The 68,617-nt window shown below is 42.8% G+C and overlaps 2 protein-coding genes and 2 non-coding genes across 5 annotated transcripts in view; 3 read left to right on the top strand and 1 right to left on the bottom strand.

Moving 5' to 3' along the window:
* Positions 1 to 3,615, bottom strand: part of CCDC73 (coiled-coil domain containing 73) — a 155,704-nt gene extending 152,089 nt beyond the window's left edge. Inside the window, exon 1 of one of the 2 annotated variants that reach the window (XM_058663213.1) lies at positions 3,605 to 3,615. Coding sequence is in view for 1 of the 2 variants with exons in the window: in XM_058663212.1 (XP_058519195.1) it covers positions 3,215 to 3,260 (46 nt within the window). In the remaining variant the exon portion in view is untranslated. Of the gene's footprint in view, positions 1 to 3,214; positions 3,380 to 3,604 lie in introns of those variants that run through there. The other variant, XM_058663212.1, reaches the window with a different exon arrangement.
* A 13,832-nt stretch (positions 3,616 to 17,447) lies between these two features.
* Positions 17,448 to 17,555, top strand: LOC118759570 (U6 spliceosomal RNA). The gene has a single exon (XR_004996270.2). It is a non-coding gene; the product is annotated as a U6 spliceosomal RNA (small nuclear RNA).
* A 25,982-nt stretch (positions 17,556 to 43,537) lies between these two features.
* PRRG4 (proline rich and Gla domain 4) lies at positions 43,538 to 66,431 on the top strand. Its single transcript, XM_058662469.1, has 6 exons — positions 43,538 to 43,687; positions 44,060 to 44,184; positions 51,248 to 51,411; positions 52,947 to 52,995; positions 53,899 to 54,028; positions 66,075 to 66,431. The coding sequence occupies exons 2-6, from the start codon at positions 44,082 to 44,084 to the stop codon at positions 66,307 to 66,309; spliced, it is 681 nt and encodes a 226-aa protein (XP_058518452.1). The 5' UTR covers positions 43,538 to 43,687; positions 44,060 to 44,081; the 3' UTR covers positions 66,310 to 66,431.
* Positions 48,781 to 48,884, top strand: LOC118759632 (small nucleolar RNA U13). Its single transcript, XR_004996320.2, has one exon. It is a non-coding gene; the product is annotated as a small nucleolar RNA U13 (small nucleolar RNA).
* Positions 66,432 to 68,617: the final 2,186 nt, after the last annotated feature.

The following is a 68,617-nucleotide window of genomic DNA, read 5'->3' as shown; positions in this document are numbered from 1 at the left end:
CCACTTCCCATCCAGCTCCCTGCCTGTGGCCTGGGAAAGCAGTAGAGGACAGCTCAAGCCCTGGGACCCTGCACCCATGTGGGAGACCTGGAGGAAGTTCCTGGCTCCTGGCTGCAGATCGGTGCAGCACGAGCTGTTGCGCTCACTTGGGGAGTGACTCATCGGACGGAGGATCTTCCTCTCTGCCTCTCCTCCTCTCTATATATCTGACTTTGTAATAAAAATAGATGAATCTTTAAATATATATCTGACTTTGTAATAAAAATAGATGAATCTTTAAAAAAAAAAGTTTCCACAGATCACAAGAAAACTGAGTAAGCTGAACAGCCTTCTGAGTATTTATCAGACAACATTAGCAAACAGAATTGATAAATTATAAAAATTACATGAACATGTTACAATAAAAATTTCACCAATGTATACATTATAAGAAAAAAATTTTTTCTAATTATATGATCACATCCCAAAATGTGTTCTAAGAAGCTTAAGATCTATATATGTCACTAACTGGTATAAAGTCCAGGAAATGCTTCCCACTAGCCCTCCACCAGAGATTAATGGTGCTATTAACCTACTCAGAACCTGTAAAACACAGTTTTCAATTTTACCCTAACCACTAAATACTTCATTTCATAAACTCAAAATAATAGGAAAATCTACATGCTAGTGGAACATGTATCAGTAAATTATAATCTACAAAATTATTCCATGTTCTTACTTTGCCAACAAGCCTGACTTGATTATAAGGAATATTATCTCAGTAAGGAACAAATTTTTTAAAAGGATTTATTATTTTTTTAATTGGGAAGTCAGATATACAGAGAGGAGGAGAGACAGAAAAATCTTCCAACCACTGGTATGCTCCCCAAATGGCTACAATACCGGAGCTGAGCCAATTGAAGCCAGGAGCCAGGGGTGTCTTCCAGGTCTCCCATGCAGGTGCAGGGTCCCAAGGCCTTGGGCCGTCCTCAACTGCTCTTCCAGGTTACAAGCAGGGAGCTGGATGGGAAGCAGAAGCACCAGGACACGAATTGAAGCCTATATGGGATGCCAGCACATGCAAGGCGAGGATTTTAACCACTAGGCTACCACGCCAGGTCCAAGAAACAGTTTTTATTCAACTGCTACTGGAACTGACAGATCATCATAATCCATCAACAAGAATACATATTGAGGGCCCGGCGGCATGGCCTAGCGGCTAAAGTCCTCGCCTTGAAAGCCCCGGGATCCCATATGGCCGCTGGTTCTAGTCCCGGCAGTTCCACTTCCCATCCAGCTCCCTGCTTGTGGCCTGGGAAAGCAGTTGAGGACGGCCCAATGCATTGTGACCCTGCACCTGCATGGGAGACCTGAAAGAGGTTCCAGGTTCCCGGCATCGGATTGGCGCGCACCGGCCTGTTGAAGCTCACTTGGGGAGTGAATCATCGGACGGAAGATCTTCCTCTCTGTCTCTCCTCTGTATACCTGACTTTGTAGTAAAATAAATAAATCTTTAAAAAAAAAAAACACATACACTAGCAATGTATTTGTGAGTGAAGATATCAATGTGTAGGTTTAATCAGAATTACTTTTTCATGAAAGCCTCAGTTAGCTAAAACTAAAATAGAAAATAGAAATGCATACTGCTCATGGTAAAGTACTTCCCTGTGTGCATTTTATATGAGATATACATAGAGATATTTATACCTGTCTGTGAGTAACATATTTCTTAATTTGGGATGTAATGTAAAAAGTTAAGACTGGTATGAGCTCAAAAATTGAGCTAAGCATGTTCCTTCACTGTGGGACATCTCAGTCTTTAATGAATTCTAAGATTATTTCAGACCACAGGAAATTTTTCTATTAGCCCAGCTCATGAGCACTCCTTGGAAAGGAATTTAGGGAAGTATTTGTCTTTTCGAAATCAGGCCCTCAGAACTGTGATACATGATTCAAAACCAATTCTTAACTCTCACCTCTTTCAGAATACGCGCAATCCGATGTCTCATCTTACCTGCAGTTTCTTCATGATTTGATCAAACTTAACATAATTCTAATTTGGTAATCTTGAATAGGTAAACCCTCTGACTTCCAATCAGTTCTATCAGAAACTGACTGTGTAGTTATTGTCCTTGCAATCTTAGGCAATCTCTTTCTCAGCTTCCTTGTGTGATACGAGAATAATGGGTTTGAGAACTGAGATAATAAACATAAGGCATTTGCTCCAGATTCTAACACGTAATATGTATTTCACACATATATCTACAGCTGTCAAAATAATACTATCACATCTCCAATACAGTTATGATGGAGGAAAGAACCAAAAACACCATGCTGCCGCCTAGTGGGCATTATGATTTTTCTTTAACTTGCTTTTTAAAATTTGTATTTGCTTGAGATGCAATCACCAAAATCAAGAAAAGAGGCCTATACTTTGAAATCTGGTTCACGCTCCAAAACACACAAGCCAGGACTGGACCAGGAATTCCTTTCAATGGCCCGTGTGGTTGTGGGGCCCATGCTTGTGCATGATCTGCCGCCTCCCAGGATGCTCGGGAAGGGAACTGGATGGGAAGGGACCGGATTGCACCCAGGTGGCTTCAATCACTACCTCAGGATGAGCTTCCTTGCTGGCACACGGCGTGAAGCAGTGTAAAAGGATTAAAATATTTCCTCAAGAGAGAGGATAGGGTGGAAACTATAATTACTATACATGAAATTTCATTCCCTTTATATACAGTTTAAAAAGCTAAAAAAGAAAAAACCCTCAAGCTAAATTAGCACACTTTACAAATCAACAATAGAACATCAAATTTTCCAGATAAATTCAGTTAATTATCCACAAGCCACAGCTGAAATCGAAACAGAAGGTTATCCTAAGCACTCAAACCGCCCGGAGAAGTGGTTAGAGCAAACTGAATTACAGAGGGAATTTCACCTGCAGACAATCTGCTGGTTTTCAAGCCGAAATCTTTCACCAAGGGTTTTTCCTTAAAAACGCCAAAAGACAACTACTACATCTACTACAGCTAAGACAAAACAGCAAAAAATCAAAAGTTAAGGGGACCACCACATACCTTCTAAGGAGAAGATTCTACTTAGTTCTTCCTAAACGGAAGGCAGCAATCCTTAGGGATTCACACACCTCGAGGGCGGCGCGTTGCGCTTGCAACGATTTTCACCCTACACGGAAAACGTTCTACAAAATAACATCCACCAGAGACACTGAACTCACCAACAGCTGAGGATGCTGCAAGCTGTGAGTACCAAACTCTGCACATTCTCACTAAAATAGCCTAAAACTACCACACGGCACTCACTAAAAAGTACCACAGGGCATTCACGTCATAAATACGCGGCTTAACACGGAGCCCAAAGCACACCTGGGCACACAGAGGCCGTTCGTGGTGACACGGAGCCAAAACCCGCAGCCTCCACAGCGTGTCCAGAGAAGGAGAAGCTTCTAGAAGAAAGACTGCCGGTTTCCCTGAGACAGCAGGGTAGAAGGTTCTAGATAGACACATCCTGACAGAAGACTGAGACAAGCCAACCCGGGGTGGCACACAACAAGGAGCCAGGAAGTTAGGCAGTCGAATTTTCAGGTGAGAAAACTACGGCCACCTACCTGTAGGCGTCCACTCTGCTTCCTCTGGGCAAGCCTGGAGCTTCCCCTGATCACTTCCGCTTCCGCCTCACTCTAGCCCCCCCACTCGGGTCCTTCCGGTCTCCCGTGGTCAGCCGGGATTGACGCAGACTCCTGGGAGGCCGCCTCTGGAGGTTTCATGATTTTCTCTATGTGAAACGTTTATTGGCTGGGATATCATGTTGTGGTTTTTAAAGTCTTTGAAAGGATGAAGGAAGAGCCACATATTACTTGTTGGAAATAATGGAAAGCATGAGGATAGATTCGGGAGAGAATAAAAACCTGATGTAATCCCTTCTAATACTTTTTAATGTTTGCCTCATGTAAACGTGTGGCCTGTTGAAAAAATTAAATGCTGCCTTTTTTGATAAAACATAAAAAGAAAAAAATGACTGTACCTCTAACCAGGCCACTGATATCACTTATCTGTTTGAATATCTGTTGAGCATCTTTCGAATATGAATTCAATGTTTCAAGCCTTTATGATTTTTTCGTACCACCGAACATAAAAGAATGGCTCCAACCCTGAATTTTTAACAATACTTTCAAGTAAAAATCTGTCTGGAACGCATTTTACTCTCTCACTTCCGGAAACCTAAGCCCAAATATTGCTATTTTAGGAAGACGATCCCTGACAACCCCATAGGAATACCCACATAAACACAGCCTACTGTTATCTTCTTGTTATAAAGCTTGGGTTTTTTTTTTTTTAAGATATTTATTTATTTTTATTGACACAGCAGATTTAGAGGGAGTAGGAAAGAAAGACAAAGATATTCCATCCACTAGTTCACTCCCCATATGGCTGCAATGGTCAGAGCTGAGCCAATCCAAAACCAGGAGCCAGGAGCTTCTTCAAGGCCTCCCTGGTGGGATCGGGGTCCCAAGGTTTTGGGCCATTTTCCACTGCTTTCCCAGGCCACAAGCAGGGAGCTGTAAAAGAAGTGGAGAAGTGAGGACACGAAGCGGCACCCAGAAGGGATGCTGACACGTGGAGGTGAAGGATTAGCAGTTAAGACATTGTGCTGGCCCCTACACAACCTACTTTAAACATAATCATCATCTAGCATGATGTCTTTATTGGCTCTGTCTTAGAATACAAACTCCATGAAAGCAGAAATAAATTTTCTTCACTTTTACAACCAGATTCTAGTGTAATGTCTGGCATATATATATCAGCTAACTGAAATGAATGACTAGATGAAGTGTAAACTTGCAATCTGATGTGTGCTAATCCTAACAGCTCTGTTCTAACAACCTCTCATATTTCTTGGTAGTTTACTATGTACCTGATTATGAGCTATTTTACATAATCTCATTTTAATCTCTGTGGCAATCCTACTGCCATATGCATTTTGCATATTAGGAAATAAAGACACATAGAGGTTAATGAGTTGAACTTAAACATTTTCTAATCCACTTGTAACTGTATGAAATTGTTCCAGTGATCAGTGCAATGGCTCCAATGTTTACTATCCTCTCCAAAATTCAGGCTGAAACTTAATCCCCAATGCAACAGAATTAGAAGGTGTTGCTTTTATGGAGTGAGTCATAAGGGCAGAGTTCTAAATAGGATTAGGTAGCTTTATAAAAGGGCTTTAGAGATGGTAGTCATCTTTGTTTTGTTTTGTTTCTTTGTTTTTATCCACTCTATCCATTCCACCTGTTGTAAGCACCCAGCTTTCCACCCACCTGGATGTTTCAGGGAAAAGGCCACACTTTGGGTTTTTTGGTGTTTTTTTTTAAAGATTTATTACAAAGTCATATATACAGAGAGGAGGAGACAGAGAGAAAGATCTTCCGTCCGATGATTCACTCCCCAAGTGGCCGCAACAGCTGGAGCTGAGCCGATCTGAAGCCAGGAGCTCTTCCGGGTCTCCCACTCGGGTGCAGGGTCCCAAAGCTTTGGGCCATTCTCGACTGCTTTCCCAGGCCACAAGCAAGGAGCTGGATGGGAAGTGGAGCTGCCGGGATTAGAACTGGTGCCCATATGGGATCCTGGCACGTGCAAGGCAAGGACTTTAACCACTATGCTATCGCACCGGTCCCCAGAAGGCCACACTTTGGAAGCAAAGAGCAGTCATCACCAGACACACATCCTGTCAGCACCTTGATCTTGAACGATCCAGCCTCAAGAACCCTAAGGAACCTTTTTGTTGTTGTTTGCAAATTATCTAGTTTACCATGTTTTTGCCATGCCAGCACAAAGACAAATGACAAATATAAATTACAAACTGTCACTAAAAAATTTAAAAGAATATTTTAAATTGTTTTCTTGCATTTATTATTGAAATTTCTCCTTTTTAATAAAGGCATTTAGATATTCTAAAACATTTTTAACGTTGTACATGTGTCTACTTCAATGGAAAATACCTTGTTTACTATTGACATGCCAAATTTATTTTCATTTTATATAAAAGGCAAGGAAACAAAGATAAAGAGATTGTCCATCGGCCAATTTGCTCCATCAATGGCTGCAGCAGCCAGGATTGGGCAAGATCAAAGCCAGGAGCCAAGCACTGAATCCAGATCTCTCATGAGAGGCAGAGACCCCATGACTTGACCCTTCACCCAATACCACCAGAGTGCACGTTGGTAGGAAGCTGGCATCAGGAGCAGAGCTGAAACTAGAGCCCAGGCACTCTGATACAAGATGTAGCCTCCCCACCCCAGTAATCCCATTTTTGACATCGTATTTCTTTTTTTTTTTTTTAAGATTTATTCATTTTATTACAGCCAGATATACACAGAGGAGGAGAGACAAAGAGGAAGATCTTCCGTCCGATGATTCACTCGCCAAGTGAGCCGCAACAGGCCGATGCGCGCCAATCCGAAGCCAGGAACCTGGAACCTGCTCCGCGTCTCCCATGTGGGTGCAGGATCTCAAAGCTTTGGGCCGTCCTCAACTGCTTTCCCAGGCCACAAGCAGGGAGCTGGATGGGAAGTGGAGCTGCCAGGAATTAGAACCGGCGCCCATATGGGATCCCGGGGCTTTCAAGGCGAGGACTTTAGCCACTAGGCCACGCCGCCGGGCCCAGACATCGTATTTCAAAAAGAAAAAATATTAGATATAGAGAGGAAAAGGCAGTAATTTATACAAACAAGTTTATAAAATTGCTGTTTATAAAAATAAAAGTTTTGAAATAATCATTTTGAAAAGTTTTCTATTTAGAAACCTATGTGGTATGTCAATAAATCCAAACCCTTCACAATCCTGAAAAAAGAAGTATACTGCTTCAATGCGTAAAAACATGAGTAATTGCAAGTCTTCCAGCTCCCTGTATGGAAAAAGCAATGGAGGCTGGCCAAAGCGTTTGAGTCCATGCCACCCACGTGGGAGAGTTCGAGAAGATCCAAGCTGTACCCTGGCCCAGCCCTGGCTATCAAAGCCATCAAGGGCATTGAACAAATGGATGAAAGATCTCTATCTGTAAATCTTTCAAATTACAAATGAATAAATCTTTTTTAAAAGACAGTGTGGCCCAGTGCAATAGCTCAAAGGCTAACTCCTCACCTTGCAAGTGCCAGAATCCCATATGGTCACCAGTTTGTGTCCTGGCTATTTCACTTCCCATCCAGCTCCCTGCTTGTGGCCTGGGAAAGCAGTCGAGGATGGCCCAAAGCCTTGGGACCCTGCAGCGTGTGGGAGACTTGGCAGAGCCTCCTGGCTGGTGACTTCGGATCACCTCAGCTCAGTCAATGCGGCCATTTGGAGATTGAACCATCGGATGGAAGATTGTTCTCTGTGTTTCCTCTTTCAATAAATCTGATCTGCCTTTCCAATAAAAATAAATAAATCTTTTTTAAAAAATTGCATAAACTCTAAAGCCCCATACTTTCAAGTTAAAACTACATAGAATTGCCTTTAGCCACATTTGAAATCTCTTACACAGAATGAATGTCTATGAAATGATAATCCTTGTTGCTCCTCAAAGAATGACAAATCAAAATCAACATAAGATAGAGTTTTACTTGTCACATTAGCAAATTGTCTTTTTGTAGCACATATAATACTCAGTACTGCTAAAGTGAGCCAGTTCATAATGCCTAAAGTAATGCAATAAAGCGTAAGACAACATATAAAGATGGCATTTTTTTTTCACTTACTCCTGGTAATTTGCAACATAAGAAAAAAACCACAAGCACAAAGATATGAATGCATTATCTATAATAAAATAAAATTGATAATACCCTAACTATTGAAGTAAAAGAATGTTCAAGTGAATGATAACATATTAAAATGATACTTTATTTTATTATTTTTTTTTTATTGTAGAGACAGATATACAGAGGGAAGGAGACACAGAGAGAAAGATCTTCCATCCACTAGTCCATTCCCCAAGTGCCGATCTGAAGCCAGGAGCCAGGAGCTTCTTCTAGGTCTCCCACATGGGTGCAGGGTCCCAAGGCTTTGCCCATCCTCTACGGCTCTCCCAGGTCACAGGCAGGGAGCTGGATGAGAAATGGGGCAACTGGAACATGAACCAATGCCCATAGAGGATTTCAGCGGATGCAGTGAGGATTTAACCACTCGGCTATCGCACCAGGGCCCTTGTTTAATTTTAAATCCCCAGCGGTTAGCACAAAGGGCTAGGAGTTAGCACAATGGATAGCACATAGCAGGGGGGCATCAGAGAAAATGGCCTAACCCAAACCCAAACTTACTAGTTAATGTACTAGATCTCTCTGAGCCTCAAAATTCACATTAGTGGGCCCGGCGGCGTGGCCTAGCGGCTAAAGTCCTCGCCTTGAAAGCCCTGGGATCCCATATAGGCGCAGGTTCTAATCCCGGCAGCTCCACTTCCCATCCAGCTCCCTGCTTGTGGCCTGGGAAAGCAGTTGAGGACGGCCCAAAGCTTTGGGACCCTGCATCCGCATGGGAGACCGGGAAGAGGTTCCAGGTTCCCGGCTTCGGATCGGCACGCATCGGCCCATTGCGGCTCACTTGGGGAGTGAATCATCGGATGGAAGATCTTCCTCTCTGTCTCTCCTCCTCTGTGTATATCTGGCTGTAATAAAATGAATAAATCTTTCAAAAAAAATTCACATTAGTGAAATGGGAATAATGCCAGTACCGAACTGTAAGATATTCATGTGATAGATATGCTGCATGAGGTGGATAGTATGGTACCTAGCTAGTGTTCAACAAGTGCTGACTACTGTCATTATTATATTAACTGATTCCACAAGTTAATGAATAAGTGAGTAAACGTATTTAGATGATTACTCAGGTATCTAAATTCAACCCAAAATAATGGCAATTTCTTTCACTTCTGTACTCTTTTTTCCCTTCTGTTCTCTCTCCCTATGTTTTTTTTCCCCCTAGTTAGTTTAATTACTGGGGCTGGTGCCGTGGCATAGTAGGCTTAATCTCCACCTGTGAATCTGACATCCCATATGGGTATCAATTCATGTCCCAATGGCTCCACTTCCTATCCAGCTCCATGCTTAAGGACTAAGAAAGCTGTGGCGGATGACTCAAGTCCTTGGGCCTCTGCACTATGGGAGGAGACCCAGAAGAAGCTTGTGGCTCCTGGCTTTGGATAGGCTCAGTTTGGGCAATTTCAGCCATTTGGGGAGTGAACCAGCAAATGTCTCTCTTTTTCCTTCTCTCTGTAGCTCTACCTTTCAAATAAAAATGAAATCAAATAAAAATTAGTGTAGCTACTTATCTTTTTTAGCTAAAATCTTTTTTTAACTACAGTCTATTTTTTCCATGAAAAGAATGTGAATATTATCCTGTGGAATTGCTTTTACATTCAACATAGATTAAAGCCTCAGAATGTGTTAATCCAATCCTAAACATAATTGCCAGAAAGTGAAAGTGTGTCCTTTTTACTTGATGTCAGAAAGGGAGTACTCATATTCACATGTCTCCCAATCCAGATTCTCTATAATCATAGTTTTCACGTCCTGTATTAATAGGCCTGGAGCTAGTTAGAGTTTGTTGTAAATGAACACAATGACTCCCTAGGAGAACAGGATATAATATCTACATCAAAACATAATGTACAATGCACAAAATAAATGAACATGTTTCTACTGCCTGCTTAAGTATGGAAGTGAAAATAAGTGATTATAACTTGTTTTAGCTATAGTACTTAACACATTTGATTGGTGTTCTTTGTTTTCATGTTTGTTTGAAGAGACTATGTCTTAGTCACCTTTTTTATACTTATTTATTTATTTGAAAGGCAAAGAGATGTAACACTCCCATCTGCCGGTTTACTTCCAAGACATCACAATGATGGGGGACTAGACAAGATCAAAGGCTCACCAGGTGCCAGAAACACTGGTTCCAAAGGCTAATCCTCCACCTGCCAACTCCGGCATTCATGTCCCTGCTGTTCCACTTCTGACCAAGCTCTCTGCTTCTGACCTGAGAAAGTCCTTGGGTCCCTACATCCATGTAGAGGACCCAGAAGAAGTTCCTGGTTTCTGGCTTCAGTTCAGCTCAGCTGTAACCATTGCAGCTATGGTTGGGGAGTGAACCAGAGGACTAAAGATTTCTCTCTATCTCTCCTTTTCTCTGTTAATCTGACTTTCAAATTAAAAAATAAATAAATCATTTTTTAAAAATATATCTAAAAATGTGAGCCTAAGTTAAACAAAAATATAAAACATAAAACCAACTTGAAGCACATTTCTTTCTGAAGAAAATTCTTCAGGTAAGATTCATCTAACATATAAATTCTTCGGGGACCCAGAGTGATGGCTCAATGGCTAAATCCTCACCTTGTAAGCACTGGGACACCATATAGGCACCAGTTCGTGTCCCAGCTGTTCCACCTACCATTCAGCTCCCTGCTTGTGGCCTGGAAAAGCAATAGAGGATGGCCCAAAGCCTTGGGACTCTGCACCCACATGGTAGTCCTGGAAGAAGCTCCTGGCTCCTTACTTTGAAACAACAGCTCAGCTCTGGCCACTGCGGCCACTGGGGGAGTGAAACAGCAGATGAAAGAACTCTCTCCTTCCCTCTAAATCTGATCTGCCTTTCCAATTAAAAAGAAAATCACTTTGGCCAAATGTTGCTTAGAAGTAGTTTAAGAACAATTCTACAAAACACAGCAAGGGAAATCTATACCAGCTTTGGGAAAAACTACGGAATTGTCATTCAGTTAATTTCCGCGTTGTTACGCCCTTTTCCCCGTTTCTGACCTGCCCCTGAGCTCACACGTGTTCTGAGAGAAGCAGTGAAGCTGACTAGGGGCTGGCTCCAGCACTGCACACAGGTACACATCAAAGACTCCTGGAGCGAGAAGGAAGCTTTGTCAGTTCAAGCAATCCTTAAAGAATCAGAAGGCCAGAGAATTCAAATACTTTTCCAAAGCTTAAGCAGCTATTTCAAATTCTGAATCTGTGATTTGTTTTGCAACCTTCTCAGACCGTTGCTAAAAGGAAAACTACTTTGACTCAAGTTTAACTCACATTGCCCTCTGGGAACTTCCTGGCTACGTGTATGATCTATGCTGTGAGAAAGAAACCAGTTAAACAAGGTTAGAAATGCAAATATATTTTCATTATTGATTGTAGCTATTCTGTCAAGCCAGAACCTCTTTGAAAATAACTCTTTGATGCCTACTTCTTTGTTTAACATAGAGACAACAGGAGAAGGCTTGGAATAAAACTTCAGTTTTCCTAGTAGAGTTTCCAGGTAGTTAGCCTTCCTAGGTTCAAATCACAGAGCTGGAAAGGCAGATTGGTCAAGGAACTTTCTGGAGAATGTGAACAGCAAAGCCAGGGTCATGTAAGGAAGGTTGGCACAGATAATTCTTTTTTTTTTTTTTTAAGATTTTATTATTATTGGAAAGCCGGATATACAGAGAGGAGGAGAGACAGAGAGGAAGATCCTCCATCCAATGTTTCACTCCCCAAGTGAGCTGCAACGGGCCGAGCGCGCCAATCCGATGCTGGGAACCTGGAACCTCTTCCAGGTCTCCCACGCGGGTGCAGTGTCCCAAAGCCTTGGGCCTTCCTCGACTGCTTTCCCAGGCCACAGGCAGGGAGCTGGATGGGAAGTGGAGCTGCTGGGATTAGAACCGGCGCCCATATGGGATCCCGGGGCGTTCAAGGCGAGGACTTTTTAGCCGCTAGGCCACGCTACCAGGCCCGGCACAGATCATTCTGATTTGATGGTTCTTACACATTGGGGACCAAGCAGACAAATTTTGAAAAAAAGAAAAAAAAAACCTTTATTTGATTCTGTAGTAAGTCCTGTTGATGGTGTATAAATTAAGCAAATCTCTGAGGGGCTGTATTTTGACATCGTGGGTAAAGCCACCTGGGCACCAGTTCAAATTCTGGCTGTTCCATTTCGGATCTAGCTCCCTAACAATGTGCTTGAGGAAGCAGTAGAAGGTGGCCCAAGTACTTGGGCCCCTGCACCCACATGGGAGACCTGAAAGACACTCCTGACTTTGGATCTGCCCAGCTCCAGTCATTATGGACATTTGGGAGATGAACTAATTGATGAAAATTCTCTTTCCCCCCCTCTCTTCTCTCTCTGTAAACTCTGCTTTAAAAAATATTTTTTTTAAATAAAAAAGAGCCCTGGGACCATGAAAGTATTTTAGAGTTCAAAAGTAAGAAAAACCGTTCACAAATGGAGTGAACTAACTTTTTCTATAAAGGGCCAGATAATAAATAATCTTAGATTTTGGACTCCTTGAAACTGCTGCTACTTTGTCCTGCATTATAGAAAACAAGCATCTGCTGTAGCATTATAGTGCAAAAGCAACGAAAGACATTGTATAAATGATGTGCTTGCCTGTATTGCCGTAAATCTTTATTGCAAAGCCAGGCAGCTCTAGCTTGCCCACCCCAATAGAGAACAATCAGAGGAATGGCTGCCTCTAAAATAAACTCACCACAAAAGCATGAGAAAAGGTGGTTTTTTTTTTTAATATGATTCTTTTTCTCCATAAAGAAGCCAGTTAAACAAGGTTAGAAATGCAAATATACCTGCTCCTGCTATCTGCATTGATATGTTATGAAGACAAATGATTTAATCTCTGTTAATTGCACTGAACACCTTAGAAAAAGAGTACATATATATATGTGTGTGTTATTTTAGTTACAGAATTACAATTAGTAAATATGGTAACGTGCAGTGTGCTTCAGAATAAATGATAATGAATATTAGCAAGTCAGTGACACCAGTAACTACAGATATTTTGGCGTAACTAGAATTTTTTAAATAGAATTAATATTTGTTTAGCTTTTAAAAATCTGTTTATATACAGTCCAGTTCCAGGATTTGGAATTGGAAAGCGGCAGGAAGCTGCATAGACCGGCCAGCTCCTTGGATCTGTTACATTAATTTCACATCTGTGAAGGAGTGGCTTGCCCCTTGAATGGTAATGGAAAATTAGTTTCTTTATTTCTTCATTAAAACTGTGGGAGGAAAATTAATGCCCTCTTCAGCTTTTCCAAATTAATAGAATACATCTTTATTAAAATGATGGATGTACAGACCTACTTTCTTTTTGGTTGAGAGGCTCTGTAAGTCGTAGAGTGACTGAACTCAAAGTTGAGCTTGAGGAGTCATCTTGATAGGAAACGGAGGTTCGGGGAAGCCACTTTATTTCCTCAGATCACATAGTCTGTAAAGGACAGAGCAAAGCTGGAAATGGGCTTCTAACCCTTAATCCAGCATTCCTGAGATTCATCAAATCGTCTAAAAGGGAAAAGGAAACTTCCTTTGTTACATTTAAGGATTTTTTACATGTTATGTATTTTGGGTCCCGCAAGATAGCTCAGTGACTGAATCCTTGCCTTGCATGTGCCGGCATCTCATATGGGCACCAGTTCATATCCCAGCTGCTCCACTATTGATTCAGCTCCCTGCTTATGGCCTGGGGAAACAGTCAAGGATGGCCCAAAGCCTTGGGACCCTGTACCCACGTGGGAGACCTGGAGGAGAATCCTGGCTCTTGGCTTCTAATCGACTCAGCTCCAGCCATTGAGGCCACCTAGGGAATAAACCACCTGCTTGAAGATTTTTCTACACTCTCTCTCGTTTTCTCTGTAAAATCCGCCTAAGAAAAATAAATAAATCTTTTAAAACAAAAAAGGTATCACAGATTTAGAAAAGACCAAGAGAGGAACAATTATATAATAAAAATTTTTAAAGAATTATTTACTTTTATTGGAAAGTCAGATATGCAGATGTGAGCTGATGAAAGCTGTCAGTCAGGAGATTCTTTCCAGCCTCCTTATGTGTGCAGAGGCCCTAGGAGTTGGGTCATCATGTCCTGCTTTTCCAAAAAAAATAAATAAATAGGGCCCGGCGGCATGGCCTAGCGGCTAAAGTCCTCACCTTGAAAGCCCCGGGATCCCATATGGGCGCCGGTTCTAATCCCGGAAGCTTCACTTCCCATCCAACTCCCTGCCTGTGGCCTGGGAAAGCAGTTGAGGACGGCCCAGAGATTTGGGACACTGCACCCGCGTGGGAGACCCAGAAGAGGTTCCTGGTTCCTGGCTTCGGATTGGCGCGCACCGGCCATTGCGCTCACTTGGGGAGTGAATCATCGGACGGAAGATCTTCCTCTCTGTCTCTCCTCTCTGTATATCTGACTTTGTAATAAAAATAAATAAATCTTTAAAAATAAATAAATAAATCTTTTTTTACATTTTATTATTATTATTATCATGATACAATTCCATAGGCTCCTGGCATTTCCCTTCTCCCCTCCCGAATTCCCTCCCCCCCCACCTAGTTCCTCTATATCATTACTTAAGTATAGTTCTTCATCCATAGTCATATGTACATCATTGCGGGCATGGACAATGGCAGAGAGTCCAGAATCCTATTGTCAAGATATAGTAAACAGTTTCATTGTAAGTCCATCTTTGGAAGTAGAAATGCATACTACATTGTGTCCTCACATCTGGGTGTTAGTCTCCATTTCACAGATACTGCACATCCCCTCAAATGAAAAGTCATGATACAAAATCAACAATAGGAAAAAAAATACAAATTTACAATGCCACCAAGTTAAATAACATGTTACTAGATATGACAGTCTCCATCACACAGCTACTATACATCCCCTTAAATGAAAAACCACAGAACAAAGTCAACATCAGGAAGAAAAAAGAAATTAACAACACCATGAAGTTAAATAACATGTTAGTAAATGACTAACATGTGTAGCTGAAGAAATGAAAATCAAGAACCTTCTTGAAGAAAATGATGCTACTGTATGATCTATGAGTCATTGAATGATTTAATCAGAAGAAAGTGTTTTGAAGAGATGAAACTAACAGAAAACAACAAAATCCATGCAGTATAGTTTCCGCTGATTTTTCTTGGTGAGTATGTCTCTTCTAGACAATGAAGAGATGGGTTTTGTTTTTTAATCAAGCCTACTAATCTATGACGTTTGCATTCATTTACATTTACATTCTGGGTTAATATACATGGGAGGTACTTTGGTCCTGTCATTTTAGGAATGGGCTGCTCATTGGTTCAGTCTTCTGTTGTCATTTTACTGGGATGTTCTTCCCATTTGTCTTTGGTTTTGGTACGTGCTATTCCTCTTTTCTGTCAAGAGAACATCTTGAAGTATGCTTTGTTGGGAAGGTTTGGAAGAGGCAAATTCTTTTAACTTTTCTTGACTGTGGAAGGATTTTATTTCATTTTCAAAGACAAAAGAAAGCTTTGCTGGATATGTTATCCTGGGCCAACAATTTTTTTCTTTTAGGATCTGGAATATGTCACTCCATTCTCTTCTTGCCTGTAGAGTTTCCTGTGAGAGATCTCCTGTGACCTTAACTGGCATTCCTTTATATGTCAATTGATTTTTTTCACGTGCACATTTAAGGATCTTTTCCTTATGTTCAATTGAAGAGAGCTTGAAGATCATGTGTCTTGGTGAAGATCACTTTAGATCAATCCTGTTGGGAGTTCTGTGCCCCTCCTGGATCTTGTTTCCCAATTCTTTCTCCAGATTAGACAAGTTTTCCTTTATTATTTCATTAAATACATTTGCAAACTCAGCTTCTCTTTCTGCACCTTCTGGCACTCCCATAACTCTTTTATTTGGTCTCTTACTAGTGTCTTCCAATTCTTGAATACTTTTTTTGGCCTGATCCAGCTCTGCTTCCAGCTTTTTGTTTGCTTGTCCCTGATGACAGGAAATACGTTCCAATTCTGAGATTCTTTCTTCTGCTTGTGTCATTCTGTTTTGGAGACTCTCCATTGTACTTTTAATTAGCTCTACTGTGTTCTTAATTTCTGATATATCAGCCTTGATTTGCTTTATTGCTTCCTTAAATTCTTTGAACTCTTGCATGCGCGTCTTATTGTTGATCAGAAGCTTTAAAATGAGTGTGTGCCCCATTTTCTCGATGTCTTCCTCAGTGAACAATGTGGTTGGCAAGGGCTTTTGCTCCTTTGCAGGGGAGTTTTCGGCAATATTCATTGTGCTTTTGTCTCTTCTTTTGTTCTTGGTTATTGCACTTCTGGTTTGCAGAGTCTTCTGCTTGGGGCAGGTTTCTAAGCTCAATCACCCACAGGTTTACAATACGATTTTGCTTATTGCCATTAGTACACACCTCTTTTCTTGCAGCCACTTGTGCCACAACCTCCAGCAAGTTCTGGGTTCTTACATCAGATTTCCACTGTGGTCTCCACAGCCCCAACTCCTGGCTCACCACTCTCCACCTCCTGTGATACCATGCTGAGGCTGCACCGTTGTCTCTGCAACCATTATCCCACTTTTGATTGGAGCAGGTCTCAGGATTAGAGACACCAAGTGTCCTATATAATTAGGTTGTTGGTGGCACTGATCTTTTTGGAACCTGTTGGACTTTAGGTCTGGGTGCCACACGGACCTATTTTGACCCATACGATGCCACAGTCAGTATTATTTTCCTGCTGGACCAGTGCTATCCTTGGACCTCAGTGAGTTCTTGCGAGCTCAGCACATGCGCAGTTCACTGTTGTGCCCTGCAGTCCCAAAGCTATTGCCACAGTGTACAAAATGGCGCCTGACGTACCACTACTAGAGTTCTTGATCTGCTGGTCATTAGTTCAGAGGGCTGCCCAGACCTGTCTTGGGTGGAACCTGTAGAATGCCACGTTGATGCAGTTCACTGAGTCAGAAATGAGTTCACTCCCAGCTCAGCATATGCTCAGTCCTTTCCCTTGCCTTTGCCTCCTTAAGCAAAATGGTGCCCAATTCAGCTCTAGGGGGCTGACTGGGCTGTGAAATCCACTCTGTTCTCGCACTGTCTGCCTGGGATCTGCTGCTCTGTCTCTGCTCCTGGTCAAATCAAACGGACCAGCAGGATGGACAGTTCTTTGTCTGGGTTCACCTCCCAAGCTCCCAGTGAAAGTCCCCTCCCACCTTGTTGCTGATGGTGTTCCAGCTGGTGGTAGAGTTCAGATCGCTGTTAGCTGAATGCTGCTGGAGTATCAATCACTGCAGCACCACACCTTTGTGTCCACTGCTTTCTGTGTCTGTCATTCTCCAGGTACCCCTCTGCTGTTGTTCTGTCCTTTCCTATTTCCTGGAATATGTTCTCTCTGGTTCTTTTAATCCTGATTAAATGTTTTTCCGTCTGATTAAACGTGTCCTTACCCTATTCCACCATCTTGATACCAATAAATCTTTAAAAAAATCATTATATTCCATGGTTACAATAAGATTCTTTTGTTTCCTTCTAGTCATTGTAGGTTTAAGTTCTACATGTTAAGTCTAATTTTTGTGTATATGAAGTAAACCTTGAAATTCATTTTATTCCGTACAGCAGCATATGTTTAAAAGGCTGTCTTTTCCCCAGGAATAATTTTAGCACTTGTGATGAAAATCAATTGATCATGCTCGCTTCAGCAGCACATATACTAAAACTGGAACGATACAGAGAAGATTAGCATGGCCCCTGCACAAGGATGACATGAAAATCAATTGATCTCCAACTGCAGATAACTGCCTAAGTTTCTTTGTACCTAGGCAAGTGTTACCTTCTGGGAGAAAAACACCTAACAGCTGAAGGGCATCCTGGACTTGGTTAATGCCAAATTTGCGTTACCTACACCAGTGTGCCAGCATAGTTGCCTATTTTGTTTAAGATATGTGGGGGACAGACACCAGCATGCCATCAGACAGGGTCTGGGGACCTACATGTGAGTGTGCATGGGCCCTGGTTAGACAGGTAGGGCTCCAGGCTGGCACAGCACACCGCCAGAGGACCAGGCATAGGGGGCTGTGAATTGCTCAGAGAAGTGGGTCTGGAGATGTGTGGAAGAGAAGACTGCTGAGGGATAACATGACAGGTAAGTATTGTCTTCTGGGGGACTTCCACCAACCTGGCTACTGCACTTGCAGCTAAACGAGGGGGCTGACTGGAGGTTTAGCGGAGGCAAGCCAGGGGAACTTTTTGGGCAAAACAAATACACCCACCCACCTGGGAGATCTGAGCTGAGATTGTTAGTATCAACCACCGCCTACTCGGGGGCCAGCCTGGCAGGGCTCAACCATAGTACTCATAAGTGAGTGTCAGGACAGGGAGTGGACCATGTTAGGCTGGGCCATGACACTAACCAACTCATGAAAGAAATGGGCCTGGGAGCAGTTTCCATGGGGGATCTGGGGCTAACCCTGTGGGACTGCCATACCAGCTGGTTTACTCAAGGGCTAGGGTGGTGACAGGCTGAGCTAAGCATGATCATGGAACTTACCAACATTCATGGGTACTGGGATTGGGAATTGCCTGGTCTGGTCCAGACTGTAGCATCTGCAGGCACACTCAAGAATTGGGTATGGAGTGGGCTGGGCCTGAACATCCACCAGTACACACAAAGGTCAGCACCTGGTGGGGCATACTGCCAGGTAAGGGCCTAGCACCCACTGGCATGCTCCATCCAGCAGAGCCAGTCACGTGGACAGGGAGAGGGTCTGGGGATGAAGCAGGAGACTAGTGATGGTAGAAGGCTCTGCAAAGTCTCCCTTTATTGCCCTTCCACCTCTCCTTATATACTCTTCCCCACCACATCCTCATTTAGCAGAATGTTGGATACAGGTAAGTCCAAGTAGTCTAGGTGTTTTTAGCCACAAGCCCAGTTCCTGTTCCTGCCCAGGCTAATGAGCACTATTCAACTCCTTAGCCCACAACACTGCCACACGTAAGGTCTGGGTCTGCGAGTGGGCCTGATAGGGAAACTTTGGGACTTCCTGATGGGCTGTCATTCCCCCTGATGAGCACGTGAGTCAGGGCTGAGTGTTGGTTTGGTGAGGCAGGGCACTTTATTTTTATTATTTTTTTTGAAAGATTTATTCATTTTATTACAGCCAGATATACACAGAGGAGGAGAGACAGAGAGGAAGATCTTCCGTCCGATGACTCACTCCCCAAGTGAGCCGCAACGGGACGGTGCGTGCCAGTCCGAAGCCGGGAACCAGGAACCTCTTCCGGGTCTCCCACGTGGGTGCAGTGTCCCAATGCTCTGGGCCATCCTCGACTGCTTTCCCAGGCCACAAGCAGGGAGCTGGATGGGAAGTGGAGCTGCCGGGATTAGAACCGGCACCCATATGGGATCCCGGGGCTTTCAAGGCGAGGACTTTAGCCGCTAGGCTACACCGCCGGGCCCTGTGGCACTTTATTTATTGACAGATACATGGGTTAGAGCTGAAGGGGGAGAAACAGGAAGGGCCAGGACAAACCATAGCACACATGTGCAAGAGCCAAGATGGAGTGCGGGCCATGCTGAATTAAGCTAGGCTATCACACTTATTGGTTTGCATGAAAGCCAGGGATAGGGGTAGGTTGGCCAGGGCTAGGCAGTAGTACCCACCAATGAGAGTTGGAGTTGGGGTGGGCCAGGCCAGGCCAGGCTGCAGCTTCTGATGGCAAAGGCCTCACTTGGTGATAGGTTATGCCAGACTGGGTCAGAGCAACCATCACTCAAACAAGATCTGTGCCTGGGAGCGAACCTGGTTGAGGAGCTGAGAAGACGCCCCTGCTGAGCTGTGGTTCCCACTAATGAGCGCAAGATGGAGGCAGTGAACTGGCCTGGGCATGGCTGCAGCATCCCTTACTTGAGTATGGACTGGGTCTGGAGTGTGCCAGACTGGGCTAGACTCCAGCACCTGCTAGTGCTCACAAGAAACAGAGTGGGTATAGGACAGGCTGGGCTAGGTCTCTGCACCCTCCGAACCATGCAAGAGCTGGGTCTGGGCCATGGACCAGGCATGGCTGGGCTGTAGCACCCAACAGTAAAAGCCAGAATGTGTGTGGGCCAATCAAGCATGCTGCTGCACCTGCTAGGACCAAGTCATGTTGGGCCAAGAACCTACCAGTATGCACAAGATCTCGACTAGGAGGTGGCCTGATAGAGGAGCTTGGGGAACTCCTCTGTCAGCACGCAGTCCCTGCACATAAGCACAAGAACCAAGACTGGGAGCAACCCAGACCAGACCAGGTTACAATATTTGCCTGCATACCTATGGGTCAGGTCTGGGGTGGACCAGGCTGTGCCAGTTCACAGCACCCACTGGCGGGTGTGAGAACCAGGATGAGGTGCAGGACAGGCCAGGTTGGGCCACAATGCTGCCGGAGTCCAGCTCCAGCCGAGGTTCGGAGCTCGGGAAGGGTGCGTGGATGAGGCGTGAAGAGAGAAAGAAAGGAGACGGACCACCAGATTCCTTGATCGTAGTGGACCAAGCGAGAAAGCTGTCCGCTTTATTTATACAGAAACAGTACAAAGTTTTTTCTTAGGGGCATATTAACATAGCTTCAGGGGGACACAATTTACAACTTCCTGAGAAATGATTGAGGAAGGATTCCACATTCCTTGCTTATCTTGGCTTGCCAGTCTTCATCTGCTCTCCTCAGGTCTGGGCTATAACCTAGGCGCCATCTGTGTCAACCAGACCCCTACCTTGTATGAGTTAAAAGGACTGGGGCCTTGTTCTATGGGGATCAGGATTATTGACATTAGTTGGCCATAGGTCTGTAAGCTCACAGTTTGTTAACCAAACAAGTAAAGCAAGGGTAAAAACGGCGGAAAGAATTGCAGTTAGCAATGAGCTAAGTTACTCTGTTTAAGTTTCAACTCTACAATGGATGAGCGAGTGTTTCCAAAGACAATTCTACAAATTGTTTCAGTATTAGGCAAGGCATTATCCATTCCAACGTTGCAACCAAGAGTTTCTCAGTAGACAACACCTCTTATGCAGTAATACACTCCTAATACAATTCTTATTCAACTTATCTATCACTAAATGGGAGAAATACATCAAGAGAGAAAAAACATGAAGATCTAAGACAAAAAGTTATAAACATTACATTCCTCCACAACTGCAGGCTTTACAACTTCATAAGTGATCAAACAATAATCAAAAATATCTCTTTATGATGTTAGTGAAATCACCCTATATTTCCTCTAGCTAAAAATTTATGAAAACAACTAAAACAGCTACATTTTCTATATTCTAAAGAATTGCAAGGACAGGCTAACCTTTAAGACCACAGTAACTATATTTTTTGCCTTAGCAGGATAGGCTTCAGGGTTACAGTAGCTATATTCTTCGTCATAGCAGTATGGCCTTTAGGGTCATAATAACTATATTCTTTGTCATAGCAGAATGACCTTTAGGGTCACAGTAACAGGATAACTTTTAGGGTTCCTCTTATCAAGTCATTCCCCAGAAAGCATGCTAAATATCTGGGCCAGATTTTATGGCAATGGGTAAACAGCACAGGCTTAATTATACTCCTGTGTGTAGTTAAAGGCCCACTCACCAGGACATCCTCAGTAACATTAACTCTTAAGCTCACGTTGGTTGTAAAAGCCATCTCACAGGGGCAGACAATGCCTCAATAGATTACATAGTGGGGTGGTTGAGAGTCCATGCGAGGGGGAGTGAAAACTGCGTCAAGGTGGTCAGAGATGAATCCACTTAGCCCTGCTAAGCAGCTGGTAGCTCCCCGGGCCCTGCCAGTCAGGGAGCTGTTCTCTTCACACCTTCGTGTTATACACACCTACTGCATGGCCTGCATCACAATGCCAGCCAGCTCACATTAGGACCGGGATTGGGGGCTAGCTGGGCTAGGCTGCAGCACCCAGCAACGTCAGCTGTAACTGGGGGCAGGCCAGGCCAACCCAGGTTGCAGTACCTGCTGGTGAATGCCAAGGTGAGGTGAGCCAGACCAGTCTGGACCACAGCTCCCACTAGCACACATAAGACTCAGGGTGTGGGGGGGCTGGCCCAGGATAGGGGCCAGACCCAGGAGGGGGAGCCAACCCAGCAGAGGAGCTGCAGGGGATCCCCCAGTGGGCCAACTCTCCTGCTGGTGAGTGTAGGGCTGGGATTGGGAGTAGACCAGGCTGGGCAGGGTTATAAAGCCCATTGACCTGCAAATGAACTGAGTCAGGGGAAGAGCCAGGCTGGGCTAAGTGATTGTATCCACTGGTGCATGCATGAGCCAGACCAAATGCAGGCTGGTCAGGCTTTGCTGCAGCATTGGCTGACAAGTGCTGGGACTGAGGACAAGTCCTATCAAGCTAGACTGCAGAACCACCTAGAAAGTGCCAGATTCAGGGTAAAAATGGTCCTAGTGGGGAAACTGTGGGTACCTCTCTGGTGGGCTGTAGCTCCCACCAGGGTAGGCCTGGCTGGACAGGAGATGGCAACTGCCAGCATGAGTGTGGGCTGAATAGTGGGGTCGGTTGAGTTGAGCCAGGGTCCAACACCGACTGATGTGTACAAGAGCCGAGTGGGATGTGGGATAGACTGGATCCGTCTGCTGCACATACCAGCAGGTGCAGGAACCAGGGCAGGGGGCAGGGCTGGTGGAGGTTATTGAGGATCACTCTAACTAAACTGTAGTTCGCTTTGGTGTATGCAACGGCCGAGCGTGTGGTGGGCAGGGTTAGATTGTGCCACAGCATCCATTGGTTTGCCTATGAGATGGAGCTAGGGACAGAACTAACCAGGTGACTTCAACAATCAGTGTGTGTGTGTAGTCTGATATGGAGGACAGACTGAGCCAGAACTTCACATCGGTTGGCACACACAGGAGTCAGGTTGGGGTCGCTTCAGGCAAGGTTTCTTTGGAGATCCCCTCAACTGGATCACTGGACTCAGAACTCCAACCACAGTGAAGAATCACAGGATCTGTGGTCTGGCTGTGAAGTGCAAGGGTCAGAACTAGGCCTCCACAGTTGCTGAGGCCTGTGCAGTGAACAGCACAGCCAGATGCTCATGGGGTACATGACAACCAGTTAATTGAGACCTGTTGAGGGCCTCTGTGGCTGTCTGGTACTATAGAGGGCAAAGCAAATTAGCCAGCTCTCCCTGACAAGCCTTGACAGTGAGTTGATGGGTAAATGGAGACTCTAAGGAGGACGATATCAGCCAATGGACCTTGGAAGGATTTCCTCAATCTTGGAGCAACAAAATCAACAGCATCTCAGACTATTGAAACCATTTAACCAGTGCCCTCGGAACACACCCCACATCAGGGGCTCTGGGATTAAATCAGGCTGGACTTCCCCCATCCTTTGTGGTTGAGCTGCTGGCAGTGGCCCTCTCCCCTTCTTTTTGCATTTTCCCCAGGTACCAGAAGAAAAAAGGAGATTAAAGGCTATTGTCTCATTCACTTTCTCCCATTCCTCCACCCTTCCTGCCATAATTGGTGGTTCACATGGACACGCGCCCCTGTCAACTATTAAACATCATCAGAAGTAAGATGAACTTATTATTTTTTAAAAAAGAAAGAAAACATAGCAATGATCATTAGAACCTCAGCTTCATTGATCCTTCATTACATCTCCTCTTCCATACTCAGGCATGACTAATCACTCCCCTACTATTTCTCTTTTTTTCTTAAGGTAGTGGTAGGCAGTTTTTATTTTTAAGGATTTATTAATTTTTATTGGGAAAGCCAATACATAGAGAAGGTGAAACAGAGAGAAAGATCTTCTGTCTGCTGGTTCACTCCCCAAGCGGTTGCCCGAAGCCAAGAGCCTGTCCAAATTTCCTACAAGGACACAGGCCCCAAGGATTTAAGCCATCTTCTGCTACCTTTCCAGGTGCATTAGCATGGACCTGGATTGGAAATGGAGCAGCAGGGATTCGATGCTGGCACTGCAGGTGGTGGGCTAACGCCTTACACTCTAATGCCAGTCCTCACAAGAGTCTTTAAGCTACCTGAAATATTTTTATAGATCATTTGAAGACTGATTTTTTTCTATGTATATTAGATCTTCCTAGAAGGATTTACTTAACAGTTCCTTAGTCCTTATGACCTGCAATCCCAATCACTTCTGTAAATGAAGTCATAATTGCTACACATGTCGCTGGCATCTATATTTGGTTCCGTGGTTCAGTAGTGTGATAACACAGCATGTTACTCAGGCTGGTAGGTCATGTGACTCCCTGAAGTCTCCCTCCACACATCCTGCCTCGGGAGTGTCTTATTCTCAGCCTTTTGCTGTTTCAAATCCGTTTTAGAATTATTTTTTCAAATTTCCATGAATAATCTTGTTGGAATGTGTATTACTATGAATAAAGTTATATTAGAAAGAACTTCTATCCTTGAACATGTTATTTCCCTTCATTTATTTAGGACTTCTGTGATTGCTTTCAATAAATTTTTATAATTTTTCCTATCAAGTGGACCCCTCCCCTTGGCTAGATTTCTTTCCAGAATACCTTTCATTTGGATCTAGGAGTAAATATTTACAACTAAATTACACCAAGTGGCTTTATCTAGGAACTTGAACTTCAGTTATCTACAGAGCCAGGTAAGAAAGATAAATGTAAAACTCAGCCCAGGTGTGAGATGGCCAACAATGAAGACCTCAGCTATTTGTGGCCTAATTTCACCAGCTAGCTAGACGTTTCCTAGTTCTTGAAATATCATGCAGGTTGCTAGTTGGAAACACTCCAAGATGATTCTATAGAAAAAAATGAAAAAGAAATACCAGGTTGTAGCCAATGAGTAAGATAGAACTTGAGAAAGCAGAAACAAATTCAACAACAACAACAAAAAGTGACAGGGACAAATGTTGGCAGAAATGTAGAGAAACTGGAGTCTCTTGCTACTGGGAACGTCCAATGGCTACAGCCCCTTTGGAAAACAGCTTGGCTGTTCCGTAGAGTTCAGTCACAGTTACCCTGATTCCCAGCAAGTCCACCCAAGTGGAACAAAAACAGATGTCCACACAGGCTTGTAACCAAATGTTCACAGCAACATTATCATAACAGTCCAAAAATGTAAACAACTCAAAGGCCCCAAAGTGAGGAATGGATAAGTCAAGTAGAAGTAGAGCCACACAATAGAATAACATTTAGCCACATAAAGTGATAAAGGAGCCTTTTAGCTGGAACTGCCAACTTACAGTGATTTGCCAAAATGAAGAAAACAACAAGAGATATGGTAAGTGTCTGATGTGTGTTTTCTCAGCCTTTTAGAAAACATGGAGTTATTCTTTGGGCCACACACACGAGAACCTACAGAAAAGGCAACACTGAAGACATCACGGGAACGGGTGCTGATCGAGAATGATAGCTCTGTAAATGTCACCATGACAAAACCGAAACAGCCAACAACGTTCTCCAGCTCTCTCTAAAGGGGGTGTGCATACACAACCCAGTAAGCACCCTCATAGCTGATATAGCTCCCCAAAACCTGCAAAAGAAACTGTTTAGAAAAAGAAAGTCCAAGAAAGCTTCCAGAATGCAACTGCACCCCAGCTCTCTGCAGCCGCAGAAGTTCACTGGGTGAGAACTTGGAAGGTTCCTCAAGAATCCATGGCATAAAAACTGTAAAAAATCAAACATTAATGTGGGCCTTGAGACTTTTGGTTGAGATATCCACATTACATATCAGAGTGCCTACAAGTGTCTCCACTCCTGACTCCAGCTACTGGTTAATACAGGCTTGGCAGGCAGTGGTGCTGACACGGGTAACTGACTTCCTACCACCTGACTATATGGGAATCCTGGATTGAGCTCCCAGCTTTAGTCCCAGCCCAGTTCCAGCTATTGTGGGCATTTGGAAATATAATCTGAAGGTGGGAGCACGTGCTCTCTCTCTCTCTCTCTTTCTCCTGACTCTCAGAAACCAATAATAACTCTCTATATTGAGATACATAGGGAGGAATTAACTACTACTGATGCATGCTATAGCATGGATTACCCATGAAAGCATCTTGCTAAGCAAGAGAAGCCAGTCACAAAAGATCACATAATGATGATATATGTTTATATATAATTTCCAGAATTGGCAAATTCATAAGAACAGAAAATGTATTAGTAATTAACAGAAAAAAAGTTACATGAATACTAAGGGTCAAGGGCTTATTTGGGGATGATAAAAATGTTCTGCAATTGGATATCAGTAAAGATTGCAAACCTTATGAAAACACTAGACCAATGAATTTTACACACCGAGAAGGTGAAGCGTTTTAAAGATTTATTTACTTGAAAGGCGAAGTGATAGAAACAGACAGCGCCATCTTCCATCCCCTGGCTCTCTCCATAAGCGACCACAGCAGCTAAAGCTCGGCCATGCCAAAGCCAGGACTGCAGAACTCCTTCGGAGGCTCCCACACAGAGATCCAAGCACCTGCGCCGTCCCCCACTGATTTCCCAGGCATGTTAGCAGGAGACTGGATTGAGAGCAGACTGGGACTCCAACAGGCACCCTGCTGTGGCATGTGAGTGTCTCAAACTCACCAGAAAACCTGCTCCATTTACTGCACTTTTTTTTAAAATGGGAAGGTAATGAACATCTTTACAGCTACTGTTTTAAATACATCATCATTATTTCTGACATAAATTCCTAAACACTGGACTGAAAGGAATGGACCATTGGAAAAAAGTTAATTAATCAGTTAATTCATTTGAAAAGCAGAGTTACAGACAAAGGAGGAGAGACAGAATCTTCCATCCTCTGCTTCACTCCCCAAATGGCCACAGTGGTTAGGACAGGGCCAAATCAAACAGGAGCCTATCGCTTCTTCCGGGTCTCCCACGTGAGTGCAGGGACCCAAGCATTCTTCTGCTGATTTCCCAGGCACATTACAGGGAACTAGGACAGCAGAGGGGCAGCTAGGACTCAATCCAGTACTGAAATGGGATGCCAGCATCACAGACAGAGGCTTAGCGTGCTATACCACAATGCCTCCCCCCAAGCTTTGACATTTAAAAACCTTGCTAAATTGCCCTCCAGGGAAGTGGGACCAGTGTTATCACTGGCAGATTATTTGAGTATTCATTTCTTCATACCTACATCTTAATCGTTATCACATTAATAATAGAAAACAAATAGCTGTGTGTTTGACAGGAGTGTTTTGCCACCCGCTGAGATTTTCACATTTCCCTAAACAATCTTGCTTCTAATTTTTCCCCACATCAATTCATACTGGATGCCATTGCCAGACTTAAACTCTTAGAATTTCTACAGCACTCCTGCTTAAGAAAAAAAAAATTCTTCCATGTTCCTCACTGCCTCAAGTACAACTCTTTCAGTCAGTTGGTTCAGAACCCAGCAAGACAAGGTAGAGGAGACACTGTGAGTTAGTAGGTTAAGCTTCTGTCTACAGGGCCAGCATTTCATGTGGGTGCAAGTTCAACTCCTAGCTGCTTACTGCCAATCCAGCTCTCTATTAATGTACCTGGGAAAGCAGGGAAAGATGGTCTGCATGGGAGACCCAGGTGAAGCTACAGGTCTTGGACTAGGCCAGTGTTAGCCGTGAGGCTATTTAAGGAATGAACCAGCAGATGGAAGATCTCTCTCTCTCTCTGTCTCTATCTGTCCCTCCTTATCACTTTGAATATCTGCCTTTCAAATAAAATAAATTAATCTTAACCAAAAAAATAATAATAATAAAGAATATTGCAGAGGTAGACTATGGACACAGCAGTTAAGTTGCCACTTGGGGGCCTGATATGGTGATTTAGCAGCTGTATCCTCACCTTGCAGGTATCAGGATCCCACATAGGTGCTGGCTCATGTCCCAGCTGCTCCACTTCCCATCCAGCTCTCTGCTTGTAGCCTGGGAAAGCAGTGGAGGACGGCCCAAAGCCTTGGGACCCTGCACCCATGTGGGAATCCTAGAAAGAAGCTCTTAGCTCCTGGCTTCAGGTTAGCTCAGGCTATTGCGACCACTTTGGAAATAAGCCAGCAGACAGATTTTTCTGTATATTTCCTTCTCTTTGTATATCTGCCTTTCCAATTAAAAAAAAAAAAACTTGCCACTTGGAACATTGGCACCCAAAATCAAATTGCCTGGTTTGAGTGTTAGCTATTCTGTTCCCAGTTTCCTAGTAATGTGTGCCCAACAAGGCTGCAGCAACTGCTCAAGTCCTTAGGTCCACATGGGAGACCTGGGTGGCCGTTCCCAGCTCCTGCCTCCTGCCTCCTGCCTCCTGCCTCCTGCCTGGCTCAGCACTGGATGGTGTCAGCATTTTGAGAAGTGAACCAGCAGATGGGAGCTCACTCTCCATCTCATGTTTTCTCTTCTTCTTTCTAATAAATACTGTGTTTAAAAACAACAACACTGCTGGGCCCGGCGGCGTGGCCTAGCGGCTAAAGTCTTCGCCTTGAAGGCTCCGGGATCCCATATGGGCGCCGGTTCTAATCCAGGCGGCTCCACTTCCCATCCAGCTCCCTGCTTGTGGACCCTGCACCCACGTGGGAGACCTGGAAGAGGTTCCTGGTTCGTTGCGCTCACTTGGGGAGTGAATCATCGGACGGAAGATCTTTCTCTCTGTCTCTCCTCCTCTCTGTATATCTGACTTTGTAATAAAAATAAATAAATCTTTAAAAAAAAAACAAACAACACTGCAATATGATGCCATCACGTTTGAGAAGGCAGGTTTACAAAGAGGACAGAAAGAAAAATCTTCCATTCATCAATTCACTTCCCAAGTGGCTCTAATGGCAGGACCTCAGCCACCGGAAGCCAGGAGCCAGGAATTTCTTTGGGGTCTCCTAAGTTGGTGCAGGGTCGCAAGGCTTTGGGCTGTCCCCTACTGCTCTCCCAGACCACAAGCAAGGAGCTGGATGAGAAGTGGGGAAGGTAAGGCCATGAAACAGCATCAGTATGGGATTTCTGTGCTTCCAAGGCAAGGGTTTAGTCATTGAGCCATCACTTCAGGCCCCAACACATATTTCTTATCTTAGCCTCCAACTTCCAGCACATACCCTATGACACAATTGAAACATCAATCATCGTTCTCTAATGTGACCCATGATTTCTCATCCACATGTCATAATCATCCATTGATGAAAACGCGTATCACAAGCGTAGTAAATATGCCCTCTCCTGCCCGTGGCTGATACTGATGATGGTTAATCATGGGATTCGCAGCCCTCCTTCCCTCTGAGCTGAAATTCCATATGTCAGCACCGTGCTAGTTTCTATCAATGAACTGGCATCTGCACTTAAAGTACAACCAACTTGCCAATCCCGTCGGTGTTTTTACTTGATTGGCTTTCACCCCAGTTCCTCTTCTTAACTGTATTTCTATTGGTTGAGGATCACTTCAGACCCTCCTTCTTCTAGAAAGTATTTCCTATTCCACTTCCACCTCCAATTTCAAGCATGTTACTTGATTCATATACTTCCTACTTGGTTTTGCCTTGTCTGGTTACTTGTCTGTCCTCTATGAACCCTAAGTTTCATAAGGCACAAACTAAATGAAGAGGTTGGATTCTAGAACCAGACTATCTTAGTTCATTCCTGAATCTATCCCAATTAACTGTGAGCTTAACTTTTGAGGAAGTTGTTTAACATCTTCGAGTGTCAGTAAACCCAGCTGTAAGAGAGCCTAATAATTAGACCAACTGCAGGCAGAGGTGACGACTTGATGAGAAAGTGCAAACCAATTCCATAACCAACTACCACTAAAAAGAATCTGACATATTCCTCAAAAGTACCCATAGGACCTAGCAAGTCTCCTTCTAAGCTTATATCCAAGAAAACTGAAAACGCACATTTACACAAAATCTTGTACGGGAATGTTCATAGGAGACCGAAATGGTAGACAGGTGATACAGTCACAGGAAGAAGCGTTATTCAGCCACACAAAGAAATGAATACTATACATTCTACAACATAGATGAACTTCAAAAATGTTACATACATTAAAGAAAGGAGCTAGTTACAGAAAATCGCAATCCACAGACAGGAAATATGTTCAGAATACAGGAATTCCACACAGAGGGAATGTTCAGGCAAATCCGTGGAGACAGTACGATTAAGGGGTCTTCAAAAAGGGGAGGAAATGGGGGGAAAAAGGATGAAAATAAAAATACACATATATGAATTTCAAAAAATTACAGCAAAATAATCTATCTTTTAATCCTATTTTCCCACAAACACTTGGGAATATCCTTGATTAGTGCTTATGAGGGACGGTGGGGAAAAAAATCAACTGGTGATTGTCTTTAAAGATGTACTTTTTTTTTTTTGGAAAGGCAGATTTACAGAGCGCAGGAGAGACAGAGAAAAAGAGATATTCCATCCGCTGCCTCACTCCCCAAATGACCACAATGGCAGTTGAAATGGGCAAGTTGACTTCTTAGGGTGACAAAAAAATGTTCTAGAATTGGATAGTACTGATGGTTTGCACACCATTGTGTATATCCTGAAATGTATAGGCCAGTGTGATGGCTTAATTGGCTAATCCTCCACTTCGAAACACTAGCATCTCATATGGGCACTGGTTCAAGTCCTGGGTACTCCATTTTTCATTCAGGCCCTTGCTTATATAGGCCTGAAAAAGCAGTGAAGGATGACCCAAAGCCTTGGGACCCTGTACCCATGTGGGGGACCTAGAAGAAGCTCCTGGCTCCTGGCTTCAGATCAGCTCAGTTCCAGCCAATGTGATCATTTGAGGAATGAAGCAACAAATAAAGATCTTTTTCACTATCTTTCTTTCACTTCTCTGCCTTTCCAATAAGAATAAATAATTTTGGGCCCGGCACGGTGACCTAGCAGCTAAAGACCTCACCATGAACGCACCAGGATCCCTTGTCGGCACCAGTTTGTGTCCCGGCAGCCCCGCTTCTCATCCAGCTCCCTGCTTGTGGCCTGGGAAAGTAGTTGAGGACGGCCCAAAGCCTTGGGACCCTGCACCAGTGTGGGAGACCTTGAAGAGGTTCCTGGCTCCTGACTTTGGATCAGCTCAGCTATGGCGGTTGCGGCAACTTGTGGACTGAATCATCGAATGGAAGATCTCCTTCTCTGTCTCTCCTCCTCCCTGTATATCTGACTTTGCAATAAAAGCAAGTAAATCTTAAAAAAAATAAATAAACAAATAAATAAATGATTTTTAAAAGTAAAGTTTGGGCCCAGCACGATAGCCTAGTGGCTAAAGTCCTCACCTTGCATGTGCCGGGATCCCATATGAGCACTGGTTCTAATCCCGGCAGACCACTTCCCATTTCCAATAAAAATAAAATAAAATAAATCCTTAAAAAAGAAAATAATGTTTAAATAATTAAACATTTGCTATTTATTTATTTAAAATTAAATAATTTTTAAAATTTAAAGATAAAATTGTTTACATTATAAATTTTATGTTATGTGATTTTATCTCAATAAAAATGTTGCTTATATTATACTTGTGCTTATATTCCAACAACATCTAAAGAGATATCACTTAAAAGTGATTGTTTTTAAAGAAAACATTTATTTATTTATTCCAAAATCAGAGTGACACGGAGAAATGGAGATACAGACCGGTCTCTCACTGCTGCTCCCCAGATGTGTACAACAGCAGGGCTGGGCCAGCCTTTAGCCAGGAGCCCAGCATTCCACCGGGGTCTTCTACATGGGAGGCAGGAACCCACACACTTGAGCCATCACCACTGTCTCCCAGGAGAGGTAAGTGGGAGATGGATTGGAAGTGCAGAGTAGCCAGGACTCACACCAGGCGTTCCAATATAGGATCCAGGCATTCCAAGCAGTTGCTTAACCCACTATGCCACAGCACCCTCCCCATGCTGATTTATTTTTTCGATGGAAAGATACTTAATCTGATCTTAAATGCAAAGGCAAAATAATTCAAATGACATCTACAAATTAAAGTTTACAGTTTGCTTGTAGGAGAAACCATGGTAATTTATTCCTTTGTGAAAAGCCAAGACTAGATTGGGCCCAACCCAAAACAAAAAGAGTTTTAGGATAACACCTAAAAAACAATGTAATGAAATTATGCTGCTAACAGGGAAGTCAAGAAAGAATAACTACAAAAAGAAGTCAACGAGATATGCATAAATGCTAATTAAAATAAGAAACTTATTAAATCATGTTTTTAAAATGTTAATATCCACTGTTCACATGGGAGAATGATGGTTTCAGCTGTAGACATGGATATGTAAATTTCTAATCCTTACTGAAGGCTGACATGACAACAGGCAGGACACATGTATGTACTGATGGCGGGGAACGGCCTAGAATGAATTACACCAAGTGCTGCACTTGCAGATGAAAACAGGCATTTTTCTCCCTATTTTTCTTAATTTTTCTACAAGTTTATTAGGTAAATAATAAAAGTAATTCTTAACCTTTTGAAGTCATTTGGGGGAAATGGGAGACACCGACTCACTTTGAAGTTAATTTGCTAATTTTAAAAAACGTTTATGAATAAACTTCAGCTTTTTGAGCTTGTTTTTGATATACCAAGAAAAAATGATAAATAAGTGATACGATATCAAAAGTGATTTTTTAAAAAGAAATCACTCATTTATTTATTCCAATAAATGAGACTTTAATACATTTAGGAGACTTTAGGTCTGCAATTAGAGAATGACTCATGAGATGTTATCTTTATAAATCAGCAACAGGAAAGCACAACAGCTAAGTTCATGAAAATGGATGAGGCAATGTTCAAACGCTTAATGCAATCTGCACACTTGTTGAAGTGAATTGCTCAACTGCTGTCAAAAATGGTTATTTAGGTCATGGACCGTGCCCTTGTTATTCACAGTATTCAACTGTTATTATCTTTTCTAAATTTTAACCCATTCTAACTTTCATCTTTGATTATTACCGAAGCTGAATATTTTTTTTATTTAAAGATTTACTTATTTTTATTGGAAAGTCAGATATACAGAGAGGAGGAGAGACAGAGAGGAAGCTCTTCCATCCAATGATTCATTCCCCAAGTGACCACAACGGCCGGTGCTGCGCCGATCTGGAGCCAGGAGCCATGAACTTCTTCCGGGTCTCCCATGCGGGTGCAGGGCCCCAATGCTCTGGGCCATCCTCAACTGCTTTCCCAGGCCACAAGCAGGGAGCTGGATGGGAAGTGGAGCCACCAGGATCAGAACCGGCACCCATATGGGATCCCGGGGTGTTCAAGGCGAGGGAGGACCTTAGCCGCTAGGCCACGCCTTCGGACCCCGAAGCTGAATATTTTTAAGGGCTTACCTATTGGCTATTTTTTGAAGATCCATTTATTTTACTTGAAAGTCACAATTACAGAGACAGGGACAGACAGCGAGAGATCTATCCACTGGTTAACTTCTCAAATGGCTGCCAGAGCCAGAACTGGATCAGTCTGAAGTTAGAAACCAGGAGTTTCTTCAGGATCCCCCTTGTGGGTGCAGGTGCCTAAGGATTTGTGCCATCCTCCACTGCTGTCCCAGGCCATGAGCAAGAAACAGAGTGGGAACTAGAGCAAGCAGAGCATAACCATAAGGGAAGCCTGTGTTTAGTGGCTGTTTATCCTTCTTCTTTCATGAATTTTCTGTGTGTGTATCTGGGTTTTGTCATGTATTTTAAAAACTTCTATCTGTTCTTTCACAAGATTTTTCTTTCTTCTTCATTAGTGCTTTAAAGACAGGTACCTTTAATCTGTCACATGAGTAAATGCTACAAATGCTTTTTCTCAATTTGCACTGTGCTTTTATGACGCCTTATTATCTCTAGAAGTGTTTATTTTTTGTGGAGCTCAAATACATCAACCTTGTCCTTTCTCGTTGCACTTGTGTTTTTTATTACTAGACAGTCCTAGATTTAATCATCTGCGGTTTATGCTAATTCTTTTCTGGGTTCATTTTTTAAAAATCAAGCCTGAAAACCATCTGAAACTGATTTTGAAATAAGAAATAAGAGTGGCAACTCGTTTTTAAAAGCATGTTTCTAAAGCATTGTACATTCCAACAGATTCTGTGCAAAGAAAATATTTAAAATATCAAATGTGTCCAGGGACTCATCATTTAGTACAACAAAATTTCAAATGACATAAACATTTAAATAGCTCTTCCAAGCTCATCAGAATAGTTTGGGTGGGATGAAAATTTATTTTAACTTTTTAAAAAATATATTATTTCACTAGTAAACTTCCATATAGCCTGGATGTCTTACCATAAACACAGTTTGTTTTGTTATTTAAAAGTAGGCATTTTATATTTTAAAAAGAAAGAAAAGCGTGCCGTTCGTTGCATGATGCCACATGACACAATCAGGTCTTGAATTTCACCTTTTCATGACTAAAAGAAGTCAAAAAAGTCTCTTTATGATTCAGAAGGCATGAATCATACATGCAACTTACTGAATGATGAAGTGGAACTCCAAAGGGGGAGAGGGTGGTGAAGCGGATATCCTATTCGGGTGAAACCAGAAATGCCAGTTTTAATGCTCCCCTGATTCACTTACTGAATGTCCTTCCCCTAATCTCGTAAAACTTCTGCACCTGTTTGTCAGTGCATTAAACTAAGATGTTGTTTGATTGTCAGGATGGCTGCGTGAGCTGACATATCAAAGCACTAAAAGCATTGTGAACTAAAAATCCCCATAAATGGGGTCAGCAGTTTCAATCTTCAGCAAGTGAGAAAACCCAACATGTTTGCTCAATGGAGAGGTTTTTCTTCCAAGGCTCAGCTGTTCTTTTACTGTGCAGAAATTCTCAAACAGCCCACTGAGGATAACAGAATACCAAGGTGAATGGCTTAGAAAAAAGCAGATGTGCCACTTTCCAGCTAATGGGACTAAGATAACGATGTATTTTAATGCATCCTGGTATGTCCAAACAAGCTTTTGTTTTATCCTGTTTCTCAGCTTTCTGAGATATTGACGGATACCCACATATACATTCACAAGAGTTTACAAAAAGGTGCATTCTTCATTAATGTGTTTACCAATATTCATGCACATATGAACACAATAGCACAGAAGTGGGGGGTCACATGGTTTGCTTACAGGCATATCTTCAGGTATATCTGTAGCCAGGAAGGCAAGGACATCCAGAGAATCAGATAATCAACAAATTGGCAAGACCTTTTATAGGGAGCTCTCTGCTTATTTACACAAATTTTTTAAAAGTTTTTCTTATTTCTTTGAAAGGCAGGGTTACAGAGAGAGAGAGAGAGAGAGATCTTCCATCCACTACTTCATTCCTCAAATGGCCACAACAGCCGGAGCTGGACAAGTCTGAAGCCAGGGGCCAGGAGCTCCAATCATCCCCCATGCAGGTGCAGGGGCCCAAGGGCTTGAGCCATCCTCTGCTGCTTTCCCAAACACATTAGCAGGGAGCTGGATAGGAAGTGGAGCAGCTGGGAATCTGCCCTAGTCCAGGACCCAGAACCGCTCTGTATAGTGATCTCTAGGCCCTCAAAATCAAGACTATAAATTTTCTAGAATAGTTTAACCAAAAACTCTGAAAAGCAGGATTTATTATTAATTCATTCAACAAGTATGAACAGAACACCTACCAAAGCCTGCTAAGCTCTGAGAAAAATTGTTAGATTGAAACTTGAAATGACAGCTATTCCACTGGTTCTGGCTTAGGAAAATGGCAATTTCTTATGGTTCAACCTAAGAAAATCACAAAGCTCCCTAGAGAGGGAAAGACAGTGTGAGAGTTGAGAATCACAAGAAAAAAAATTCAAAATAACAGCTTAAAAGAAATTAAAAGGGATGAAAAGAGAAAGGTAAAATTAGGAAATAGAATAAAGATAATGTATAAGTAAAGATAGAAGTGAATAATAAAAATACAATAAAGCTGATGAATTCTTAATAATGAAATTATTCAGTATTTATTGAGTGTCCAACACCATATACACAATCCCATGGATAGGTGGAATACACACCTCAAAAGAGACACTCTCAGGCTTGGCAGCGTGGCCTAGTGGCTAAGGTCCTCGCCTTGATCCCGTATGGCCGCTGGTTCTAATCCTGGCAGCTCCACTTCCTCTCTGTCTCTCCTCCTCTCAGTATATCTGACTTTGTAATAAAAATAAAATTTAAAAAATGCAATTAAAAAAAAAGAGACATTCTTCTTCTTAGCAAGAAATGCAGATTTTGTGCTCCCCCGCCCTCTTTTTTTTTAGAGAGGAAGAGATAAATAGCTCCCATCTTGTGTTTCAATTTCCAAATGCCCTCAGTGGTCAGGGTTGGCAGCCAGTAGCTTGGAACAAAATATAGCTCTCCCAAAGGGGGTGGCAGAGATCCATGACTTGAGCTACCATCGACTACCTCTCTGGATATGCATCAGCAGGAACCTGGAGTCAGGAGCCAGAGACAGGAATCAAACCCCTATTCCTATGTGTCTAGCCCATTAGACTAAATCCCTGCCTCAGTCTTACACTGTCAAATTCAAAGTTCTGAGGAGAAGAGAACAAATGAAAAAAAAAATGAGGCAGTATGAACTAAAACACAGAAAGCAATAATAGAAATAAAACAAATCAAATACTAATCCAAGATGAAGCAAATTTAAAATTAAAGCAAGTTCCATGATCAGCATCATGGCTCAACAGATTAATCTTCCACCCTGCAGCACCACGATCCCATAAGGGTGCTGATTCATGTCCCCGCTGTTCCACTTCTGATCCAGCTACCTGCTTATAGCCTGGGAAAGCAGTGGAGGATGACCAGGTTCTTGGGATCCTGCACCTATGTGGAGACCTGGAAGAGCCTCCTGGTTTCCAGCTTCATATTGGTTCAGTTCCGGGTACTATGGTCATTTGGGGAGTGAATCAGCAGATGGAAGATACCACTCTCTCTCTCTCTCTCTGTCTCTCTACTTCTTTGTGCAAATCTGCCTTTCCAATAAAAATAAATAAACCATATATATATATGGCATTTGACACAATAGTCAAAGTTTCTCTATTCAAAAATAATACTGAATTAAGAACAATGACTCAATGGCTAAATCCTCACCTTACACATGCCAGGATCCCATATGGGCACTGGTTCTAATCTCAGCTGCTCCACTTCCCTTTCAGCTGCCTGCTTATGGCTTGGGAGAACAGTGAAGGATGGCTCAAAGTCTTGGGACCCTGTACCCGTGTGAGAGAACTGACAGAAATTCCTGGCTTCAAATTGGCTCAGCTCTGGCCATTAAAGCCATTTGGGGAATGAATCAGTGTATGGAAGATCTTTCTCTCTGTTCTTCTCTCCATTAATCTGATCTGTCTTTTCAATGAAAATAAATAACTAAAAAAGAAAAATGCTAAAATGGGGCCTGATGCGGTACCATAGTGGCTAGAGTACTTGCCTTGCATGTGCCAGGATCCCATATGGGTGCCAGTTTGTTTCCTGGCTGCTCTACTTCCCATCCAGCTCCCTGCTTATGGCCTGGGAAAGCAGTAGAGGGCGGCCCAAAGCCTTGGGGGACCCTGCATCCACGGGGGAGACCTGGAAGCAGCTCCTGGCTCCTGGCTGCTGATTGGCTCAGCTTTGGCTGTTGTAGCCACTCTTTTCTGTCTCTCCTTGTCTCTGTAAATCTACCTTTCCAATGAAAATTAATTTGTCTTAAAAAAAAATACTAAAGTGCTTTTGGATGTTTTCAATGTAAAGAAATTTTAAATACTTTAGAAGACATATATGCTGACATTGATGGGACACTATGCAACTTACATGTGCATCAAACATCACTTGGTTCCCATATGTATGTACAATTTTATATCTGTTAGAATTTTTAAATGAACAAATTTAAAGTAAACAGCTCTAATTTGTAACTTATGCATATAATTCGAAAATACCTACTTTAAAGGGATTGGTACCTTTTTACGTAATTAAAGACTATCCAGAATGGGAAAGAACAATTAGTCAATTACTTACATAGAGTCCACTTTGCATTTCTATCATTAAAAATAGTCAAAGATAAAAGGGTTACTGTTTATGCTATGTAATTATATTTCAATAAAGCTGTTATAAAATGCAAAAAAAAATAGTCAAAGAATTATGGAATTTTAGCCCAGGATGGAATTTTAGAGTTTACTCAGACACAACCCTCAGTATTTCAGAAGAGACAAATTTAAAGAATGACCTGCACCATCCAGCTGAAGAGAAGCAAATTTAGCACTGTTTTATATTTATTCTTGAACTCACTTAGCTATCCGGACATGCTTTCCCACTTTGACTGTGGTTGTTGTGGGCATTTGGACAGGAAGTCAGGGTTGTGAGCTTCCTCTCAGTGTCTATCCTGCCTGTCAGATAGATTAATCATTGCAAATGCATAATTTACATCTCAAAAGTCAATTAGCACCAAGAGCGCTGCAAGTCAGGATTCATGGTGAGTGCTGAACTAAAGGAAGATTAGCAGGACCCTGGTTTATAGATTTCCTATTGGCACTTACCTATAACGTATGAGGAGTCTTCCAAAAGTGCAAGAGAAATGTGGATTATGAGAAAAATAGCCATGGATTTCACCAACTGTGTACCAATGCAAAGTGATCTTTTATTCCCGTTTCCCATGAACTTTCTGAAGCTCCCTTAGCTGTCTCTAGTCAACATCAACACCATCAATACCATAGTATCGTCCTCCATCCATGCAGAATTAATCATCTAAAACAAACCAGCACTGATCTACAGAAATTTTTTAGAAAATGTTTGTCTTGTTAAATGCATTTATCTTTTTTTCTGCTTGAAAGGCTAGCAGCAGAGGGAGAGAGAGATGAAAGATTGTTTCATCTACTGAACCACGCCCTAAATGCCAGTAACAGCCGGAGCTGCACCAGGCTAAAACCAGGTGCCCAGAACTCCACCTAGGAGTTCTGCCATGTGGCAGGAACTCAAACAAAACCCTTGAGTCCCAATGCTGCTCCCAGGGAGTGCATTAGCAGGAAGCTAGTTTGGAAGTGGAGGTGCTAGGACTCAAACTAGACACTCTAGTGTCTTTGGGGGGCAGGCATCCCCATGTGGCAACTTAACCTACTGCACCACAGTAGCCATCACTAATGATTCTTAAATATTATCAATTGTACATGTAACTAAACAGGCATGACTTGTATAAACTCTCTTTTCACATGTGATATATATGTGCAACTGGTGCCAAATAAACTTGTACAGGGGGGAAGGAGGTGCGGAAATCTGTTTACTCAGAACATGATGACAACCTGAATATGAGTCTACTGAAAAAAGGTCAAAAAATTGTGTGGCAATCAGAAGGTAAGGTAATGGTTATAAAATGAGTTTGATGAATGCAGAATTAATTCTAGTTGTCCTAATGCCAAGTTGTGTACACTGAGTGATAGTTCTGTGACCAGTTGTGACACAGGTCTCTGTCACAGGCCCCTGGGAGTAACAAAACCACGGGGATTGGAGTGCTGATGTGTCCTGGAAGGGCCAGGAGGATTACTTTTTTTAAAGCATGACACAGAGTTCTTCTTGTGACTCATGGCATGAGATGAAACCAGATGACCTCTCACATTGTTCTTGATTTTATTTCATTGTTTTGTTATTAGCGTTGTTCTAAATGGTAGATATAAATATAATCTCTCAAGTGTTTCCTTAAACACACATTCAAAATAAAATCTTTAACCCCTATATTTACATGACAAATGTGAAGATTCCTGCACACAGAAATATAATCATTCTGGAACAGTAGGAGTCTTTTCATTTTCCACTTGCTGACTCTACTGGGATAAATGAAAACTGCAAACCATAGATGTTCAAATGTCAAGGCTAAAATGTCACAGAAACATCAAGTTTGGAAACTTGCCTCTCCTGTTCCAAGTCATGTAATGATACGGCCATTGATGTTTCTTTAAAAATGTGCATGTGACCTTACACTGCGGGACTTCAGGCCATGCCTTAACATTTCCTGTCACAGTCCTCGAGTCAATCTTCATGCCCACACAGTGAACCGCATTTCTATTTCATTCTTGAATTCACACAGGTAAGTGGGTGGACATGTGCTCTACCAGGAGATGCATTCTCAAATTAATCCCAAGCCCATTCATCTCATTGCTCCGTTTTATTTTCTTTGCAACTATATAATTCCTTGCTTGCCACCCTTCATTGCTTATTAACTAAACAAACAAACAAAAAGTACTGGAAAAAGGCAAGAATCAGGCTATTATTGGTCAGTGATCATTCGGTTACTTCTTCATGTTTCAATATCCTGCCTTGTAAAATGAATATAGTCATGTCTGGCTCGACTACACAGATGGCCAGTGAAGAGAAATACGACCTGCGAGAGCACTTCAAGTGTTCTGGAAGATAAGCACGGTACAAAGCAAGACAATGGATATAACACATCAAACACTGATGAAAAAAAGCACTACTGGACACTACATGGTAGGGTGTTCCCTGTTCTCTCAATGCCGTCTGACTTTAGAATATCCTGCAGTTCCATGAAGGTCAAAGTATGTGTCCATACCGCCAAGTGCAATAACATTCCCCAGGATCCCATATTACAGGGAAACGCGAAGGGGTGTAATCCACCCCTAAGAAACAACTTTCATTTCTCTGCCTCCCTCTCAGGCTATAAATTATGATACTTGATGTGAGCACAAAGCTTCACTTGTTTTACCACAAATACTCAGATATGTAGGTGGACTCATTTGACCGAGAAATGTCATCAAAGTTCAGATCTGCTGATCCTGTAACATGAAACTTTTACACTTGACCTTAGCCAAAAGGTCCAGAAGCAAATATAACATGAACCTTCTTACCAAATGCCTCTCCCTCAATACAATGTGAAGCATTTTTCTTACCTAAAAGTAAACTGCATCGCTAAAAAAGTTATAGGAGTAGAGAGCAGGCAGGCTCTGAACACAGTCAGATGAGGGGGTTGAGTCCTCCTGTTACACAGCACAGTTGGGAGACTGAAGTTTACAATTCATTGTATACTTTATAATGGGCTGGAAGAGAGGAGTTCTAAGGTTCCCAACACAAGGAAATGAGAAATGTTTAAGAGATGAAAATGATGATCACTCTGAGATGCATCAAATTATCACACTGTACTTCATAAATACATATAGAATTAAAAATAAATAAGACCGGGGGCCGACACTGTGCTGTAGTGGGCAAAGCTGCCCAGCATCTGCTATGGGATATGTGTGCTCCCTGAGAACAACCGGGGAAAAGCAGCAAAAGGTATCTTCAGTGCTTGGGTCTCTGCCACCCATGTGGGAAACATCAAAGATGCTCCTGCTTCCCGGCTTTGGCCCGGCCCAGCTCTGGCCACAACGACTATTTGCAGAGTGAATCTAAGGATGAAAAAATTTCTTTCTCTCTCTCTCTCTCTCTGTAACTCTGATTTTGAAGTAGATAAACCTTAAAAAAAAAAAAATGAAAGTCAGGGACAGGTATTTGCTGCCATGGTTAAAATACTACCTGGGGTTCCCTGAATCTTATATTGAAGCACCTGATATCAAATCCCAGTTGTGCTCCCATCTCTAGCCTCCCACTCATGCACCTCCAGAGAAGTAGCAGGTGACAGCTCAAGTCCTTAGGTCCCTGCCACCCATATAGGGGACCCAGATGAGGCTCTGGCTTCTAGTTTTGGCCTGATCCAGCACTAGCTCTTGGTGGCATTTGGAAAACAAACTAATGGATGAATCTCTCTGTGGCTGTCTCTCCTTGTCTTTCTCTCAGCCTTTGCCATCAAAATTCATCCATAAATAAGCAAGACAAAATTAAGCCAGAAAACTACAGGTAAATAGCAAACTCCCACCCACTAAAAGTGTATTGAGAATGCACATTGTCAAAGCTGCTCTGGTGGGTCGTGGGGAAGTCACAAGGAAAAGTCAGTCAGTTCTTGCCCTCCGGGAGCCCTTAACAGACCCACGTTCTTGATTCGGACCTTGGCCAGGTTAACTTCTCAGAACAGAGGTTGTGGTGTTGACCTTAGTTGCAGATTGACCAAATGAGCAAACAGAAGAATGAGAGTTCTAGTGAAGATGCTTCCTGCTCTCATCCAACCTCTTCACAGTCTGATCCCAGCTGTTTATGTAAGAGGGAAGGAAGAAGAGTCCATCCTAGAAACAGGTTGGACCGCCAGGGGGACACATGGAAAGCAGAGACAAAGAGATTGGGAAAGAGGGGTGTGGGTGGGGAGAGCAGCAGTGCCTAGAAGAAATCAGTGAAAACAAAATTCCTGTGAGAAACCTAGGGAGAATTCAATTGATCCTCAGCCATCAGAATAAAACAGACAATAGACTTTGAAAAGAAGGTGGTGAAAATTGAATCAGTTCAAGATCAGGAAGGGGAAAAAAATACTTTGGTCTCCAGCAAGTGCCAGTTCACTTCAGCCAAAGCATGAAACCGTAAAAATATTCCAAGGCATTGCCGAACATGTTATTTGGAGGGTGAAGAGTATGAACAACATGTAGCTAAGATCTCTGGGTGCACCTGTTACCTTCATACTTGTGGAAGCTGATCTCACACTCCTTGACCTTGGAAACTCATGGTACTCAATTATCAACAACCCCAAAGAGTCAGAGAGAGATCTTCCATTTCCTGGTTCAATCCCCAAATGCCCACAAGAGCCAGTACTGGGCGAGGAGGAAGCCGGGAGCCTTATACTCCATCCCAGTCTTCTACAGGAGTGCTAGGGGCCTGAGCATTTGAGTCTCGAACACTGCCTCCCAAGGTGCACAACAGCAAGAAGCTGGATTGGAAGAAAAGAGCCAAGTTGTGAACAGGCATTCCCCTATGCAATGGGATTGACCCTAGTAGTGGCTTAGCCCATTGTGCTACATGTGAATTATATCTAATGACAGTTATCATATATTAAAACTGGGAGATTTATAAGCCATTATTTCAAATCAAGACAATAATGTGCACTTTTTGTTTTCACATTGGCTAAAAGGAAAGTTCATTTCAAAGTAATTATTTCTCTGACAATAATGAGGGTTACAGCTCTCCCGATAGATAAAAGCACAGAAATATTGAGAACAAATTTCTATAAACCTACACAAATTTCTATGTCAACATATATTCTAATATTTTAAGCCTACATAGAAAATTCTAGAAAACAGCATACACAAACAAGCATTCTATTAACAGAGTGATGACATTCTTACATATTAAAAAAAATCCTTTGGAAATTTCCACTGTACACTCTTGAGAGAATGAAAGTGAAAATGGCAAATCACAGTTTGTCACTGGGGAAATAATTTTGATCCTGGAGACCCCTTGAAAGGCTCTCGGAGACATCTCAGGCCTGGAGGACCACCATTTGAGAATCAGTGAATTCATTTTTTTTAAGTTCATTTCCCACTTCATGTTTGAGTGACTTTGCTCTGATGAGTGTTTTGCTCTGGTTTCTTTAACGTCAGTTGCCCGAGGTAACCACAAGACTCCAAACCAAAAGTGAAAACCGTCGGACACGCGCCCAGGTAGCTTTCGTGAGCAGTGAGAACTGAAATGGTTGCCTGAATTCCCTGAGAACTCCGGATCCAAAGACAAGTCCAAAAGCAACCCGCCACCCGCGCCGCCAAGGCGGGGCCAGAACTGGCGACAGGCGGCGGGATTCGCCCTGGGCTGGGGACCTAAGCTGCGCCGGCCGCGAAAGCTCAGCGCGAGTTCCCAGGAGCCGTCGGCCAGCAGCCCGCCCGCTGCAGGTAGGCGGGGTCCCGGGGGAGGAGCGCCGACAGGTGAGCCCCAGGTAGTCGCTTCCTCCCTTTCGCGCTGTCTGGTCGGCGGCCTCCGGACACCAAGGCAAAAGCTCGCCCCGCTCGCGTTCCCCTGGCGCCCCTCTGCGGACCCTGGCTGAGGACATCTCGATCTGCAAAGAGCTAGGACCGAAGTGTCGCCGAGATTTGGGGGGGCGGCAGAGAACTGAGGGCCCGGTGGCGGCAGGAACAAACTAAACAACAGGGCTCCGGCCCGGGGTCTGCTGGAACATGTGCCAGGGGATACAGGTGCGGGGCCCTGGCGCGGGGATGGAAGGGTTACCGCGAAGTGGATTCGGGGGCTGGGCACCCGCGGACAGGATCCTGTTCGGACGTAGCCTGGGGGTTGCTCGCGGTGACAGGTGCTTGTCCTTTGGACCCTGGCAGAGTCCAGGGGTACGGCTCTTATGCCCAGGCGCTTTCAGGGGGAGGGGGACCACTTTCTCAGCGTGCGTCGGGCCTGGGCGACCGAAACCGCGCGCCGGGTGCAGTTGCGCCTTGGCTTAGAGAACAATGGGTCGGTGACTCAATTCCCATAGAAACTTGGAGAGCTGCGCCAGGGGCTTTTTTTTTTTAACGTGCTCTGTTTGCTTGTTTGCTTTTTTGTTTGTTTTGTTTTAGTTTGTTTGACAGGTGCCAGAGTATGTTTGCGCTCCTGATTCTTCTCAGCCACCTGCCCACAGTTACCTTCGCGTTTCCTCATTGCACAAGAAGCCTTCAGGATTCCAGACATGCCAGAGAGGAAGGTAAGCAGGCTTCAGTGTCCAACAAAACCGTGCTGGAAGCCAAAGCCACCTATTGCAGATCACTGTGGAGACAGAAGCCCTAAAGCTCATAGAAGCTCCAAAACATCCCTTGATTTAATGTATGTTTATTTGGTGATGTTGTGGGTTTTGATGTTCTTTAGATACAGAGGTATACAACTTTATTTATTTATTTTTAAAGACATGTGTATTTTTTATTTGAAAGACAGATTTTTGGTCCTAGCGCAGTAGCCTAGCAGGTTAAGTCCTCACCTTGCATGCATCGGGATCCCATATGGGTGCCAGCTCGAGTCCTGGCGACAACACTTTCCATCCAGCTCCCAGCTTGTGGCCTGGGAAAGCAGTGGAGGATGGTCCAAAGCCTTGGGATCCTGCACCTGCATGGGCGGCCCAGAGGAGGCCCCTGGCAAAGCTGAGCTGTTCCAAAGCTGGGAGACAGGAGATTCTTCCCAGCCTGCCACATGGGTGCAGGAGCACAAGGTCTCTGGACATCCTTCACTACTTTCCCAAACTGTCAGCAGAGAGCTGGATCAGAAATGGAGCAGCCAGGACTCGAACCCATAGCTATATGGGATGACAGGCACTTGCAGGTGGAGGACTGGCCTACTACACCATCACCCTGCCCCCAAATTTATTTCTGTGAATTTCCATTGATGAACTTGGTTTGTAGTTAAGTGAATGGAAAACTAGTAGGATCAAGAGTGATTTGGACTATTTTGATTTCAGGAAATCATTGACTTTTTGTAGATGCAGTTATGTAGTGACTATAATAACAAATGATCTGTTCTTCCTGGAGAGACACACAGGGACACCAGGATCTAGTCTGGACTTTTGAGATCATGGGCCAGATGTTTCATTCATCCCTTTGTGTTCTAATGTCTTCATTAGTAAATTTATGGGTATGGGACCGAGATGATCTCTGAAGCCCGTTTGTTTAGATAGATTCTAGATAAGCACAGATGGTTGAGAAATTGGGCTTTGGGCTTCCAAACCCAAACGTCACATGTTTTAAATTTCAAGTCATGAACAGATTCTAGATCTTAGCTACAGTTCATTACTTTTTTTTTTTTTTAAGCGTTCTTTATTTCAAAGACAGAAGGACAGCTTCCTTCTGCTGGTTCACTTCCCCAGTGCCTGCAACGACAAGGACTGGATCAGGCTGGTGGAAAAGCTAGGCGCCTAGAACCCCACCTGGGGCCGCCTCATGGGGGGCCAGTGCTTGGGCTGTCTTCCACTGTCTTCCCAGGCACATCAACAGAAAGCATGGAGCAACGAAGACTCTCACCAAGTGCTAGGGGAGACAGGTATCCTGAGCAGGTTAACCTGCTGTGTCACAGCACTCACTCCTCACCTACATTTTAAAAACCTAACCTAACAAAACCAGAAAGGACATCAGGTAAGTATTAATAACATTTGAGGATGGAGTTGAAATGAATTTAAAATGGAACTTGGGAAAGATGAGCTAGAAGAGAGAAGCAAACAGGACTGTCTGGGCTGGCTGGATTTGTAGCAGTGGAGACAGCCACTCTGCAGAATCTACAGGAAAACAGAGAAGGGCAGAAAAGCCATGTGTCCAGTGCGCAGGCCGGCCCGTCCTGCAGCCGTGCCGAAGGGGAACAGAGGATCCCTGGCTGGGAGCTGAGGTTGCTCCATATACAGGGAAGTGTGCTTGTTTTTCATCAGAAGCAAATCCAGAGTTATTTAAAATCCAAGTATTAAAGGGCAGTGTTTCTCCTAAGGCCATCGGCGAGGCAAGAAAAAATGGATGTGGCTCTGAAGGTTAAGTCTAATACCAGCAACCAACAGGATCAGAACATGCACACTCAGAGAACAACCTCCTACTCTCTTAGAGTTTTCTTAACAAACAAAAGACCTATCTAATACAGCATTAATCATAATATCATGACTTCTCAAACACCGTATTAATATTGGCATACATACTTGAGAAAAATTTAAGTGGTCATCTCTTTTTGTTTTATTCTATTTTAAAAATAGTATTTATTTAATTTGAAAGTCAGAATTACAAAGAGAGAAAGAGAGATCGTTCATCCTCTGGGTCATTCCTCAAATGACCACAACGGCCAGAACTAAGCTGATCCAAAGCCGGGAGCCAGGAGCTTCCTCTGGATCTCCCATGTAGGTGCAGGGTCCCCAAGGCTTTGAGCCATCCTCTACTGCTTTCCCAGGCCATAGGCAGGTTGCTGGGTTAGGAACTGGAACAGCTAGAACTTGAACTAGCGCCTATATGTGATGCCAGCACTATAGGCAGAGGATTAGCCTGATACACCACCGTGCCAGCCTCTGTCATCTCTTTTTATTTTCCTTTTTACTTTACATAACAGTAGCGTTATTAAGTCCCGTGACAATAATTCATATAGCCTGCCTCAACAGAAAAGATTGACAGTGATATATTTGCCCCTGGTTTAATAGCCAATGAATTGTAAAGAGCTGGGCTTCTCTGAGCAAAAGCACTATATAGGCATTTTCTGATTCTGCATTCTGAAGTGACACTTCATGCATGTCATTGGTTTCTTTCTTTAGACTTATACCAGGCCAGGTAGCACCAGGCTATGCACTTGAATTGCTTCAAGTAGTACAAGTAAGGTTCCTGAATTTCTTTCTACCAAAGAAAAACTGAATGTATTCATTCATTCATTCATTCAGTAATTTTTTGGGTGATGTTTATTTGCCAAATACCAATGCCCCTGCTTTAGAGAGAGGGTTTCCTTCTAGTTAGGGAAACGGAGTAATAACAAATGAGTGAGCAAGGCAGGTAGGACATCAAGTGGTGAGGAAGTGCTGTGGAGAGAAGCGTGGTATGGAAAGGGAGTGCCTGAGGTGGAGACATGGGAGTAGGGAGGGGCTTCAATGTCATGGTGAACAAACTGCTGCAGGAGGTGAGAGCCAAAGTGAGAGGTGATATTGTGAGGAAACAGCAAGTAGAAAGACAAATGAGAACCGGTTGTGTTAGAGCTCCTTGGGGTGTAGCCACAGCAGAAGACATGAGGGGTGGACTTTATAGCACATCAGTTTAAGCCACTGTTTGGGACACCCACATTGTATATTGAAGTGCCGGGCTGGAGCTCCTACACTCTACACCTGCAATCCCGTTTCCTGCTAATGCACCCGGGAGGCTGCAGATGATGGCCCAAGTACTTGGGTCCTGCCATCCTTGGGAGAGACCAGGATAGAATTCTGAGATCTGGGAGAGACCAGGATAGGATTCTGAGATCCGGGAGAGACCAGGATAGAATTCTGAGATCCAAGCTTTGCCTGGCACAGCCCTGCCTGCTGCATGCATTGGGAGAGTGAGTCAGCAGATGGAAACATCTCCCTCTGTCTCTCTCCGACTTTTTCCTCTCTGCCACTCATCCTTTCAAATAAATAAATCTTAAAAAAAAAAAAAGTGAGAAGTTGTAGCGGTTGAAGTCAGAAGGGTAAGGATTCAGGGAGTACATCATACAGGCCTTGTGGTCTATTGTAAGGAAATTAGCTTTTATTCTATAAGAGGTGAGATTGCTATTTGAAGGCTTTTAAAAAGTAAAATGAGGGGAGCTGGTGCGGTAGCCTAGTGGCTAAAGTCCTTGCCTTGCACATGCCGGGATCCCAATTCCCATCCAGCTCCCTGCCTGTGGCCTGGGAAAGCAGTTGAGGATGGCCCAAAGCCTTGGGACCCTGCACCCACATGGGAGACCTGGAAGAGGCTCTTGGCTCCTGGCTTCAGATCAGCTCAGCTCTGGCCATTGCAGTCGCTTGGGGAATGAATCATCGGATGGAAGATCTTCCTCTCTGTCTCTCCTCCTCTCTGTATATCTGGCTTTGTAATAAAAATAAATCTTAAAAAAAAAAAAAAGAATGAAGATATTAGAAAGGTTTATTTTTAAAAGATTTATTATCATTATTATTATTTTGGAAAGTCAGATATACAGAGAGGAGGAGAGACAGAGAGGAAGATCCTCCGTCCGATGATTCACTCCCCAAGTGAGCCGCAACAGGCCGGCGCTGCGCCAATCCGAAGCCGGGAACCAGGAACCTCCTCCGGGTCCCCCACACGGGCGCAGGGTCCCAATGCACTGGGCCGTCCTCGACTGCTTTCCCAGGCCACAAGCAGGGAGCTGGATGGGAAGTGGAGCCGCCGGGACCAGAACCGGTGCCCATATGGGATCCCGGGGCGCTCAAGGCGAGGACCCCAGCCGCTAGGCCACGCCGCCGGGCCCTAATATCTTCATTCTTATTACTTACTAATATTCTTAAAAATTCTACTCCTGCCCTCTTAGGGTTTTCTTTTCTTTTTAAATTTTGGTTTACTTAGTTATTAGATGGAGAGAGCACCCATCTACTGGCTCACTTCACAAATGTCCAGGAGCTGGAAACTCAGTCCAGGTCTCCCAGGCAGCAAGCAGCGAGGCAACGGTTTGACCCCTCACTGCCGCTTCCCAAGGAGCTCATTAGCAGGAAGCTGGAATTGGGAGCTGAGCCAGAACTACAACCCAGACACTCAAAATCGGGACACAGGTGGCCAGCAGGTGGCTCAACCACCCAACCCAGGCATATATTTAAAAATAGAAAGAAATCGGGATCCTTTTGTGGTTCATAAACATGATGATTGGTTTTGCACACGGCTCTGTGACATGTGCCTCCCTCCAACCTTGTTACGACGTCGGCACATCACCCCTCTGACTCGGAGAGAAAAAAAATAGAAAGAAATCGATGAAATGTATTTTAATAATGTATTGAATTGAACCCAATTTCTCAAATGTAAGTAATTTTTGGAATCCTATGTATTCACCCTTAAGGCGTGTTTTAGCTCAGACTGGCTACATTTCAAGTGCTCAATAACCCCACGTCTAAAACAAACCAAAAAAAAAAGCGTTAGAAGAGTCAGGTTGCTGTAAAAGATAGGTCGTTCATAGCAAAATATTTTGGACAAGATGTGACTCTATCAAGAGACTAGGAACAAACGCCCAACCTGAGGTCACCTACAAATTGGTAGTAGTTTTCCAAACCATGCTCTTGTGAGTGAGTGTCATTCAATTACCCACTTCAATATATTCTTCATTTAGTAATGGTTAGCAACAAGAAGTATCAACACTTGTAATTTTTTTTAAAGACTTGTGTATTTTTACTAGAAAGGCAGATTATAGAGGGAAGGAGAAATAGAAAGATCTTCCATCTGCTGGTTCACTCCCCAAGTGGCCGCAATGGCTGGAGCTGAGCCAATCCAAAGCTAGGAGCCAAGAGCTTCTTCCAGGTCTTCCACCCACACAGGTGCTGGTCCCAAAGCTTTGGGATGTCCTCAGCTGCTTTCTCGGGCCACAGGCAGGGAGCTGGATAGGAAGTGGGGCTGCAGGGATTAGAACCGGAGCCCATACGGGATCCCAGTCGCACTGAGAGTGGAGGATTAACAAGTTGAGCCATCATGCTAGGCCCTCTTAGACATTTTATAAAGCATTTTATTATAGTTCTCAGAAAGTTTCTGATTTCAGTTTCATTAACATGACCTGAAGAAAACAAATCCTGTAAGCAGTATTAGTGTAACATTAGAATGAGTTTAAAGTTGAGAGTTTTGAAAATATTGCCATGGTTTCAATGTTGTGGTGCAGTGCGTTAAGTAGCTGCCTGCAAAGCGAGCATCCCATTATTGGAGCACTGATTCCAGTCCTAGCTGCTTTGCTTCTGAACCAGCTACCCTGCTAATATGTCTGGACAGCAGCAAAAGGTGCCCCCAGTACTAGAACCACTGCCACCCGTGTGGGAGATCACTTGGCTTTGGACTGGCAACACAAAACACCTGCCCTGAAAATTTTTTAATTAAAGTTATAATTATCCTATAGTTTTAGTAACTTCTAAATTTAGAATTATATGCATTTTAGTATGAATTGAGTAAAACAACTTTAATATAAAAATACTGATTTCTAATTTTAGAGCTTTGAAGAGTTTAAGTGCAATTCTCTATTTTACAGATGAGAGAGTGACTCATTGCAAAACACAAAGCTGAAAGCTTATTCCAAAGCAAAATCAAAAATGGATATTTTCTCTAAACCTCTATATTATGCTCCCATAATTTTTCCTAATCAAGATAATAGCATAATATACCCAATCCCTTAGAAATGGAGTCCGCCTGGCCTATCATTTGTTGGAAAAAATGATTGTCTAGAAAGAAAACTGATATTTATATAACTTATCTTTATGTTAGTAATTTTGGACATATGCACCAACATTGTAGCACATCAGGTTAAGAGGCTGTTTTTAACACTAGCACACCACATCCAAGAGCTGGTTCAAATCCCAGATGCTCTGATTCCATCCAGCTCCCTGTTAATGTGCCAGGGAAGGCACAGATGATGGTAACGACCTAACTGCATGGACCCCTGCCCCTATCATGGGAGATCTGGAAGGAGTTTCAGGCTCCTGCATTTGACCTGGACCAGCCCTGGCCATTGTGGCCATCTGAGGAATGAACTAGCAGTTGGAAGATCTCTCTTTTCCTCTCTCTCTCTCTCTCTCCCTCTCCCTCTCTTTCCCTGTCACTTTGCCTTTCAAATAAATAAATGTTTCAAAAATAATTTTAGACATAATCAACTCAACTCTTGTCTGGAATTATACTAACATTTGTGTATCATATTCTCCGACTTTAAGTTTTTAAAAATTTATCCAACAGAAAGAGCTCCGAGATGCCCACAGTGATCAGGTCAGCACTGGGACCAGAGGCAGGAGCCAGGAACACAATCTAGATTTCCCACATAGGTGACAGGACCCCAATTACATGAGCCACCATGGCTGACATCAGAGGAAGTCAGCAAACACAGGCACTCCATTGTGGGAAGTGGACATCTTAACCTCTGGGCCAAATGCCTGCTACCAGCAGAAGTCATTTGTTCTCATGCTGTATTTTTAAAACATGCAAGAAAATTTGGTATAATGTAACCATACGAAGAGAGCTGTTCACGTTCCCCACAATTAAAGCAGGATTTGGCTGCTTTACTTTTTCTTTTTCTTTTTCTTTTTAATCAGTACTTGACATCTTTTTTTATCCCCTTGTTAGTCTTTACATCAAAAGAAGAAGCAAACTTTTTCATTCGCCGACGCCTCCTGTATAACAGATTTGACCTGGAGCTCTTCACTCCTGGTGACCTGGAAAGGGAATGCAATGAAGAACTTTGTAATTATGAGGAAGCCAGAGAGATTTTTGTGGATGAAGATAAAACGGTAATTTGGTTGATTGTGTTAATTAGCTGTAATTTATTAGATTGTACTTAAGAAAGTGGCATTCTCAGTTATTATATATTTTATGCTTTAACAAGATCAAGGTTGTATACCTGTTATCTTCTTCTACTTCCCTAAAATGCTAATTAAACCAGTTAGACTTAGCTTTATACTTAATTAGGTGGATATATAGTAATTAGCAAATGATTGACTATGTTTAATGTTTATTATAGACAAAAACAATCACGGAGCAGAGTTAAGCTTTGAGATATTCAAGTTAATGCTCTGATTCACAATTCCATCGTTAAACCTCCGCAATTTCTCCTACCAGTGAACATAACTTATGATTACCCATTATTGATATTTCAAATACTCTCTCTTATCCTTTTGAGGGAGAGAGAGATCTTTCATTTGCTGATTCTCCAAATGGCCTCAATAGCTTGGGGGCAGGCACGGTGGAAGCCAGAGCCAGGTGCTTCATCCAAATCTACGAGGGTGCAGGGCCATCCTTCATTGCCCTCTCAGGGACCTTAGCAGGACTGGAATTGGAGCAGCCATGACTCCAACCAGCCCTCATATGGGTGCTGACACTGCAGGCAGCAGGTGACTTAACCCGTTACAGCACGATATTACCTCTCAAATATTTATTAACGATTATGTGCTAGATGTTATGCTGGATACTGAAGATACAACATATAAATTCCCTGTATTGTTTGATCTGCATGATAGAAGGGGGAAAATTCTAGAATTTCCCCCTAAAATATTAGTAGGTCTTGTCTGTTGATCTTGATAGGAATACAAAACAGGGCCAAATTTTGTGACGCAGCAGGCTCGGTGGCTACCTGTGACAATAGCATCCTAAATCTCTGGTTCAAGTCCCTGCTGCTCCACTTCCAATCAAGCTTCCTTATAGTGCACCTGAGAAAGCAATGAAACATGGTCCAAGTTCCTGGGCTCCTGCACCCATGTCGGAGACTCAGGAGATGCTCCTGGCTCTTAGCTTCAGCATTGCACAGCCCAGGCCATTGAAGACATCTGGGAAGTGAACCAGCAGGTGGGAAATCTCTTTCTACAACTCTGCATTTCAAATAAGTAAAAATAAAATCTTTAAAATAATATAAAGAATTTTTCAAGCAACCGGTAACAGTGTGACTACTATAATCTGGTATGTTAAGTGGCCCAAATTCCTTACTAAATAACCCCAAATTATTTTCCACTTTCTCGAGCATCCTCTGGCACAATCTTCAGCTGTCTAAAGAGATACGATTCCCCTGGTGCCAGAACGGGAGCTCCTCTCAGGAGAAGAGAGAACAGCAGGGCACAGTCTTAGAGCTAGGATAGGCAACAATCCCTTAACATCAGTTAAGCAAAAACAGTAGTAGGTAGTTACGCCTTAATTAGGTGAATCACCTCCTTGAGCTTGAGAGGAGTGCTGTCCTACCCGCAGCCCAGGCCAAGGGCTTATCATCCCTCGTCTAGTCATTTGGGTACATGCAATGACAAATCCCATAAATTCGAAAAATTTCTCTTTTTCTTAGATGACATTTTGGCAGGAATATTCAATTAAAGGACCATCCACAAAATCAGGTAAGGCAAGAACTGATAACATTGAATGCTTTTCTTACCTGCTCTTGTAATATGTATTAGTTGTATTGTTTGAGTTTGGCTGTTGCTCAACATCCATGCCTTGTAAATCCCTGGAAGATTTCTCAAGTGTACACTGAGCTACCTGAGAAGGCCACCTTCGTCTACTTAGACATGGAAAATCAAGTTTGGTGAGATAGTAGAGAAATGAGATAACAGGCTTAAAGCTGCCTTCAACAACCCAGCTCGGTCAAGGCTTGCACACAGCGAAAGCACGAGGGTGTTGGCTTCAAGTGGGAAACTATTTTGACCTTTTTTTTTCCTCTTTTCCATCCTAAGGAGATGAAATGCTTACATATTAACATTGTTAGGTAGAATTGCAGAAGTTTTGGAGAATTGAGATCCTTTGTTTTATCAGTTTTGATCATCTCTTGCTGCATTATTTGAAACTTTTTAATTGATAGAATAGTTTTTTATGTATATGGGGGGTTCAGAGTCATTTTTAAAGTTATGCCTATCTGTTTGAAAGCCTCTCTTTCTCTCTCACCTGCCCTTACTCTTCTAGTTGCTTTTAAGTCAGGTAATGCTTTGCCAGTTATTTTTTCATTCCTCTTAATTGGGGCCCCCGAGAGGAGTCTGTGTTAAACAACTATACCATGTTGCATAATAAATGTATCTTAATATTTGATATCAAATACACCTAATGAAGCAAAAAAATATACTTATCCCACTTGGTGTTGAATATTATCTCTTTAAAATGACCTATTGAAGATAAATAAAAGAACTAATAACTAGCTAGGTTCTCTAACACAAAGACTTTTGGGAAGAAATCAATATTTTTATTAACATGCTTAATAGTGCTGGTTATTATATTTATAGTTCTGTTCTTTTAATCATTTCCCTCAGATAATAGAGAAAAAATGGATGTTATGGGGCTTCTGACTGGATTAATTGCTGCTGGAGTGTTTCTGGTTATTTTTGGATTACTTGGTTATTATCTTTGCATCACTAAGTGCAATAGGCATCAACACTCAGGGTAAGTACCAAGTAAAAGTACCCAGTTCATTATTCCATGTTCTGTATTGTTATTTTAGTGGATCAATCAAGTGGCTGCCTTTTTAAAAAAAAGAGGGAGGGTTTATTTGAAAAGCAAATTTACAAAGAGGAGAGACAGAAAGGAATCTTCTGTCCATTGGTTCAGTCCCTAAATAGCTGCAACAGCTGGTGCTGAGCTGATCTAAAGCCAGGAGCCAGGAGCTTCTTCTGGGTTTCCCACACAGATGCAGGGGCCCCAGGACGTGAACCATCCTCTGCTGCCTTCCCACGTCAGGATCAGGAAGTTAAAGCAGCTGGGACTGGAACCAGCACCCATATAGGTTGCCAGTGCTGCAGGTGGAAACTTAGCTTAATATACAACAGTGCTGGCCCCAAATGGCTGCCAATTTTTTTAGAAGAGGGATAATTTCAGATATAATCAAACATGGCATAGGTAGTACCGAGTTCCCCTATATCCTTGATCCATCATTAGCATCGTTAGTGTATTTGTCATAAATAGAACAATACTGCTGCTGCATTACTGGTAATTAAGCCCCAGCCTGATTACTCCAGTTTGGCCGTGATTGCCTTCCTTCTGCTCCAGACTCCAGACATGGCACCTTACTGTATCTGGTTGTCAGGTCCTCTCTGGCACTTCAGTCTGTGCCTGGTATTTGGCCGCTTGGTTTAAAATGTTAACATGTTAACAATGAAATTATGCAACTTTTAAGGTCCTGCACAAGCCTACAAGAAGTTTCAGAGCTGCCAGTTGGGGTTTCAGTATTTCCTTCTTGAGTAGGCAGCAGATAAGCAGTGTGCCCATATAATCTTCAGAGGCAAGAAGCCCTCTACTGTGAGTCACAGTTAACTTTCTGTAGCTGCCTAAATAGAAACCATACAGCTACTTTTGAAATTAAACTGTTTCTTAAGTTAGATAAGAATAATAAATCTAATCAACAATAATATCCTATGACCTAAAGCTCTTCACAATTATTCATAAAGGGTGTAATTATTTGCATAAAAGTATTCTGCATCCTTTTTAGAGAAAATGGTACTGATTACCTGGTCTTCCTAGTACATAGGAGGAAGATCTTCCATCTGCTGATTTACCCTCCAAGTGGCCACAATGGCCGGTGCTGAGCTTATCAGAAGCAAGGGAGCCAAGAGCCTCCTCTGGGTATCCCACATGGGTACGGGGTCCTAAGGCCTTGGGCTGTCCTTGACTGATTTCCCAGGCCACAAGCAGGAAGCTGGATGAGAAGCAGGGCCACTGAAATTAGAACTGGTGCCCATATGGGATCCTGGTGTGTGCAAGGTAAGGACTTTAGCTGCTAAGCTGCCACGCCAGGCCCTAAAAATTGATTTTTATGTGTCTATTCCTACTTTCAAATTCCATCAACAAGTTCATCATAAAGACAAAGTGTGTTTTTTTAGTGATAACTTCATCTTTTGACTCATCTTTTCTGCCAAATGGGCAGTTGCTCTTGCATACTTCTAATGGAATTAAAAAATATGAAGTATTCTTTATCATATATATTAGAGAATTCTTTGTATTGAGACAAATTAAAGTCTTGCAAATCCAGAGCAGGTTAACATGCTGGCTGAAGCACCCTCATTCCACAGCAAAAAGCCTATGATTGAGTCTCACCTCCACTTACCATCCAGCTTCCTGCCAGTGCACTAAGAAAACAGCAGGTGATAGCCTGAGAGCTTGGGTCTTAGCAAGCTTGTGGGAGCCTGCAAGGAGTTCTTTCACCTCTAGGCAAAATGCCCATCCCTACGTGTGTATGTGTGAGTGTGTGTCAATGAAATCAACAAATATAAGAGATTTTTCCCGAAAGTATTTTCTTTTAAAGAAGGTGTGTAGTAAGTTATTTCATCTTATCTGCTGTGAGTTATCTGTTCGTTTCCATTGCTACAAGAGTGTCTGAAAATGTGTTGATAAGGTGATGAGAGCCTTTTAAAGAAAGTTTTATCCTATTTTGTTGTTACAGAAACAACATACACATTTAAAAACAGTCAAATACTATAGATAGATACAACAAAAATGAAAATCCTTGTGCTCTCACTTTTCAGAAATAATCACCATAGTAAGTTTGATGTATCTAACTCCAGATTTTTCTATGCATATACTATAGTAGTTTAGGCTTGTAAAGAATATTGTTGTGCAGTTAATCTGCAGCTTTCCCACTCTTTCATCTTGCAAAAGGAAAGCTCTCCATAGAGTAAATAACTCCTCATTGTCCCCTCCCCCACAGCTTGGGAACTGCCATTGTACTTTTCGGCTCTATGAATTTTACTGCTCTGGAACCTCTTATAAGCAAAATCTTACAGTATTTGTCTATTTTTACTGGTTGATCCAATGCAGTGCTTTTAGTTTTGTTTTTTATTTGACAGGCTGAGAGAAAGATGGAGCACTCTTACCCATGGGCTCACTCCCCAAGTACCATCAGTAGCTAGGCTGGGTTGGAGCTAAAGCTGGGGACCCAGGAACACTAGCCAGGTTTCCTATGTTGGTAGCCATACTTTCAATCCAAGAGAGTCTCCTCAAAACATTTTATTGCAACATTTTATTTCCATTTGCTTAAGTGTTTTTGTTTTATCCTACAATATAGTAAGATGTGATTCCTTTCTCAAGTAGATTCATCTTATCCTGGTACTGATTCCAGCAGAGACCAAGCAGTATTCTCTTCATCCCAGACACACTTACTACAATTGAGGGTGTGAGTTCTGGGACCAGACTGCCTGGGTTCAAATCCCTGGGTTAGCAGCATCGTTAAACTTTAGACAGACATTGTGACATTCCAGGCTAACAAAGCTACCACATGGGATGCCTACACACCGTATGGGAGTCCCTACTTTGAGTAATTGCTGCTCTGTTTCCAATCCAACTTCCTACTAATGGGCACCCTGAGAGGCAGCAATGGCTCAAGTACCTCAGTCTTAGCTCTCCTTGTAGGAGACGTAGTGCATTTGGGGACTCCTGGCTTTGACCTAGCCCAGTCCCAGTCATTTAGGCATTTAGGAGTGAAGTAACAGGTGGGAGATTCTATCTGTTACTCTGCCTTTCAAATAAATTTATGAACATCAAAATGAAAACTTTGGATGTGTTGCTGAAAGTCATGCCATGCCTCAGTTTTCCCTTAAGTAAACAGGAAAATAATCAGAGCCACTACATTAGAGTGTCCTGAGGGATACCATTTATATGGTCCATGATATGGTGCATGTGGTAGCCTAGATAATAACCATGTGTATCTGCTAAGGAAATTGTGACATTTAAATGATGTTAATACATATGAAATGGTTAAAGTCATGCTTGATATAGAGCAAGTACTCAACAGACGTCAGCTATTATTAACTTGCAAACTAAGATTATTCCTAAAACCTTACAAAAGAATGTGTATGTTTTCCCATCTAGTGGTGATCTCTCTCTCCATTTTTTAAGATTTATTTATTTTTATTGGAAAGTCAGATTTACAGCGAGAAAAAGAGACAAAAATCTTCCACCCACTGGTTCACTCCCCAAGCAGCCACAACGGCCAGAGTTGAACTGATCCCAAGCCAGGAGCCTCCTCTAGGTCTCTCATGCAGGTCCAGGGTCCCAAGACTTTGGGCCCTCCTCAACTTCTTACCCAGGTCACAAGCAAGGAACTGGAAGGGCAGTGGAGCTGCCAGGATACAAACCGGCACCCACATGGGCTCCCTGGGCATGCAAGGCATGGACTCCAGCAACTAGGTTACTGCACTGAGTCCAGTGTCTCTTTAAAAATAAACCTAGACAGAAAATGAGCTACAGGTTGTCTAGCATTCATGGAGAATTGAAAGTCTGAAGATATATTCAAATTTGGTAGATACACAAATATTTTATTTTGTTTATCCCTTATCCATACTTACAACTGTCTTCCCCACCCCTTGTTGTTGCTAACTAAATGCCTGATTTTAAAAAGAATAAAGGAATTGAACTGCCATTTCTTCAAAAAAGATGCAAAAATGGCCGATAAGTACCTTAAAAGGTTCTTAATATCCTTACTCATGAGAGAAACAAACCAAATTAGAACAATGATGAGACACTACTTCACGCCCACTGAAGAGCTATAACCATGGCTTTTTTTTTTTAAAGATTTATTCATTTTTATTACAGCCAGATATACACAGAGGAGGAGAGACAGACAGGAAGATCTTCCGTCCGATGATTTACTCCCCAAGTGAGCCGCAACGGGCTGGTGCTGTGCCGATCCGAAGCCGGGAACCTGGAACCTCTTCTGGGTCTCCCACGTGGGTGCAGGGTCCCAATGCATTGGGCCGTCCTCAATTGCTTTCCCAGGCCACAAGCAGGGAGCTGGATGGGAAGTGGAGCCGCCGGGATTAGAACCGGCGCCCATATGGGATCCCGGGGCTTTCAAGGCGAGGACTCTAGCCGCTAGGCCACGCCGCCGGGCCCAACCATGGCTTTTTAAAAATAGATTTATTTATTTACCTGAAAATCAGAGTTACAGAGAAAGGGAGTGACAGAGAGGGAGGCCTTCCATCCACTGGTTCACTCCCCAAATGGCCACAGAGGCCAGAGTTGGGCCTATATGAAGCCAAGAGCCAGGAGCTTCTTCCAGCTCTCCTACATTAATGCAGGGATCCAATCACTCGGACCATCTTCCACTGATTTCCCAGTCCCATTATCAGGGAGCTGGATCAGAAACTGGACTTGAACTATAGAAAGGGTTATGGTCCACAGTAGTGCTGGCCCTGATGACTTTTTAGCATAATAAGGACTCATCAGATTGTAAAGAGCTTAGGATCCCAATGAATATTGCAGGTGACAATGTAAAATAGTGCGGCTGCTGTGGAAGAGAGTTTGGCAGTTCCTCAGAAAGCTAGAGATAGAATTACTGCATAACCCAGCAATTCTACTGCTGGTATAAAGCCAAAAGAATTGGAAACAGAGACTCAGGCAGGTGTTCATACCCCAGGATTCATGTTAATATTATTAATAAGAGCCAAAATGGTGCATGGAACTCAGATGTCCAGCAACAGATAAATTTTCAGATAGATCCATGCTATGATATGGAGGAACCTGGAAGACAAATGAAAGCCAGATACAAAGGACAACTAGTGTATGACTGTGTTTGAAATCCGCAATGTGCAAATTCATAGAGGGAAAGTAAAGCAGAGTTCCCTGAGGCTGGGAAGAGGGTGTGGCTTATTCTATTTGTGCTGCTGTAACAGAAAACCTACAACTTGGCAATTTACAAAGAACAGAAATTTGTTTCTCACAGTTCTGGAGACTGACAAGTCCAGGCTCAAGGCACTGACAAATTTTAGTATCTGGTAGGCCCAGTCTCCACTCCCAAGATGGCACCTGCCATGCTACACCTCCTCAGAGGAGGAACCCTGTAACTTCTCATGAGAGAAGAGCAAAACAGAGGGGACTTTTGCAAGAAAACCCCCTCCACAGTGGCCAGTGGCGTCATTCATTCGGACAGTCCTCCCAGAAGACCCCGCCTCCCAACACCGTTGCCTTGACGATTAAGTTCCAGCATGAATGCTGGAGGGGACAAAAATATTCAAGCCATAGCAGAAGCCATGGGGAGTTACTGCTTCATAAATATGGAGTTTCTGCTTAGAGTAATGAAAGGGTTATGAAAATAGATAGTAGAGATGATAATACAACTTGACCATGATTAATACTGTTGAATTGTTTTAACTTTAAAATGGTTAAGATGGGGGTGGGCATTTGGAGTAGCAACTAAGACTTCACTCAGGACACCCACATCCCATATTGAAATGCCTTGAGTTAGAGTCCTGGATCCATCCCAATTCCAGCTGTTAATGTACAGCGTAGGAGGTAGCAGGTGTTGGCTCAAGTGATTAGGTCCTTGCCACCAGCATGGGAAACCCAAGCTGAGTCCTTTGCATCTGGTTTTGGCCTGCTCCAGCCTTCATAATTGCAGGTATTTGGGAAGTGAAAAAAACACATGGGAAATCTCTCTCTATTTCTCTCTCTACCTTTTAAATCAATTAGGTAAATAAATTTTAAATGGAAAATTTTGTTATACATAGTGTATGCACATGTGTGTATTGACCCAAAATTTTTTCTTAAAAGAGAAAGAAGAAGAAGAAGAAGAAAGGTTAAGGGTTTAAGGCAACTTAACTCTTAGTATTAGTGGAATTGCATTAGAATGTGTAATTAGGAGCCTGGTGCAATGGCTCAGTGGCTTAATCCTCGCCTTGCACACATCAGGATCCCATATGGGTGCTGGTTCATGTCCCAGCTGCTCATTTTCCCATCCAGCTCTCTGCTTGTGACCTGGGAAAGCAGTGGAAGAGGGCCCAAATCCCTTGGTACCCTGCACCCATGTGGGAGACCCAGAAGAAGCTCCTGGTTCATGGCTTCAGATTGGCTAAGCTCTGGCTGTTGTGGCCACTTGGAAAGTGAACCATTGGATGGAAGAGCTTTCTCTCTGTCTCTCCTTCACTATATCTGTCTTTCTGACAAAAATGAATAAATCTTTAAAGAAAAAAATTAGGATTCACCAATCGGAGAATCAGAGTTGAAATCATGAGAGCAGACCAGCTCTGAATGTAAGAAAAGGACGGACAGCAAAGGCAGAGCCTGTAAAAGGCTCCCCACAGTAAAGGGCACAGAAAGTAGAGGGCAGAAAGAGGGGGCAAATAAATTACAGTTCTAGCCCCTTGCTGAGTCCTCGGAAAGCCCCTAGAACCAATGGGCATCCACTGAAAAGTTTGTCTCTGTAAATCCTAAGAAAGTTTGAGACACAAGAGAAAACAAGGAGGAAGTTGCTTAATTTTCAAATGCTTTGTTAGGGATACCAAGCCTCTATTAATTTTCTTTATTCACAAGAAGGAAATGAGCAAGATGTTTTCATTGTCTAGAACCTTTTGACTATTATTTTATTCAATGTGGCTTTCCCCAGGCTGGAGGGACCCACAAAGCAAATGAAGAAATGGTCAAAAACTTGTCTTTGAAGATTTTTTTTTCTGTCATGTTTTTTTTACTTCTTTTCCACCTTACTCATAACATTTTCCCAAAAGGCTCCTATATGTCCTCATGTTTAACAGTTTCATTTAAAGTCTGTGAGGGTCCTCACACTGGGCCTTCTGTCTTCTCTCTGCTTTCACTTTTCTATCTTCGTCACTATTTTATCCTTCCTTCTCTAAGATTTTCTTTTTTCATTTGAAAGGCAGAATGACACAAAGAGAGGAGGAGAGATATTCCATCCGGTGACTCATTCCCCCAGATGGCTGCAATGGTCAAGTCATTGCAGTTAGAGGCCCAAGTCCATCAGGGTCTCTCATGTGGGTGATGGAAATCTAAGTATTTGAGCCATCACCTGCTGCCACGCAGGTGCCCTAGCAGGAAGCTGGATCAAAAGCAAAGGCACTAGGACTCAAACTGGCACTTTGATTTGGGGTGCCAGCATTCCAAATAGCAGGTTAACCTGCTGTCCACAGTACCCATTATTACCACCATGTCTTCTTATCTTTCCTCCATGAACATTCCCAGCCTCTTCATTGCTTGAAGGTAGAAGGAGAATTCAAAGATACTGAGGGTAGCTTGGTGGCATGAGTAGGGCCTGCCTTCTGTGAATGTTGGCATAAAATTTAAAATCCTGGGTGTCTCTGTAAGATTAGTGACATTTTATGTTAGTATGTATAATGCTGTGCAGTTCACAAAAATTTTTTAGTATCTGTTGTTTCACTTTCACCTTAACCACAATGCTTTGAGTTTCACTGAACATTGCAAGCTAGGCTTATGAGTCATTCTCTTCTGTTGGAATTAATGTTTAAATATTTACTAAATAATTTTCATCCAGTATTCCAAGAAATGTTTCTAGCGGAGTAATTTGCTCTCTTCAAGTCTGAAAGAAGTGGGTTGGGAAAGAATATGTAAGAAAGAAGAGAGTAAGAAACAAGATCATTGTCAGAAAAGTTTGCCTCATTCCCCTGTAAAGACCTGCCAAGAAGCAGAAAGCAAAATGTTTTCATGTCTGAACTCCTACAGTTTGTGAAAGTAAGGAGACATATTATCATGCTACAAATTTGAGATGATATTAGTGAATATTTTATAACTTAAAGCAAGTAAGCCATGTAATCACACTTCAGAAAGTATATGAGAAATGGAACTAACAAAGCCACCTTGGTACAGAAGAAATTGAAATCCATGCAGTGTTTTAATCATGTGTGTATTTATGAAAACACTCCACTCATATTTAATAACTAGGGTAATTTTTTTCCAGTGTGTGTGTGTGTGTGTGTGTGTTTTAAGACATATTTCTTTTACTTGGGTCTGGCACAGTAACCAGGTGGTTAAAGTCTCACATGTGCCTGGATTCCATACGGGTGCCGATTCATATCCTGGCTGCTCCACTTCCCATCCAGCTCCCTGCTTGTGGCCTGGGAAAGCAGTTGAAGATGGCCCAAAGCCTTGGGACCCTGGACCTGCATGGGAGACCCAGAAGAAGCTCCTGACTCCTGGCTTCAGATCAGCTCTGCTCCAGCCATTGTGACCAGTTGGGGAGTGAACCAGCAGATATAGGATGTAGTATAACTTACATTATTTCTAAATGTTAAATTTTGGAAGTCAACATGGAAAAATGTATTTGGTCCAGGAGGTGGTCTCCCTTTGGTTTTCTATAAGCCAGAACTGTTAGTAGTGTGGCAAGTGGATGGCCTGCTGTGGACACCTTGTGGACGCCTAACAAAGGATGAATGCTGCTGAGCTCTTTAGATGAACTGTGCTCCTCTCCATGGCCTGCCTGTACACACATCTGTTCTGTTCTTCTCTCCCTTGCCTCCAACTTCAGAGCTCATTATTACCTCTCCCACAAGAAGTGTTCTGACAAACTGGTTGATTCAGTAATTTGGGTCTTCTTGGTGGGAAGAATGGGATAAATATATTTTATTTGCTTAAGAGGCAGAGAGGCAACAGAGCACTTCCCTTCCCTGGTTCATACCTCAAATGCCTGCACCATCCCAGTTAGGTCACAGCTAAAGCCAGGAGTTAAGAATATAATGTGGTTCTCACATGTGAGTGCCAGGAACCAATTTACTTGACCCATCCCAAGGCCTGCGTTAGCAGAAAACTGGAGCAGGAGCAAGAGTTGGGAATGGAACCCAGGAACTCTAAAATGGGAGGAGGATGTTTTAATGAGCACCTTCCCTGCCGAGACAAATGTCCCCCTCAGAATGTGATAAATGTTAACTGTGGTTGGGGCTTACCTATGAGTTTTAATTATTTCATTAACCATAAGGATGGAAGTTTTATAGGCAGCCAAAATCATAGGGAAAACATCCATTCATTAATACTTACATTATAGTTTCTAGTTCAGAAGTGAAGGGAAATCTGTATGTTTTAAATACCAGATCTTTCTTAAAAATTGGGCTTATGTATTGGAGAGGAGGAAACAATTTTTGTTTAGATTTATTTATTTTTATTAGAAAGTCAGATATATAAACAGGAGAAGAGACAGAAAGATCTTCCATCTGCTGATTCACTCCTCAAGTGGCCACAATGGCTGGAACTGAGCCGATCCAAAGCCAGAAACCAGGAGCTTCTTCTTGGTCTCCCTTGCAGGTGCAAGGTCTCAAGGCTTTGGGCCATCCTCAGCTGCTTTCCCATGCTACAAGAAGGGAGCTGGATGGGAAGTGGGTCAGTCAGGACATGAACCAGCGTCAATATGAGATCCCGGCGCATACAAGGCAAAGACTTTAGCCAGTAGGCCCAGAAAGAATATTTTTAAGAAAGAGAATGAGACCACTGAAAACAGAAAGAATGGGCTGAGAATTCACTGTGCATATGAGATTATTAAGAATTTATGTTAAAGAATCAAATTATACCATTTGCAACTAGATGATCCCAACTAGAGACCATTATGCTCAGTGAAATATCATTATTTCATTATGCTCTGTTAATCTCTAAAGGACAAATACCGTACGTTCTATCTGACTTAAGGCAGCCATCATACAAATTGGAATGTATAGTGATGGAGTAGTGGAGACTACCATATCCAGATGTGAAGACACAATGCAGCATGCACCCCTGCTTCCAAACGAAAGATGGACTCCCAGTGAAAGTGTTGAACGTATCTAGACAGTGGGATGATGGACTGTCTGACATTGTCTGTAACAGCAATGTTGGGGCACACATAACTAGCAGACTGATGGAAGTGTCACTCTTTGTGAAGAAATGTACTGTGACAATATGGGAAAAATCAGTCTGGGAATCCCAGACTATACAGAAATGTATGATAAAATTCAAAATTCAAAATAAAATTTTTAAAAAAAGGTATGTTGAGGGGGGCCGGGACAGTGGCATAGCCAGCTAATCCTCCACCAGCAACGCTGGCATCCCACACACGTTCATGTTGTGCTACTCCACTTCTGAATTACTTCCTGCCTATGATGTAGGAAGGCAGTAGAGGATGGTCAAAGGCCTTCAGACCCTGTACCCACATGAAAGAGCCAGAAGAAGCTCCTGGCTCCTCTGTTTGGATCAGCTCGGTTCTGGATGTTGAGATCATTTAAGCAGTGAGCCATTGGATGGAGGACCTCTTTGTTTGTCTCTCCTCTCTGTTAAAAAAAAAAAAAAAATCCACCTTCTAACTGAAAATAAACAAATCTTTACCAAAAAAAAAAAGTGTTTGGCCAGAGCAGCACACTAAAAACCTAAAGTGAGGCCAGACTAAGAAAGGATTTGAAAAGGCTTCATAGGAACACTGGTAGAACCTGATTCAGTGGAAAGTAGGCCAGGATTAGACTTCTGGGAAGAGCGTCATAACAGAACTATTGAGGAAGGCTGGGCCAGGCAGCAAGCCCGCAGGAGCCAACACATGCAGACAGGTACTTGCTGGTAGGATTAGCTCTGTGGCAACCGGTTTCTTGGATTGGTGGTTTGTCCTTTCAGCAAAGACTGAGTTTGGTCTTCCATCATACCTTGAGAAAATTTTAAGGCAGGAATGGAGCAAGAAAGGGAAATCAACTCTTTGGAGTCCATTGGACAGTGTCCCAGGCAGCTCTAGAAGCTTTACATACGATATTGTGCTAAGCCCCCACACAAAACAACTAACTTGCAGTTGCTGTTATTATCCCTGTTTTTTTTTTTTTTATTAATTTATTTTTATTGGAAAGTCTGATATACAGAGGAGGAGAGACAGAGAGGAAGATCTTCTATTTGTTGATTCACTCCCCAAGTGAGCCACAACGGCCAGTGCTGAACTGATCTGAAGCCAGGAGCCAGGAGCCTCTTCCAGGTCTCCCACATGGGTGCAGGGTCCCAAGGCTTTTAGCCGTCTTCGACTGTTTTCCCAGGTCACAAGCAGGGAGCTGGATGGGAAGTGCAGCAGCCAGGATTAGAACCAGGGCCTATATGGGATCCTGGGGTGTTCAAGATCAGGACTTTAGCCACTAGGCCACCGTGCCAGGCCCTGTTATCCCTGTTTTTTTTTTTTTAAGATTTATTTATTTTCATTACAAAGTCAGATATACAGAGAGGAGAGACAGAGAGGAAGATCTTCCATCTGATGATTCACTCCCCAAGTGAGCCACAACGGCCGATGCGCCCCGATCTGATGCCGGGAACCCAGGGACCCCTTCTAGGCCTCCCACGCGGGTGCAGTGTCCCAATGCATTGGGCCGTCCTCAACTGCTTTCCAGGCCACAAGCAGGGAGTTGGATGGGAAGTGGAGCTGCCGGGATTAGAACTGGCACCCACATGGGATCCCGGCATGTTCAAGGTGAGGACTTTAGCCACTAGGCCACGCCACCAGGCCCTGTTATCCCTGTTTTTAAGAGGAGGAACTTGAAGTCCCTTGGCTTTGGTCCTACAGCCATGAAATGATAGGGTCAACTTTCAAACCCATGTCTGACTTTGGTGCTCTTGGTCTTTCCATATACCAAGGTGCTTTCAGACCCTATTGGTAAAATAAAATGTTTCTGTCAGTAAATCGGGTTCAACATTTAGCAAAATGAGTCACATGCTGTGCTGTTGCCATTTTAATCCCCGAACACTGACCAAATACTGGGTGTCTTTTCAGTTCTTCGGCTCTCTATGTAAGGCGAAGCAGGCACACTCCCTCAATTGTTTCCAGAAGATCTGAAGAAGCTGCCTTATCTCCGGTGCCGTCTTCTGCCGAGGACACTGGATTACCTTCTTATGAACAGGCAGTGGCACTGACCAGAAAACAAAATGTTTCACCACCACCACCATATCCTGGGTCACCAAAGAGTTTTAGGGTATTTAAAAAGTCGATGTCACTTCCATCTCATTAAACCCCGTCTCGTCATCTGTGTTATCTGAATGGGTTGTGCACTCTGAAGCAAAACAGCAATGTGTCTACACAGCTGTTTATAAAGCTCCGACAAGAAATGAAGGCCACACTGCACTCTGTAAGTCTGCCCAGGTCTCCGACTTCAGCCTGATCAATGGCAGCTCAAGGCACAGACTGTGATGCCATATCCTGACAGTTCAGGAGAAAGTACCTTTTGTTGGTAATGTTTAATGGCTTAAAAAGTCTTTGTTCTAGATAGCATAATTAGAATTAGTTAACTACTAGTATCTTTTGTACAGACAAATGTTATAAATTTCATATGTGAAATATTTAAACAGAATTTCTGTTCACGAGATTATCCCGAGTCATGATATCAGACCCACTCTTTATTAGGATTTCCTTTTGGTTGAAAATACTTTACAGAATTTGACATTTCACTGTGAAACTGTGGCCTTAATATAATCACTTGCTTATGTTTTAGGTTATGACATGGCACTCACTGTAGTTTACAGACTTTTTTTCTGAACCTTTACCATCAGTCATGTTTTACTATGAGGGGTAGAATCAGTAATTTTCTTTTTCTGAAACGTGCTGTTTTGATGTGAAGGTGGGTCTTCAAAGAGTACAGGCTTACAATGGCAAATATATGCAAGGGCTGTTGTGCTAGTGAACAAATAACAGTCCTCCAGTCTAGAAGTGACTAGCACTTTATATTCTTGCCACATTACTGATGAGTGTATCTTCAATGCTCAATCTGCATGGCTATATTATCTACATATACTGAGGATCCTTCAGAAGTTCAAGGAAAATGAAATTAAAATATAAGCTTGTTTTGGCTCAAGTAATCTAATTTGAAGTCCACATATAGTTTTTTCCTAACTGTGTTTCCCATTTTTTTAAATTTTTAAATTTTTTTTAAAATACCTTGTATATAATTAAGTATGACTATTTATAAAATTCGTTGAACTGAGCATCTAGAAAAAGCAATGTGTTTTTCTGCTATTTAAATTATATTGATGAAAGTTACCAAAAATCCCTTGGATCTCTTAATATTTCTGAACAGAAAAAAAAAAAAAAAACACCATTTGTAGTCATTTTAAACCATACTTTGCTAGTTTTTCTAATCATATTTATGACTAGTTTTTCCTTAACAAGTTAGCACAGCATAAGCTATCAACCTCTGGAGTATGTGTTCACAAATCTATATAGACAAGTATGTATGTAGGTATGTATGTATGTATGTATAAATTTGTTTCCTCGTTATAGGAGCTCAAGAAATAAAAAGCTCCTAAAAATTAAACTAGAAAATTCTGTTGTTCTCACCAGGCATTGCATTTTCTTTTATTAGGGATCACTTACAAAATGTTGTTTCATTTTATAATTTTTACAGAAATGAAACCACAAACCCACATGCATTTGGTAATTCCTTCCAAAGTAAACGTATATAAAGTATATAAACTAGTTCACCTGCCAATGAAGATTCCAGTTAAGACATCCACGTCCCATATGGGAGTCCTGGGTTTGGAACCTGGCTCTGGCTCCTGACTCCAGCTACCTGCTAACACAGACCCTTGGAGGCAGTGGTAATGGCTCAGATGATTGGGTTCCTGCCACCCACGTGGGAGACTTGAACTCAGTTCACAGCTTCAACTTAGCCTAGTCCCAGTCCCTTTAGATATTTGGGGAGTGAACCAGCAGATGGACACTCATTGTTTTTTATCTGTCATTAACACTGTCTGTTCAGACTCTGAGCCTTTGGTTGTTCCCAGTACATCATCTAGCAACACTGAGATTTTTTTTTTAAGATTTATTTATTTTTATTGGAAAGTCAGATATACTTAGAGGAGGAGAGACAGAGAAGAAGATCTTTCGTCCGATGATTCACTCCCCAAGTGGCCGCAATGGCTGGAGCTGAGCCAATCTGAAGCCAGGAGCTCTTCCGGGTCTCCCATGCAGGTGCAGGATCCCAAGGCTTTGGGCCGTCCTCGATTGCTTTCCCAGGCCACAAGCAGGGAGCTGGCTGGGAAGCAGGGCTGCTGGAATTAGAACCGGCAACCATTTGGGATCCCGGCACGTGCAAGGCGAGGACTTTAACCACTATGCTATCATGCCGGGCCCAACACTGAGATTTAATTTGGAAAAGCTGGGTTCTTTTAGAGCCACCCACAATACCTATAAAAAGCTGCTACTCCTCATATCTTTACATAAGCACGTGCATTGATTCTCTTTAGAAGATTACGAGTAAACTCTATTTTGCCTACCTTGTAATAATTAGATTAGGACAGAGAAAACCACCTTGCCCAAAATAT

This window comes from Ochotona princeps, chromosome 4, assembly GCF_030435755.1.
Source record: "Ochotona princeps isolate mOchPri1 chromosome 4, mOchPri1.hap1, whole genome shotgun sequence".
NCBI lineage: Eukaryota > Metazoa > Chordata > Mammalia > Lagomorpha > Ochotonidae > Ochotona > Ochotona princeps.
This window is presented reverse-complemented; position numbering and strand designations above follow the sequence as displayed.

Coding starts and splice junctions, on each gene's coding strand:
- PRRG4 (XM_058662469.1), top strand. CDS start 44,082: ATGTTTGCGCTCCTGATTCTTCTCAGCCACCTGCCCACAGTTACCTTC. Junction 52,996..53,898: donor AGGACCATCCACAAAATCAG/GTAAGGCAAGAA, acceptor CATTTCCCTCAG/ATAATAGAGAAAAAATGGAT. Junction 54,029..66,074: donor AATAGGCATCAACACTCAGG/GTAAGTACCAAG, acceptor GTGTCTTTTCAG/TTCTTCGGCTCTCTATGTAA.